At 47.7% G+C, this 72,089-nt stretch overlaps 1 protein-coding gene and 1 long non-coding RNA gene across 3 annotated transcripts; both read left to right on the top strand.

Annotated features, from left to right (window-relative positions):
- Positions 1-14,670: 14,670 nt before the first annotated feature.
- Positions 14,671-22,470, top strand: LOC142922433 (uncharacterized). Of its 2 annotated transcripts, XR_012940056.1 has the most exons (4): positions 14,671-14,864; positions 17,755-17,886; positions 18,217-18,409; positions 20,828-22,470. It is a non-coding gene; the product is annotated as an uncharacterized LOC142922433 (long non-coding RNA). The 2 variants fall into 2 exon arrangements; XR_012940055.1 differs by lacking the exon at positions 20,828-22,470 and having other exon boundaries at positions 14,672-14,864; positions 18,217-18,571.
- A 16,152-nt stretch (positions 22,471-38,622) lies between these two features.
- LOC142922432 (E3 ubiquitin-protein ligase CCNB1IP1-like) lies at positions 38,623-48,974 on the top strand. Its single transcript, XM_076063231.1, has 4 exons — positions 38,623-38,775; positions 44,280-44,640; positions 45,475-45,814; positions 46,389-48,974. The coding sequence occupies exons 2-4, from the start codon at positions 44,344-44,346 to the stop codon at positions 46,601-46,603; spliced, it is 852 nt and encodes a 283-aa protein (XP_075919346.1). The 5' UTR covers positions 38,623-38,775; positions 44,280-44,343; the 3' UTR covers positions 46,604-48,974.
- Positions 48,975-72,089: the final 23,115 nt, after the last annotated feature.

The following is a 72,089-nucleotide window of genomic DNA, read 5'->3' as shown; positions in this document are numbered from 1 at the left end:
CATAGACTACTCACACAGAGACCCATTGACTCGCATAGAGACCCATAGACTCACACAAAGACCCATAGACTATTCACACAGAGACCCATAGACTACTCACACAGAGATCCACAGACTCGCACAGAGAAAATTAGACTCACACAGAGACCCACTGACTCACACAGAGACCCATTGACTAACACAGATACCCATAGACTCACACAAAGACCCATAGACTAATGACACAAAGTCCCATAAACTCACACAGAGACCCATAGACTACTCACACAGAGACCCATAAACTCACACAGAGACCCATAGACTACTTACACAAAGACCCATAAACTCACACAGAGACCCATAGACTACTCACACAAAGACCCATAGACTACTCACACAGAGACCCACTGACTCACACAAAGACCCATAGACTACTCACACAAAGTCCCAAAAACTCACACAGAGACCCATAGACTACTCACACAGAGATCCACAGACTCACACAGAGACCCATAGACTCACCACACAGAGACCAATAGACTACTCACACAGAGACCCATAGACTACTCACACAGAGACTCATAGACTACTCACACAGAGACCCATAGACTACTCACACAGAGACCCATAGACTACTCACACAGAGACCCATAGACTCACCACACAGAGATCCATAGACTCACCACACAGAGAACCATAGACTCACCACATAGAGACCCATAGACTCACCACACAGAGACCCATAGACTCACCACGCAGAGACCCATAGACTACTCACACAGAGACCCACAGACTACTCACACAGAGACCCATAGACTCACCACACAGAGACCCATAGACTCACCACACAGAGACCCATAGACTACTCACACAGAGACCCACAGACTACTCACACAGAGACCCATAGACTCACCACACAGAGACCCATAGACTCGTCACACAGAGACCCATAGACTCACCACACAGAGACCCATAGACTCACCACACAGACACCCATAGACTCACCACACAGAGACCCATAGACTCACCACACAGAGACCCCTAGACTACTCACACAGACACCCATAGACTACTCACACAGAGACTCATAGACTACTCACACAGAGACCCATAGACTACTCACACAGAGACCCATAGACTCACCACACAGAGACCCATAGACTACTCACACAGAGACCCATAGACTCACCACACAGAGACCCATAGACTACTCACACAGAGACCCATAGACTACTCACACAGAGACCCATAGACTACTCACACAGAGACCCATAGACTACTCACACAGAGACCCATAGACTACGCACACAGAGACCCATAGACTCACCACACAGAGATCCACAGACTCACACAGAGACCCATAGACTACGCACACAGAGATCCACAGACTCACACAGAGACCCACTGACTCGCATAGAGACCCATTGACTCACACAGAGACCCATAGACTACTCACACAAAGATCCACAGACTCACACAGATAAAATTAGACTCACACAGATACCCGTAGACTCACACAAAGACCCATAGACTACTCACACCAAGTCCCATAAACTCACACAGAGACCCATAGACTACTCACACAGAGATCCAAAGACTCACACAGAGATTATTAGACTCACACAGAGAAAATTAGACTCACACAGAGAAAATTAGACTCACACAGAGACCCATTGACTCGCATAGAGACCCATAGACTCACACAAAGACCCATAGACTACTCACACAGAGACCCATAGACTACTCACACAGAGATCCACAGACTCGCACAGAGAAAATTAGACTCACACAGAGACCCACTGACTCACACAGAGACCCATTGACTAACACAGATACCCATAGACTCACACAAAGACCCATAGACTAATGACACAAAGTCCCATAAACTCACACAGAGACCCATAGACTACTCACACAGAGACCCATAAACTCACACAGAGACCCATAGACTACTCACACAAAGACCCATAAACTCACACAGAGACCCATAGACTACTCACACAAAGACCCATAGACTACTCACACAGAGACCCACTGACTCACACAAAGACCCATAGACTACTCACACAAAGTCCCAAAAACTCACACAGAGACCCATAGACTACTCACACAGAGACCCATAGACTCACCACACAGAGACCCATAGACTACTCACACAGAGACCCATAGACTCACCACACAGAGACCCATAGACTACTCACACAGAGACCCATAGACTACTCACACAGAGACCCATAGACTACTCACACAGAGACCCATAGACTACTCACACAGAGACCCATAGACTACGCACACAGAGACCCATAGACTCACCACACAGAGATCCACAGACTCACACAGAGACCCATAGACTACGCACACAGAGATCCACAGACTCACACAGAGACCCACTGACTCGCATAGAGACCCATTGACTCACACAGAGACCCATAGACTACTCACACAAAGATCCACAGACTCACACAGATAAAATTAGACTCACACAGATACCCGTAGACTCACACAAAGACCCATAGACTACTCACACCAAGTCCCATAAACTCACACAGAGACCCATAGACTACTCACACAGAGATCCAAAGACTCACACAGAGATTATTAGACTCACACAGAGAAAATTAGACTCACACAGAGAAAATTAGACTCACACAGAGACCCATTGACTCGCATAGAGACCCATAGACTCACACAAAGACCCATAGACTACTCACACAGAGACCCATAGACTACTCACACAGAGATCCACAGACTCGCACAGAGAAAATTAGACTCACACAGAGACCCACTGACTCACACAGAGACCCATTGACTAACACAGATACCCATAGACTCACACAAAGACCCATAGACTAATGACACAAAGTCCCATAAACTCACACAGAGACCCATAGACTACTCACACAGAGACCCATAAACTCACACAGAGACCCATAGACTACTCACACAAAGACCCATAAACTCACACAGAGACCCATAGACTACTCACACAAAGACCCATAGACTACTCACACAGAGACCCACTGACTCACACAAAGACCCATAGACTACTCACACAAAGTCCCAAAAACTCACACAGAGACCCATAGACTACTCACACAGAGATCCACAGACTCACACAGAGACCCATAGACTCACCACACAGAGACCAATAGACTACTCACACAGAGACCCATAGACTACTCACACAGAGACTCATAGACTACTCACACAGAGACCCATAGACTACTCACACAGAGACCCATAGACTACTCACACAGAGACCCATAGACTCACCACACAGAGATCCATAGACTCACCACACAGAGACCCATAGACTCACCACATAGAGACCCATAGACTCACCACACAGAGACCCATAGACTCACCACGCAGAGACCCATAGACTACTCACACAGAGACCCACAGACTACTCACACAGAGACCCATAGACTCACCACACAGAGACCCATAGACTCACCACACAGAGACCCATAGACTACTCACACAGAGACCCACAGACTACTCACACAGAGACCCATAGACTCACCACACAGAGACCCATAGACTCGTCACACAGAGACCCATAGACTCACCACACAGAGACCCATAGACTCACCACACAGACACCCATAGACTCACCACACAGAGACCCATAGACTCACCACACAGAGACCCCTAGACTACTCACACAGACACCCATAGACTACTCACACAGAGACTCATAGACTACTCACACAGAGACCCATAGACTACTCACACAGAGACCCATAGACTCACCACACAGAGACCCATAGACTACTCACACAGAGACCCATAGACTCACCACACAGAGACCCATAGACTACTCACACAGAGACCCATAGACTACTCACACAGAGACCCATAGACTCACCACACAGAGACCGATAGACTCACCACACAGAGACCCACAGACTACTCACACAGAGACCCATAGACTCATCACACAGAGACCCATAGACTCACCACACAGAGACCCATAGACTCATCACACAGAGACCCACAGACTACTCACACAGAGACCCACAGACTCATCACACAGAGACCCATAGACTCACCACACAGAGACCCATAGACTCACCACACAGAGACCCATAGACTCATCACACAGAGACCCATAGACTACTCACACAGAGACCCATAGACTCACCACACAGAGACCCATAGACTCACCACACAGAGATCCACAGACTCACACAGAGACTATTAGACTCACACAGAGACCCATAGACTCATCACACAGACACCCATAGACTACTCACACAGAGACCCATAGACTACTCACACAGATACCCATAGACTCACACAAAGACCCATAGACTACTCACACAAAGTCCCAAAAACTCACACAGAGACCCATAGACTACTCACACAGAGATCCACAGACTCACACAGAGACCCATAGACTACTCACACAGAGACCCAGACTCACACAGAGACCCATAGACTCACACAAAGACCCATAGACTACTCACACAAAGACCCATAAACTCACACAGAGACCCACTGACTCACACAGAGACCCACAGACTACTCACACAGAGAAAATTAGACTCACACAGAGACCCATAGACTACTCACACAGAGACCCACAGACTACTCACACAGAGACCCATAGACTACTCACACAGAGACCCATAGACTACTCACACAGAGACCCATAGACTACTCACACAGAGACCCATAGACTACACACAAAGACCCATAGACTACTCACACAAAGACCCATAAACTCACACAGAGACCCACTGACTCACACAGAGACCCACAGACTACTCACACAGAGAAAATTAGACTCACACAGAGACCCATAGACTACTCACACAGAGACCCACAGACTACTCACACAGAGACCCATAGACTACTCACACAGAGACCCATAGACTACTCACACAGAGACCCATAGACTACTCACACAGAGACCCATAGACTACGCACACAGAGACCCATAGACTCACCACACAGAGATCCACAGACTCACACAGAGACCCATAGACTACGCACACAGAGATCCACAGACTCACACAGAGACCCACTGACTCGCATAGAGACCCATTGACTCACACAGGGACCCATAGACTACTCACACAAAGATCCACAGACTCACACAGAGAAAATTAGACTCACACAGATACCCGTAGACTCACACAAAGACCCATAGACTACTCACACCAAGTCCCATAAACTCACACAGAGACCCATAGACTACTCACACAGAGATCCAAAGACTCACACAGAGATTATTAGACTCACACAGAGAAAATTAGACTCACACAGAGAAAATTAGACTCACACAGAGACCCATTGACTCGCATAGAGACCCATAGACTCACACAAAGACCCATAGACTATTCACACAGAGACCCATAGACTACTCACACAGAGATCCACAGACTCGCACTCACACAGAGACCCACTGACTCACACAGAGACCCATTGACTAACACAGATACCCATAGACTCACACAAAGACCCATAGACTAATGACACAAAGTCCCATAAACTCACACAGAGACCCATAGACTACTCACACAGAGACCCATAAACTCACACAGAGACCCATAGACTACTCACACAAAGACCCATAAACTCACACAGAGACCCATAGACTACTCACACAAAGACCCATAGACTACTCACACAGAGACCCACTGACTCACACAAAGACCCATAGACTACTCACACAAAGTCCCAAAAACTCACACAGAGACCCATAGACTACTCACACAGAGATCCACAGACTCACACAGAGACCCATAGACTCACCACACAGAGACCAATAGACTACTCACACAGAGACCCATAGACTACTCACACAGAGACTCATAGACTACTCACACAGAGACCCATAGACTACTCACACAGAGACCCATAGACTACTCACACAGAGACCCATAGACTCACCACACAGAGATCCATAGACTCACCACACAGAGACCCATAGACTCACCACATAGAGACCCATAGACTCACCACACAGAGACCCATAGACTCACCACGCAGAGACCCATAGACTACTCACACAGAGACCCACAGACTACTCACACAGAGACCCATAGACTCACCACACAGAGACCCATAGACTCACCACACAGAGACCCATAGACTACTCACACAGAGACCCACAGACTACTCACACAGAGACCCATAGACTCACCACACAGAGACCCATAGACTCGTCACACAGAGACCCATAGACTCACCACACAGAGACCCATAGACTCACCACACAGACACCCATAGACTCACCACACAGAGACCCATAGACTCACCACACAGAGACCCCTAGACTACTCACACAGACACCCATAGACTACTCACACAGAGACTCATAGACTACTCACACAGAGACCCATAGACTACTCACACAGAGACCCATAGACTCACCACACAGAGACCCATAGACTACTCACACAGAGACCCATAGACTCACCACACAGAGACCCATAGACTACTCACACAGAGACCCATAGACTACTCACACAGAGACCCATAGACTACTCACACAGAGACCCATAGACTACTCACACAGAGACCCATAGACTACGCACACAGAGACCCATAGACTCACCACACAGAGATCCACAGACTCACACAGAGACCCATAGACTACGCACACAGAGATCCACAGACTCACACAGAGACCCACTGACTCGCATAGAGACCCATTGACTCACACAGAGACCCATAGACTACTCACACAAAGATCCACAGACTCACACAGAGAAAATTAGACTCACACAGATACCCGTAGACTCACACAAAGACCCATAGACTACTCACACCAAGTCCCATAAACTCACACAGAGACCCATAGACTACTCACACAGAGATCCAAAGACTCACACAGAGATTATTAGACTCACACAGAGAAAATTAGACTCACACAGAGAAAATTAGACTCACACAGAGACCCATTGACTCGCATAGAGACCCATAGACTCACACAAAGACCCATAGACTACTCACACAGAGACCCATAGACTACTCACACAGAGATCCACAGACTCGCACAGAGAAAATTAGACTCACACAGAGACCCACTGACTCACACAGAGACCCATTGACTAACACAGATACCCATAGACTCACACAAAGACCCATAGACTAATGACACAAAGTCCCATAAACTCACACAGAGACCCATAGACTACTCACACAGAGACCCATAAACTCACACAGAGACCCATAGACTACTCACACAAAGACCCATAAACTCACACAGAGACCCATAGACTACTCACACAAAGACCCATAGACTACTCACACAGAGACCCACTGACTCACACAAAGACCCATAGACTACTCACACAAAGTCCCAAAAACTCACACAGAGACCCATAGACTACTCACACAGAGATCCACAGACTCACACAGAGACCCATAGACTCACCACACAGAGACCAATAGACTACTCACACAGAGACCCATAGACTACTCACACAGAGACTCATAGACTACTCACACAGAGACCCATAGACTACTCACACAGAGACCCATAGACTACTCACACAGAGACCCATAGACTCACCACACAGAGATCCATAGACTCACCACACAGAGACCCATAGACTCACCACATAGAGACCCATAGACTCACCACACAGAGACCCATAGACTCACCACGCAGAGACCCATAGACTACTCACACAGAGACCCACAGACTACTCACACAGAGACCCATAGACTCACCACACAGAGACCCATAGACTCACCACACAGAGACCCATAGACTACTCACACAGAGACCCACAGACTACTCACACAGAGACCCATAGACTCACCACACAGAGACCCATAGACTCGTCACACAGAGACCCATAGACTCACCACACAGAGACCCATAGACTCACCACACAGACACCCATAGACTCACCACACAGAGACCCATAGACTCACCACACAGAGACCCCTAGACTACTCACACAGACACCCATAGACTACTCACACAGAGACTCATAGACTACTCACACAGAGACCCATAGACTACTCACACAGAGACCCATAGACTCACCACACAGAGACCCATAGACTACTCACACAGAGACCCATAGACTCACCACACAGAGACCCATAGACTACTCACACAGAGACCCATAGACTACTCACACAGAGACCCATAGACTCACCACACAGAGACCCATAGACTCACCACACAGAGACCCACAGACTACTCACACAGAGACCCATAGACTCATCACACAGAGACCCATAGACTCACCACACAGAGACCCATAGACTCATCACACAGAGACCCACAGACTACTCACACAGAGACCCACAGACTCATCACACAGAGACCCATAGACTCACCACACAGAGACCCATAGACTCACCACACAGAGACCCATAGACTCATCACACAGAGACCCATAGACTACTCACACAGAGACCCATAGACTCACCACACAGAGACCCATAGACTCACCACACAGAGATCCACAGACTCACACAGAGACTATTAGACTCACACAGAGACCCATAGACTCATCACACAGACACCCATAGACTACTCACACAGAGACCCATAGACTACTCACACAGATACCCATAGACTCACACAAAGACCCATAGACTACTCACACAAAGTCCCAAAAACTCACACAGAGACCCATAGACTACTCACACAGAGATCCACAGACTCACACAGAGACCCATAGACTACTCACACAGAGACCCAGACTCACACAGAGACCCATAGACTCACACAAAGACCCATAGACTACTCACACAAAGACCCATAAACTCACACAGAGACCCACTGACTCACACAGAGACCCACAGACTACTCACACAGAGAAAATTAGACTCACACAGAGACCCATAGACTACTCACACAGAGACCCACAGACTACTCACACAGAGACCCATAGACTACTCACACAGAGACCCATAGACTACTCACACAGAGACCCATAGACTACTCACACAGAGACCCATAGACTACACACACAGAGACCCATAGACTCACCACACAGAGATCCACAGACTCACACAGAGACCCATAGACTATGCACACAGAGATCCACAGACTCACACAGAGACCCACTGACTCGCATAGAGACCCATTGACTCACACAGAGACCCATAGACTACTCACACAAAGATCCACAGACTCACACAGAGAAAATTAGACTCACACAGATACCCGTAGACTCACACAAAGACCCATAGACTACTCACACAAAGTCCCATAAACTCACACAGAGACCCATAGACTACTCACACAGAGATCCACAGACTCACACAGAGATTATTAGACTCACACAGAGAAAATTAGACTCACACAGAGAAAATTAGACTCACACAGAGACCCATTGACTCGCATAGAGACCCATAGACTCACACAAAGACCCATAGACTAATGACACAAAGTCCCATAAACTCACACAGAGACCCATAGACTACTCACACAGAGACCCATAAACTCACACAGAGACCCATAGACTACTCACACAAAGACCCATAAACTCACACAGAGACCCATAGACTACTCACACAAAGACCCATAGACTACTCACACAGAGACCCACTGACTCACACAAAGACCCATAGACTACTCACACAAAGTCCCAAAAACTCACACAGAGACCCATAGACTACTCACACAGAGATCCACAGACTCACACAGAGACCCATAGACTACTCACACAGAGACCCAGACTCACACAGAGACCCACAGACTCACACAGAGACCCACTGACTCACACAGAGACCCACTGACTCGCATAGAGACCCATAGACTCACACAAAGACCCATAGACTACTCACACAAAGACCCATAAACTCACACAGAGACCCACTGACTCACACAGAGACCCACAGACTACTCACACAGAGAAAATTAGACTCACACAGAGACCCATAGACTACTCACACAGAGACCCACAGACTACTCACACAGAGACCCATTGACTCACACAGAGACCCACAGACTACTCACACAGAGAAAATTAGACTCACACAGAGACCCATAGACTACTCACACAGAGACCCATTGACTCACACAAAGACCCATAGACTACTCACACAAAGACCCATAGACTACTCACACAAAGTCCCATAAACTCACACAGAGACCCATAGACTACTCACACAGAGACCCATAGACTACTCACACAGAGACCCATAGACTCACACAGAGACCCACAGACTCACATAGAGACCCAGTGACTCACACAGAGACCCGTAGAGTATCTTCTTTGGTTCTTTCGGTATTAAAGTCACCACCACCACGTAGAATGAGAATGATAAAATAATAAAATAAAACACAATAAAATTCTCACGACGTTTCGGCCACGACACAAGCGGCCTTCTTCAGGTGAAAGGAACAAACCTGTCGGGACGACAGAGCTTCAATTAATGACGGAGCTTCAATAATGAAGCCCTTAGCACAGACTGACGTTGTGACACGTGGTGCACGTGGTGTCTGTGTGTGTGTCTGTGTGTCTGTGTGTGTCTGTGTGTGTGTGTCTGTGTGTCTGTGTGTGTGTCTGTGTGTGTGTCTGTCTGTGTGTGTGTCTGTGTGTGTGTGTCTGTCTGTGTGTGTGTCTGTGTGTGTGTGTCTGTCTGTGTGTGTGTCTGTCTGTGTGTGTGTGTGTGTCTGTCTGTGTGTGTGTCTGTCTGTGTGTGTCTGTCTGTGTGTGTGTGTGTCTGTGTGTGTGTCTGTGTGTGTATGTGTGTGTGTCTGTGTGTGTGTGTCTGTGTGTGTGTGTGTCTGTGTGTGTGTCTGTCTGTGTGTGTGTCTGTGTCTGTGTGTGTGTCTGTGTGTGTGTGTCTGTGTGTGTATGTGTGTGTGTCTGTGTGTGTGTGTCTGTGTGTGTCTGTCTGTGTGTGTGTCTGTGTGTGTGTGTGTCTGTGTGTGTGTCTGTGTGTGTCTGTGTGTGTGTCTGTCTGTGTGTGTGTCTGTCTGTGTGTGTCTGTGTGTGTGTCTGTGTGTGTGTGTCTGTGTGTCTGTCTGTGTGTCTGTGTGTATGTGTCTGTCTGTGTGTCTGTGTCTGTGTGTCTGTCTGTGTGTCTGTGTGTATGTGTCTGTCTGTGTGTCTGTGTGTGTGTCTGTGTGTGTGTGTCTGTGTGTCTGTGTATGTGACTGTGTGTGTGTGACTGTGTGTGTACTGTGTGTGGGGAGCGATAGTGTAGCGGTTAGCGCTACGCTGCGCTATGAACCTGGCGACCCGGGTTCGATTCCCGCTCACGGCCAACACCAGTGACGATTATCTGAACCGGTCCCGGGCCTCCCCTAGGTCGACTCAGCCTCAAATGAGTACCTGGTGCGGTGTGTAAACATCGCGACTGGGGAGACAAAGGCGGTCGGGCGTGGTGCTGGCCACCCACCCCCTCGTGTACCGTTCCGGCCTTCATAGGTGCTCGCTAACAGCACTTGCCCCTACAGTCTGTTAAGGCTATATGGGGGATCTTTGTCTTTGTTTGTGTGTCTGTGTGTGTGTCTGTGTGTCTGTGTATGTGTGAAGAGCGGTGGGACAGCGGTCAGTGCGCGCGCGCAATTAATTAATTATTAATTATTGATCTATTCGGCGCGCCGTTGGCTTGTTGACACAAGGGCTTAGTAGGAGTTTTTAATTAACTCTGAGCAGCCGTCAGTCAAACCATTACGTCATCCGCGCGGTTAAAGCGCGAGTGGGGGGATGACGTCATTGACCCTCCCCCCCCCAAATGGCGGGTGGGGGGGAGGGCATCGGCCCCCACCTAATGGGGAGTGGCGAGTGGGGCATTAGCCCCCACTCACTCACCCATCCACTCACCCCCTCACTCACCCCCTCACCAACCCCCTCACTCACCCCTCACCAACCCCCCCACTCACTCACCCATCCACTCACTCACCCCCTCACTAAACCCCCTCACTCACCCACCCCCTCACTCACTCACCCCCTCACCAACCCCCTCACTCACTCACTCACCCCCTCACTCACTCACTCACCCCCTCACTCACCCCCTCACTCACCCCCTCACCAACCCCCTCACTCACCCCCTCACTAAACCCCTCACTCACCCACCCCCTCACTCACTCACCCCCTCACCCACCCCCTCACTCACCCCCTCACCAACCCCCTCACTCACTCACCCCTTCACCAACCCCCTCACACACCCCCTCACTCACCCCCTCACCAACCCCCTCACTCACCCCCTCACTCACCCCCTCACCAACCCCCTCACTCACTCACCCCCTCATCCCCTCACTCACCCCCTCACCAACCCCCTCACTCACTCACCCCCTCACCAACCCCCTCACTCACCTACCCCCTCACCCACTCACCCCCTCACTCATCCCCTCACCAACCCCCTCACTCACCCCCTCACTCACCCCCTCACCCACCCCCTCACTCACCCCCTCACCAACCCCCTCACTCACCCCCTCACTCACTCACCCCCTCACTCACTCACCCCTTCACCAACCCCCTCACCCCCTCACTCACCCCCTCACCAATCCCCTCACTCACTCACCCCCTCACCAACCCCCTTACTCACCCCCTCACTCACCCACCCCTCACTCACCCCCTCACTCACCCCCTCACCAATCCCCTCACTCACTCACCCCCTCACCAACCCCCTTACTCACCCCCTCACTCACCCACCCCTCACTCACCCCCTCACTCACCCCCTCACCAATCCCCTCACTCACTCACCCCCTCACCAACCCCCTTACTCACCCCCTCACTCACCCACCCCTCACTCACCCCCTCACTCACCCCCTCACCAATCCCCTCACTCACTCACCCCCTCACCAACCCCCTCACTCACCCCCTCACCAACCCCCTCAGTCACCCCCTCACTCACTCACCCATCCACTCACCCCCTCACTCACCCCCTCACCAACCCCCTCACTCACCCCTCACCAACCCCCCCACTCACTCACCCATCCACTCACTCACCCCCTCACTAAACCCCCTCACTCACCCACCCCCTCACTCACTCACCCCCTCACCAACCCCCTCACTCACTCACTCACCCCCTCACTCACCCCCTCACCAACCCCCTCACTCACCCCCTCACTCACTCACCCCCTCACTAAACCCCTCACTCACCCACCCCCTCACTCACTCACCCCCTCACCCACCCCCTCACTCACCCCCTCACCAACCCCCTCACTCACTCACCCCTTCACCAACTCCCTCACTCACCCCCTCACTCACCCCCTCACCAACCCCCTCACTCACCCCCTCACTCACCCCCTCACCAACCCCCTCACTCACTCACCCCCTCATCCCCTCACTCACCCCCTCACCAACCCCCTCACTCACTCACCCCCTCACCAACCCCCTCACTCACCTACCCCCTCACCTACTCACCCCCTCATTCATCCCCTCACCAACCCCCTCACTCACCCCCTCACTCACCCCCTCACCCACCCCCTCACTCACCCCCTCACCAACCCCCTCACTCACCCCCTCACTCACTCACCCCCTCACTCACCCCCTCACTCACTCACCCCTTCACCAACCCCCTCACCCCCTCACTCACCCCCTCACCAATCCCCTCACTCACTCACCCCCTCACCAACCGCCTTACTCACCCCCTCACTCACCCACCCCTCACTCACCCCCTCACTCACCCCCTCACCAATCCCCTCACTCACTCACCCCCTCACCAACCCCCTTACTCACCCCCTCACTCACCCCCTCACCAATCCCCTCACTCACTCACCCCCTCACCAACCCCCTTACTCACCCCCTCACTCACCCACCCCTCACTCACCCCCTCACTCACCCCCTCACCAATCCCCTCACTCACTCACCCCCTCACCAACCCCCTCACTCACCCCCTCACCAACCCCCTCAGTCACCCCCTCACTCACTCACCCCCTCACTCACCCCCTCACCAATCCCCTCACTCACTCACCCCCTCACCAACCCCCTCACCAACCCCCTCACTCACCCCCTCACCAACCCCCTCACTCACCCCCTCACCAACCCCCTCAGTCACCCCCTCACTCATCCCCTCACTCACCCCCTCACCAACCCCCTCACTCACCCCCTCACCAACCCCCTCACTCACCCCCTCACTCACCCCCTCACTCACCCCCTCACCCCCTCACTCACCCCCTCACCCCCCCACCCACCCACTCACCGTCGTGGTGTGTTTATACACTAAACAATGTCCTCGTGTGGAGTGAGTGCAGGAGGTCCGACGTTTCGTGCCGCTAACACGGACAGGCGACTGCGCGCGGCTGTGATCACGTGACGCATTCGCAGGGCGGAAGAGTCTTCCGGAAGATGTCCCGCGCCACGCGTGAGACGGCCGGAAGAGTCTTCCGGAAGATGTCGCGCGCCACGCTTGAGACGGCCGGAAGAGTCTTCCGGAAGATGTCCCGCGCCACTGCTTGAGACGGGCCGGAAGATTCTTCCGGAAGATGTCGCTCACCACGCGTGAGACGGCCGGAAGAGTCTTCCGGAAGATGTTCCGCGCCACGCTTGAGACGGCCGGCAGAGTCTTCCGGAAGATGTCCCGCGCCACGCTTGAGACTGGCCGGAAGAGTCTTCCGGAAGATGTCCCGCGCCACGCGTGAAACGGCCGGAAGAGTCTTCCGGAAGATGTCCCGCGCCACGCTTGAGACTGGCCGGAAGAGTCTTCCGGAAGATGTCCCGCGCCACGCTTGAGACTGGCCGGAAGAGTCTTCCGGAAGATGTCCCGCGCCACGCTTGAGACGGCCGGAAGAGTCTTCCGGAAGATGTCCCGCGCCATGCTTAAGACGGCCGGAAGAGTCTTCCGGAAGATGTCCCGCGAGTCTTGAAGGGCACGTGACACGTGAGACAATCAACCCGCTGGGAGGTGTAACAGCAACGATAACAACAACAGCAGAAACAACAACAGCAGCAGTAGAGGCGCCGTTCCACGTGTGCACACCCAAGGACAAAGACGCCTCGCTGGGGGTGAGTGTGGGGGCCGAGTGGGTCACCCACGTGGATAGAGCCTGGGGCGGGCCTAGAACTGGTCGGTGACTGTGTGTGTGGTGTGTGTGGTGTGATGTGTGTGGTGTGTGTGTGGTGTGTGTGTGGTGTGTGTGGTGTGTGTGTGGTGTGTGTGTGTGGTGTGTGTGACTGTGTGTGGTGTGTGTGTGGTGTGTGTGACTGTGTGTGGTGTGTGTGTGTGGTGTGTGTGTAGTGTGTGTGTGTGGTGTGTGTGTGGTGTGTGTGTGTGATGTGTCTGTGGTGTGTGTGTGATGTGTGTGTGGTGTGTGTGTGGTGTGTGTGTGACTGTGTGTGTGGTGTGTGTGTGTGTGGTCTGTGTGTGTGGTGTGTGTGTGTGTGGTCTGTGTGTGTGGTGTGTGTGTGGTGTGTGTGTGGTGTCTGTGAGTGTGTGGTGTCTGTGTGTGGTGTGTGTGTGGTGTGTGTGTGGTGTATGTGTGGGGTGTGTGTGTGACTGTGTGTGTGGTGTGTGTGACTGTGTGGTGTGTGTGTGGTGTCTGTGTGTGTGGTGTGTGTGTGATGTGACTGTGTGTGTGGTGTGTGTGTGGTGTGTGTGTGATGTGTGTGACTGTGTGTGGTGTGTGACTGTGTGTGGTGTGTGTGTGGTGTGTATGTGTGATGTGTCTGTGGTGTGTGTGTGATGTGTGTGACTGTGTGTGTGGTGTGTGACTGTGTGTGTGGTGTGTGTGATGTGTGACTGTGTATGTGGTGTGTAACTGTGTGTGATGTTTCTGTGGTGTGTGTGGTGTGTGTGGTGTGTGTGATGTGTCTGTGGTGTGTGTGACTGTGTGTGTGTGGTGTGTGACTGTGTGTGTGTGGTGTGTGACTGTGTGTGGTGTGTGTGTGGTGTGTGTCTGACTGTGTGTGGTGTGTGACTGTGTGTGATGTTTCTGTGGTGTGTGTGGTGTGTGTGGTGTGTGTGATGTGTCTGTGGTGTGTGTGACTGTGTGTGTGTGGTGTGTGACTGTGTGTGTGTGGTGTGTGACTGTGTGTGGTGTGTGTGTGGTGTGTGTCTGACTGTGTGTGGTGTGTGACTGTGTGTGGGTCTGCCCCGTGACCTCCTGCCAGCGGGCATTCGACACTTCACGTGGCCTCAGGGTGCACATAGCCTGGCACAAGCGTCGTGGTGACGTCACCGCCACTTAGTGGCGAATGGCGGTTGTTGTTGTTGTTGTGGTGTGTGACTGTGTGTGTGGTGTGTGTCTGCGTTTTATTGATGGTTTCGCTCGAATAGTTGGTCAACACAGCAGCTGATAATGCAAATGATAGTTATAATTCGCATTTAATAATCCGTGGCTTAGCTGATGTGAGTGGAGTTTGTGTGATCTCCCCCTGTTCTACAGATGAGTGAGTGGAGTTTGTGTGATTCTCCCCCTGTTCTACAGAGTGAGTGAGTGGAGTTTGTGTGATCTCCCCCTGTTATACAGAGTGGAGTTTGTGTGATCTCCCCCTGTTCTACAGAGTGAGTGGAGTTTGTGTGATCTCCCCCTGTTCTACAGAGTGAGTGAGTGGAGTTTGTGTGATCTCCCCCTGTTCTACAGAGTGAGTGGAGTTTGTGTGATCTCCCCCTGTTCTACAGAGTGAGTGAGTGGAGTTTGTGTGATCTCCCCCTGTTCTACAGATGAGTGAGTGGAGTTTGTATGATCTCCCCCTGTTCTATAGATGAGTGAATGGAGTTTGTATGATCTCCCCCTGTTCTACAGATGAGTGAGTGGAGTTTGTATGATCTCCCCCTGTTCTACAGATGAGTGAATGGAGTTTGTATGATCTCCCCCTGTTCTACAGATGAGTGAGTGGAGTTTGTGTGATCTACCCCTGTTCTACAGATGAGTGACTGGAGTTTGTGTGATCTCCCCCTGTTCTACAGAGTGAGTGAGTGGAGTTTGTGTGATCTCGCCCTGTTCTGCAGAGTGAGTGAGTGGAGTTTGTGTGATCTCCCCCTGTTCTACAGATGAGTGACTGGAGTTTGTGTGATCTCCCCCTGTTCTACAGATGAGTGAGTGGAGTTTGTGTGATCTCCCCCTGTTCTACAGATGAGTGAGTGGAGTTTGTGTGATCTCCCCCTGGTCTACAGATGAGTGAGTGGAGTTTGTGTGATCTCCCCCTGTTCTACAGATGAGTGAGTAGAGTTTGTGTGATCTCCCCCTGTTCTACAGAGTGAGTGAGTGGAGTTTGTGTGATCTCCCCCTGTTCTACAGAGTGAGTGGAGTTTGTGTGATCTCCCCCTGTTCTACAGATGAGTGAGTGGAGTTTGTGTGATCTCCCCCTGTTCTACAGATGAGTGAGTGGAGTTTGTGTGATCTCCCCCTGTTCTTCAGATGAGTGCGTGGAGTTTGTGTGATCTCCCCCTGTTCTACAGATGAGTGAGTGGAGTTTGTGTGATCTCCCCCTGTTCTGCAGATGAGTCACTGGAGTTTGTGTGATCTCCCCCTGTTCTACAGATGAGTGAGTGGAGATTGTGTGATCTCCCCCTGTTCTACAGATGAGTGGAGTTTGTGTGATCTCCCCCTGTCCTACAGATGAGTGAGTGGAGTTTGTGTGATCTCCCCCTATTCTACAGATGAGTGAGTGGAGTTTGTGTGATCTCCCCCTGTTCTACAGATGAGTGAGTGGAGTTTGTGTGATCTCCCCCTGTTCTACAGAGTGAGTGAATGGAGTTTGTATAATCTCCCCCTGTTCTACAGATTGAGTGAGTGGAGTTTGTATGATCTCACTCTGTTCTACAAAGTGAGTGAGTGAGTGGAGTTTGTGTGATCTCCCCCTGTCCTACAGATGAGTGAGTGGAGTTTGTGTGATCTCCCCCTGTTCTACAGATGAGTGAGTGGAGTTTGTGTGATCTCCCCCTGTTCTACAGATGAGTGAGTGGAGTTTGTGTGGACCATCTTCAGAGTCAGTGGAGGAGGCTCGTGAAGGACGCTGCTACTGGGCAGTTTGAGGCAGTCGCCCTCCTGCAACAACGGAGTGCAGAGGAGCGGCAGCAGGCTCAGTGAGTCGACCCGTGGCACCTGGGTCTGTCCCTTGACCTCCTGCCAGCACCAGGCGTTCGACACTTCACGTGACCTTCAAGTGCACTTATAGCCGTGACTTAGAGCTTTTGTGACTGCAGGAATTCATATTCTTTGGGTCTTACGGTAAGTCACTTATCTACGTGACTTTACCGAAAGATCCAAAGAATATGCACGTAGCCTGCCGCTTGTTGTTGTTGATGGTGCTGACGGAGGTGACGGTGTTGGAGGTGATGGCGTTGGTGACGCTGATGGCGTTGGTGACGGTGTTAGAGGTGATGCTGACGGCGGTGATGGTTGTGACGTTACAGGTTTGCTCCCCGCACGGCCACCGTCGCTCGGGAACGAGGAGAGCGACCGAAGAGCTCCGATGGAGCGGGAAGGGAGAGGAGAGCGAGGAGGGAAAAGAAGTCAGGGCAGAGAGGAGGAGCCTCAAATTACGGAAGAGCAAGAAGGGAGAGATGACGGACATCAAGACGCCCAGAGGGGAGAGCGTGCAGTGAGGTGGGCCGAGGGCAAGAGGGAGGAGCAGAGGCAGGACGCGGACAGGGCCAGGTGGGAGCGAGAGGGGGCCAGAAGGAAAGTCGCGGGAGGGGTGGGTGGAGAGAGACAGGTCGAAGGCAGAGCGAGAGACACAGAGAGGAGAGACAGAGAGAGGAGGGATAGAGAGGCGGGGGAGATGGGGGGGAGAGGCAGGGACGATGGGGGAGGGATGGGGCAAGGCCGGAGAGATCAGAGGGATATACACATAAAAATGCCATTGAGATTATAGATCGAGTCTTATCGGACTTGCCACGTGGGAGATGATGTGAGGGGTACGGAAGGAGGACAAATTTGTAAGGGGTAGATTCACAAAGAGACCCATAGATTAGCATCCTCATCTAGCCACTCACTTGTCCGCTCACCAACTCACCCGGCGACTCACCCACTGACTCATCCACCCATTCACTCATCCACCCACCCACTCACCCAACAACTTACCCACCCACCCACTCACCCAGACACTCAACCACCCATATATCATGTTGGGTATTTTATATCAAATGTTTATTGTTTTGGCCATTAAACGTCAGTGTCGTAGTGGTCGCCCAGCATGAGTTATAATCCTGGACAGCCGGCATCACAAACCCCTCCACCACCACCACCACCGATGTGTTCCTCGTGGAAACAAATCTGAAATTAATTTCGCATTCCTCAGGTCGTGCGAGATTAAATCAAACGGAAGGGCTTCACAGCCGAGGCAAGGTGAAAGGGGTTCACTGCCTCGCGACGCAGTATCGTCCGCTCGCTTTGCTCGTCAATACCGAAGAAACGACGCACGGCCGTGATCTTTTGGAAAGCGTCTGTGGTGTGATCGCAGTCAAAGCAGTCATAATGGGCAGTCGATCGTCAGGACGCACGTGTGGTGGTGGTGGGGTAAAGTGTGGGCACTCTCGCCTATTTCAACAAGCAGATGGATAGCTTGGAAGTGTAGGGCCCAGATGCCCCTCGAGAGGAGCTCACCGCAGCATCTTCTGTTGGAGGTCCGTCCCACCCGGGGGGCCGTGGCACAAGCGACACGTTGCAGAGCTGCGCCTTTGCCTTTGTCTCACGACGCGTTGCAGATGAGCTGTGGCAACTGCGGTGGCTGTCGCACTCAAATTTGAACCCCGTGGGGCCGGAGTTACATTCGTCAGCGCCCCTGTCGCCCCCTGGTGGACGAACCGCGCCTGGCTGCCGTCCGTCCCGAGTTTTGAGGATCTTTCTGAGAGTGTTTGGGTCATTTTTCCTGAATCGTGCGAAATCCGAGCAATTCCGAAATTCCATTCTCGCGCGCGACGGCACCAGCGATGTGCTCAGCAGCTAAATGCTGACGCTGAGGCTTGCTGGTCTTCGCGAGAGGGCTTCAGGAGAGAGGTGGTTTAGTTTTGATATTTCTCCTGCGTTGAAGGGGCGCAGACCACAGCGGTTTACTGTGTGGTCCGTAGTTTAGAGTGCATGGCCACAATAACAAATACACGTCTTCATTTGGTTCCCCATTGAGCTGTGCTTAGGCCGTCTGAGCATAAGTGACGTCTGTGGATGAAAATCGTTTGCTGCACTTGATGATGAACACAAACACTGTTGTGATTTAGATACAGGATAATTTTGAATTTCTCATCTAAACTGCTGCGCGAGGTTTGCGACGCTTTAGGTGCTAAGATAATTAAAACGTCGCCGTACCACCCCCAGACAGATGGGATGGTGGAGCGCCTGAATAGAACTCTGACCTCCATGCTCTGTCAGGCGATTGACGCGGCGCAAACGGACTGGGATTTGCATGTTCCGAGTGTACTAGCTGCATATAGGATGGCCCCTCATACTTCCACGGGATTTTCACCATTTTTTCTCATGTATGGGAGGCAGAATGTACCCCCTGTAGATGCCCAATTGGGTTTGCCACTGGCTAAGGGGAAATCCAAGTTGCCCAGAGCATGTGAAAATTACCCCGCAATGCATTTCCACGGCTCGGGAGGCGGCAAAATTTAACGCCGCCAAAGACGGGCGAAACAACGAACGTATTCTAGATTTGAAGCTTTCGTGACTGCAAGGATCCATACTCTTTGGTTCTATTCGGTAAAGTCACCACGCAGGTAAAAATACATGACTTTACCGAATAGAACCAAAGAGTAATGAACGTATTGCGGGGAAACGGGATCACGTGCTAGCATGGCCCATCGGTGACGGAGCATGGTTATGTTGCCTGCGGGTGCCGGTTGGTTACGTCCCCTAAGCTGCATCAGCCCCCCGGCAAGAGCCCGTGGAAGTGACCGAGGTTAAGCGGCCGCAGTTTGCGCGTTTCCGGCTGGGTCTTCGCCGTTGGTTCGTCCGTCCGTCTCGGCCGAAGCCGTTTGTCCTGCCACGGATTGCCTCTTCCCCCGTCTCCGAAAATTGGTCCGCCAGCGTCCAGTGCGTCCGGCGAGCCGGGGATGGCGTGTGCGTTCAGACGGCGTGCGTCGGAAGGATCGCGCCGTGCCGCCCGTCGCATCGAAGCCTCGCCGGGACCGAGGGAGGTGGCTGCTGCCGCCGAGCCTGCTGCACCCGTGCCTCCTGCTGCACCCGTGCCTCCTGCTGCACCCGTGCCTCCTGCGTTGCACCCCGTGTGTCTCCGGCCGTTCTCGTGGCACGCGCACCGCCCGAGCAGGGGCGGAAGACCCGTCCCCCGTCAACGGAACTCGGCGTCGCGAACTCGGTCCAAACGCTTGCGATTCTGTTGATTCCTGATTCTGGGTATTTGCTCGGGAATGGCGGAGAGGTTGTGGTTGTTGTTGTTGTTCAGTTCTGGCCGAGGTTAACTCGGTCCAAATGCTTGCGATTCCGTTGATTCCATATTCTGGGTATTGGTCGGGGAATGGCGGAGAGGTTGTGGTTGTTGTTGTTGTTGTTGTTCAGTTCTGGTCGAGGTTAACTCGGTCCAAATGCTTGCGATTCCGTTGATTCCATATTCTGGGTATTGGTCGGGAATGGCGGAGAGGTTGTGGTTGTTGTTCAGTTCTGTTCTGTTCGTTTTCCTAAGTCTTGTTCCCTTTCGTAAATGTTCCCTTCGCTCCTTGTTCCCTCGTCTTTAGGTGTTGTTCCTGCAGATTGTTCTGCCTTTTTAAGGAAAATAACTGGAGTCCTGCTTTTATAGATATTGTTGTTGTTATCCTGCACATGGGCGCACTTACCTGTTATTTGAGTATTAGCCAGGAAAATTTCGATTTAAACCTTTCGTGACTGTAAGGATTCATCTTCTTTGGTTCTTTCAGTAAAGTCACCGCGTAGAATGAGAATAAAATAATAAAATAAAATTCTCACGACGTTTCGGCCACAACGCAGGTGGCCTTCTTCAGAGCTTCATTATTGAAGCTCCGTCATTTATTGTAGCTCTGTCGTCCCGACAGGTTTGTTCCTTTCACCTGAAGGCCACTTGTGTCGTGGCCGAAACGTCGTGAGAATTTTATTGTTTTATTTTATTATTTTATTCTCATTCTACGTGGTGACTTTACCGAAAGAACCAAACAAGATTAGCCAGGAAGGCTACATGTTTTTTTTATTACGGGGGGGGGTGGGGGGGGGTGATGTAATGACATGATGACACCTGTTGGTTAGAAAACGGAAGCACGGGTACAGGCACCGCTAAAGCAACATCCAATCCGAAAGGGAGAGGTATCTAGGCCAAGGGTAAATGGGCGGGGCTCGCCGGGAACCCTCTGGAAGGTTCCGCGATAGGGCGTGGCCAGAGGCGGAGCCTAGCCGCACCTTGCGGCGACAGAAGCGGTGGGCGGAGGAGGACTCGGGGCTCGCGCGTGGAGCCTTGGGTCCCGGGCTGCGTCGCCGCTCGCCGTCGTCTCTCTCCGTCGTGCGGCCGCGCGCGGAAGATCTCCTGCGGGGGTTCCGTCGCCGCCCTTCCCGGCACGCCGCCGGCCAGCGGCGAAGCCGAGAGCGGACGGGTGGAACGGCGCCGCGTGACCGACCGTGCGTGTGGCCGGCGGAGACGCCGCGCTCAGAATGAGATGAGGTTGGCCCGCGCTGTGCCGCGTGTGAATAAAAGAAGCACCCCCTCATTGCGTACGTACGTTGAACTTCTTACGCGCCGTGCGTAGCCAACCGTGCTCATCGGAGGTGCTGGGGAAGGACGACAAACTGAACACACAAAGTCGTCAATCCTGATTTGAAGCTTTCGTGACTGCAGGGATCCACGCTCTTTGGTTCTTCCGGTAAAGTGACTGTGAAGACGGTCGCTTGTTGCTGCGATCGGAACGTCGTGATCTATTTTTTTGTTTTTTTTACCGAATGAACCAAAGGGTACGATAGGTAGTTCCGTAGTCAAATCTTCATTCAAAAGCGCATAGCTCCAGCGACTTAATGAATGTCAGAAGGAAGAGCGTTCCAGACGGCTGCTGGAGCGCATCTGAAAGCGCGCCACGCAGTGGCCGTCAAATCTTGACTTGGAAGTCAAGATTGACGGCCGCTCTTTGGGTCTTTCGGTAAAGTCATCACGTGGGTAGGTAGAAAATAAATTAAATCACGTGACGTTTCGTTAGCAACACGACAAGCGTCCATCATCAGGTGGGACAGCCACAGCAAGAGACAATTGCTGAAGTGGGCAAAAGGGTTGCCGTGATAAGAGGCTACGTAGGTAAGAGAGGGGGGAGAAGCCAGGGAGGAGAGATAGAGTGAGGGGGGAGGAGCTACTCAACTGACATCCCTACGAGAGAGAGAGGCTCTACCTTGGTAAACAACAACAACCACCAAAACGACCACCACCACTACAACGATGAGAATTTCTCACCTCGGATTTCAATGCAAGAGCGCAGGTGGCAGCAGGTAGTATGACGTAGTATGACGTCACTTCCCCCGGCTCTCCCACTGAATAAATTATGTTAATGAGGCCGGCCCATATGTGGAGGGATGGGGGCGTGGGCGCTGAACCCGTCGCAATAAACTCGCGACGGCTTTAACGAACACATGTTAATGAGCCACCAGTCACTGGGCGTAGCTTTGCCCAAATAAGGATTGCCACTGGAACGATATCGGCGGTGACCCAAGCGGAGGTGACGTCACGCTCAAGAGCGTGGTGGACGGGGAGGGTTGAATACCTTGGTGACATGACGTCTATTGTTTTTATATATCCTCGTGTTCAACAGATTTAATAGACTTTACTTCAAACACAAATTTGACACTGTCACACACTGCCATGAGTAAACAGGTGGTGGTGTGACCAGAACCATGCCTGGCCACCTTCATCTGCTCAGCATTAATTCTTCCTCACTCCACCAAGTAATGAATCGAGGATCAATCAACATAGCCGAGGCTATCCGTGTCTCTGTCTCTCTCTCCCCGTGGTGAAGGTGTTCCCCTCCACACATTCAGAGTCAACAGCGGCACGCGCTTAGCGTCTTTGACCGATAGATACATTGACACGCGTATTGTTGGTTCTTTCAGTAAAGTCACGTAGATAGAAAATAAAGATAACAGATTAAATTTAATAAATAAAGACCACTTGTGTTGCGATCGAAACGTCGTGGGTTTATTGCTTTATTTAAAAAAAATATTTTTCATTTATTTGTATTATTTTATTTTCTATCTACGTGACTTTACCGAATAAACCAGGAATATTAATTCCTGCAGTCACGAAAGTTTTAAGTCAAAACATTCACACACGTTGACAAAGCCTCACCTTGTGTTGTTGTGGGCAGGTCGCTTCTGATAACAAGAGCGGTATAGCAGCTCAAGCGGGCTTGGCCTGGTAACAAAAGAACGAAAATAAAAACTGCGTGAATATTTACAATAAAACAAAGTTACAAAGTGACGAGCCGGATGAAGACAAATTAAACTTAAGCGAGATAATTAAAGTAAATGCAATCAGGCGAGGGCAGGAGGCAAGGCCCCGCGTGGCTAGGCCCCGCGTTGTAAAGTTCCAACCTGGACATCGATTCCCATGCTCGCTGCTACTCAACTGACATCCCTACGAGAGAGAGAGGCTCTACCTTGGTAAACAACAACCACCACCACCATGAGAATTTCTCACCTCGGATTTCAGTGCAAGCGTGGATCGGCAGCCTCCTGTTACCTCGTGACGCCACGCGTGTAAGCAGGTAACATGATGTCACTTCCGGGGTAAGAGACACGCCCCTCCTGTAAAGAGCGGCTCTGTAACTGAATAAATTATGTTAATGTGAACTGGCCATATGTCGAGGGATGGGGCGTGGCTGCTGAACCCGACGGCTTCAACGGATACATTATGTTAATGAACCGCAGTCACTGGGCGTAGCTTTGCCCAAATAAGGATTGCCACTGGATTGATATCGGCAGTGACCCAAGCGGAGGTGACGTCACGCTCAAGAGCGCTGTGGACGGGGTTGGGGGAGCGTGAATACCTTGGTGACATGACGTCACTAGCGAGTTACACCTCCCGCTGGCACTTCATGCCGTTGAGGTCATGCTGAGTGGTGACGTCACAGAGCGGGGATGGAGTTTAAGTTGATTTAGATTCATTTTCCATTGCCCCCTCCCTTGGGTGCGTGAACTCAGCAACAACGTGGACATTGTTGTGTACACTGTGTGTGTGTACACACTGTGTATGTACGTACACTATATGTATACACAGTGTGTGTGTGTACACACTGTGTACACACACACACTGTACGTGTGTGTGTACACACTTTTTAACCGTGACACCACACTGTGTACACACGCACACACAGTGTGTGTACGTACATACACACACAGTGTGTGTACGTACATATACACACAGTGTGTGTATGTACGTACACACACTGTGTGTATACGTACACACACACAGTGTGTGTGTACGTGTACACACTGTGGTGTCACGGTTAAAATTGTGGTAATTCCAGACATTATCCAGAAACTCTACAACGGAAATGTTTGGCTACGAACGGTTTGAAAGAAGTGTTAGTCAAACAGAGTGTATTTGCGTGCGTGTGTTTAAACGTATCTTTGTACGAGCGGTAGGGCAGCGGTTAGCGCTACGCTGCGCTACGAACCCGGAGACCCGGGATCGTTTCCCGCTCATGGCCAACACCGCCAGTGACGATTATCTGAACCGGTCCTGGGCCTTCCCTAGGTCGACTCAGCCTAAAAATGAGTACCCAGTGTGATGTGAGCATCGCCACTCGGGATACAAAGGCGGCCGGGCGCGGTGCTGGCTACCCACCCCCCTCGTGTGCCGTGCCAGCCTTCATAGGTGCTCGCTAACAGCACTTGCCCCTAGAGTCGGTTAATGCTCTACCGGGGATCTTTGTTCTTGTCGTTGTGTATGAGTGGGGAGCGGTAATTTAGTGGCTATCGCACTGCACTCCGTAACCCGGTGACCCAACTTGGAATCCTGCTCATGACACACAACAGTGGCAGATATTTAACCAGTCCTGGGTTTTCCCTACACCGATGTAGTCTTAAATGACTTCCTAGTGTGGTAAATACCAGGGGAGACAAAGGCGGCCCGGTGCGGTGTTGGCCACTCTCCCCGAGTGCCGTGCGTGCCGGCGTTTATAGCTCACCAACAGCACTTGCCCCAGCAGTCTGTTGAAGGCTGTACGGGGGATCTTTGTGTGTGTGAGTGTGAGTACCTGGTACGGTGTGTAAACATTGCCACTAGGGAGACAAAGGCATTCGGGCGTGGTGCTGGCCACCCACCCCCTCGTGTACCGTTCCGGCCTTCATAGGTGCTCGCTAACAGCACTTGCCCCTACAGTCTGTTAAGGCTATATGGGGGATCTTTGTCTTTGTGTGAGTGCAATAAGATCAGGCAACATGACTGGCAGAGAAAATTGCTTGAGATTATTTTAAAAGCATGGGTTTAGAAAAGTGAACAAAGCATGTCTCTATTATGTGCATTACCACTGAAGGGTGCATTGGGTTCAAAGCCATCCGCATAGCCTCAAATCTGCATTAATGCCAATTTGTCTCCGTATCTGGTAAGATCATAGTATTACAGGAGGTCCTCTCACGCGCTAACCCAGACAGCTGTGAGTGCACGATCTCTGTATTCGTTTTTTAGTGTCCTTAACTCAGATCAAACAATATGCAGTTCAGGTCAAATAAGACATTCCTTTTTAACGCTTTCCAACCAAGGTTGAGATGTTAATGCATTAGCTCTGTTCGTTCATATCTGCCCATCTGTCTGTAGCATGGCATTTCGATAACCCTCTTAAAGATGTATGGACTGATGCTGCACAGAAGGATGTGGAGCTGAGTGGACTTGCCGATGACTGGTACCAGCGGTGTCAAGATTGGCCTCTGTGGAGGAGGCTCGTGAAGCACGCTGCTGGGCAATTGGAGGCAGTCGCCCTCCAGTAACAACGGAGGGCGGATGAGCGACGCTCACGACAACGAGCGGAGCGTCAGCCACACCAAGTTGGTGCAGTGGTGCCTCTGTCAGTCATCTTATTGAGCACATGGCAACTTGGGTCTGTCCTGTGAGCTGGCAGAGAGCCTTCGACACATCACGTGGCCTCAACACGTAAGACAAAACTATAATTCGTGTTGATGAGAATGTACCTCCTCCTATACGTGTAACTTTTAAGTGGTATGCCTTGTAACTGATGAATGATCTGAGTTGTGCCACCTATTTCAAAGACAATGAGTTGCTCCAGATGCTTCGTGGAACACAAAAACACCGTTTGACCTGTATCACAAGAACAACGGGTCTCACCTGAGTTCTCTGTACAGGTTACTTTCAAACAAACAAACACACACACACACTTTGTCCTAACATCACTTATTCAATGTTTGACCCTTACAGATCAAATGTTACAAGTATGCACAAAACCAGACAAGCATACATTCTAAATTGACAGGCATATTAACAAAATTGGATTACTGCAGTGAAATATACTGCATCACGTTACATCGTATTACCAAGAAGCTTTTAAAAAAAGTTGCACAGTCTGCTTCACAGTGAATGTAAAACATACTATTGTCATTCAAAACGAGTAGGCCATTGCATGCTGGCGTCTGAGTGAAAATGTAGCAAATTCTAAACATTACCTACAAACTACACAACTGAGATGACGCATCAATCATCGCCCCCTACGGACAGGCTCTTGTCCACATGCAGGCCGGTGCAGGGCCACCACCTTGTGCCACACAGGGGCAGCTGCTACTTGGGGATGCTCTTCGAGTGTGAGATGAGATACAAAACTCAGAGTTGCTGAGGCGATAAAGCAAGCACCATGTAAAAGCAATTATGATAATATAGTGAATGCTTGGGAGCTTATTGGCTCTTGCTCCTGACTAGAGATCTACCCAACCCACGGGCCCACAAAGACTGGCCGCCCTTACTCTGCAGGATGAACCTAAGAAATGAGTGTTCAACTTCACGTTCTAATCATTAAAGGCCTGTGACGAAGGTGCATCTATTGTAGCGACATCGTCTTAAGCTTACACATCTACCGGGTCTCCACTTGACTTTGTATTGTCTAGGAGCAAGTCCACCCACACCTCCACTTCCACAAACTGCTGGGAGTTGCCTCGCTCTGCCTCAGTCAGAATTCTCCTCCTGCTTCACGATGTGAAGGTCCCATTTTGGAGTTGAATCTTCATCTTCACATTTTACCTTCACTTCTTCGCTCATCACTTCTTCACATTTCACCTTCACCTCTTCATATTTCAGCTTCACCTCTTCATATTTCACCTTTATACCTTAAAAGTGTCTAAGCTGGGATTTTCGTCCAGTTCTTGTTTCATGAGGGATGGGCTCATTGCGGCACTTTGACTTTCACAAGCTGATTTCAGACTCCACTCCTTGTGGATCTTCTGATGCTTCTGTGTTCTCTGGTGTACTTGAAGATTTGATGAATGTGCAAATGCCTTCACGCACACACTGCACTTGAAGGGTTTCTCTCCCGTGTGTGTTCTCTGGTGTCTTTGAAGATGTGGTGACTGTGCAAACGCTTTCCCGCACAGAGTGCACTTGAAGGGTTTCTCTCCCGTGTGTGTTCTCTCGTGTACTTGAAGATTTGATGACTGTGCAAACATCATCCCGCACAAAAAGCACCTGAAGGGTTTCTCTCCTGTGTGTGTTCTCTGGTGTCTTTTAAGAACAGTTGACTGTGAAAATGCCTTCCCACACACACTGCACTTGAATAGTTTCTCTCCTGTGTGTGTTCTCTGGTGTCTTTTAAGAACAGTTGACTGTGAAAATGCCTTCCCACACACACTGCACTTGAAGGGTTTCTCTCCCGTGTGTGTACTCTGGTGTCTTTGCAGACTTGATGAATGTGCAAACGCCTTCCCACACACACTGCACCTGAAGGGTTTCACTCCCGTGTGTGTTCTCTGGTGGGTCTGAAAAACTGATAGCCATGCAAATGCCTTCCCACACACACTGCACTTGAAGGGTTTCTCTCCCGTGTGTGTTCTCTGGTGTAATACGAGATTATATGATTGTGTAAACGCCATCCCGCACATCGTGCACCTGAAGGGTTTCTCTCCAGTGTGTGTTCTCTGGTGTTTTACAAGAGCAGATGAATGTGCAAATGCCTTCACGCACACAGTGCACTTGAAGGGTTTCTCTGCCGTGTGTGTTCTCTGGTGTGTTACAAGATGACATGAATCTGAAAACGCCTTGCCGCACAAAGTACACTTTAAGGGTTTCTCTCCTATGTGTGTTTTCTGGTGTTTTTTAAGAGAAGATGAATGTGCAAATGCCTTCCCACACACACTGCACTTGAAGGGTTTCTCTCCCGTGTGTGTTCTCTGGTGTATTACAAGATTACATGACTGTGCAAACGCCATCCCGCACATCGTGCACCTGAAGGGTTTTTCTCCTGTGTGTGTTCTCTGGTGACGTGTCAAATATCCAGTCCGGTCCGTGCTGTATGCATGCTGGTCACATTGTTGACTTGTCGCACCGAGCTGCGCTGAGTGCGTTTGCTCCATCAGACCAATTCTGCAGAGGAAGCGTCAGCTGCAGACAGAAACAAAGAATATCCACACCATCTACACGTCAGGCACAGAGGAATGCACACGAGACTTACACGTCTATACTTATTATTATATTCATGATGTAATGAAAAGTTTCTCAAATTCATCAGATTTGATGAACGTGCAAACGCCTTCACGTACAGAGTGCACCTGAAGGGTTTCTCTCCACGGGCTGTTAGGGCACACAATGAGAGGGAAAATGTCATTAATATGCCTGGAAGCCTTCATATCTTCCAAGATGAATGTTAACCCAAAACTCTAAGCACACAAATTTGGCTGTCTGACTACAAAAGGAATATTTATGAAAGCTAAATTCAGCTGACATAGCAAAGGGTGTTGAAAACAATACTATTTGTTTAAGGCAGAAATGCATAAATTAATGTTCAATCGCAACTTAGAGGTGTGAATCCAGGCTCAGATGTCCTTGAATGCTGGGATGAACAGTTCCGAATTCAGCTGCATGTGTGTGCTGTGTTCACCTCCTGTTTCCATTCTTAGTAAGAGTTCCAGAGGAATACAAAAATAAACTATTGTTTTGATATAACCTCCGTGTTCAACAGAGTTAATAGACTTTACTGCAAACACAAACTTGACACTGTCACACACTGCCATGAGTAAACAGGTGGTGGTGTGACCAGAACCATGCCTGGCCACCTTCATCTGCTCAGCATTAATTCTTCCTCACTCCACCAAGTAATGAATCGAAGATCAATTAACATAGCCGAGGCTATCCGTGTCTCTGTCTCTCTCTCCCCGTGGTGAAGGTGTTCCCCTCCACACATTCAGAGTCAACAGCGGCACGCGCTTAGCGTCTTTGACCGATAGACATTGACGCACGTATTGTTGGTTCTTTCAGTAAAGTCACGTAGATAGAAAATAACGGATTAAATTCAATAGGATAAAGACCACTTGTGTTGCAATCGAAACCTCGTGGGTTTTTTTGCTTTATTTTCAATTTTTCATTTAATTTAATTTTTATTTTCTATCTACGTGACTTTACCGAAAGAACCAAGAATATTAATTCCTACAGTCACCAAAGTTTTAAGTCGAAACATTCACACACGTTGACAAAGCCTCACCTTGTGTTGTTGTGGGCAGGTCGCTTCTGATAACAAGAGCGGTATAGCAGCTCAAGCGGGCTTGGCCTGCTAACAAAAGAAAATAAAAACTGCGTGAATATTGACAATAAAACAAAGTGACAAAGTGGCGAGCCGGGTGAAGACAAATTAAACTTAAGCGAGATAATTAAAGTGAACGCAATCAGGCGAGGGCAGGAGGCAAGGCCCCGAGTGGCTAGGCCCCGCGTTGTAAAGTTCCAACCTGGACATCGCTTCCCATGCTCGCTGCTACTCAACTGACATCCCTGAGAGAGAGAGCGAGGCTCTACCTTGGTAAACAACAACAACCACCACCACCACAACGACCACCACCACGATGAGAATTTCTCACCTCGGATTTCAGTGCAAGCGCGCACACGGCAGCTTCCTGTTGCCTCGCGACAGCAGGAAGTAGTATGACGTCACTTCCCTCCCACGAACGACTCTCTAACTGAATAAATTATGTTAATGAGGCCGGCCCATATGTCGAGGGATGGGGGCGTGGTCGCTGAACCCGTCGCAATAAGCTCGCGACGGCTTTGACGGCTACATTATGTTAATGAGCCACCAGTCACTGGGCGTTGCTTTGCCCTAATAAGGATTGCCACTGGAACGATATCGGCAATGACACAAGCGGAGGTGACGTCACGCTCAAGAGCGCGGTGGACGAGGGAGGGGTGCATACTTTGGTGACATGACGTCACTAGCGAGGTACACCTCCCCCTGGCGTTTCACGCCGATGAGGTACTGCAGAGTGGTGACGTCACAGAGTTGAAGTCTAAGTTGATTTAGATTCATTTTCCATTGCTCCCGCCCTTGGGTGTGTGAGCTCAGCAATAACAACGTGGACATTATTGTGTATACACTGTGTGTGTCTACACTGTGTGTGTACACTGTGTGTATACACTGTGTGTATACACTGTGTGTGTACACTGTGTATGTACACTGTGTGTGTCACTGTGTGTGTGTGTCACTGTGCCTGGCACAAACGTCGTGGTGACGTCACCGCCACTTAGTGGCGAATGGCGTTTGCTGTTGTGTCACTGTGTGTGTGCGTACACTGTGTGTGTACACTGTGTGTGTCACTGCCACTGTGTGTACACTGTGTGTGTGTACACTGTGTACCCTGTGTGTACACTGTGTGTACACTGTATGTGTGTACAGTGTGTACACTGTGTGTACACTGTGTGTGTATACACTGTGTGTGTGCACTGTCTGTGTACAGTGTGTACATTGTGTGTACACTGTGTGTATAAACTGTGTGTGTACATTGTGTGTGTACACTGTGTGTGTACACTGTGTGTGTGTACACTGTGTGTGTGCACACTGTGTATACACTGTGTGTACACTGTGTGTGTACACTGTGTGTGTGTACACTGTGTACACTGTGTGTGTGTACACTGTGTATAAACTGTGTGTGTACACAGTGTGTGTATACACTGTGTATGTGTACACTGTGTGTGTACACTGGGTATGTGTGTACACTGTGTGTGTACACAGTGTGTGTCCGCATTGAACCGAACCCCGGGCAAGGCCATCTACTTAATGACGAGAGAAAATTCACACGAAATGTCCTTTTCAATGAAGTCTTCCAGATGTAAATTGATACAAGCTTTTAATGAAGAAATTAAATCATCTAATTCAAAACACAACACAATTAAAAGATGTTTCATTTTAAAACTTCAAAACGGAGCATGGGGTGCTTGCGTGAATGCGTCCTTCGTGTGCAAATGTTGTGACTTTCCTGGCCTGAAGGCCGTCAATGTGTTGGACCATTAAATGGTGCACAGCGTCTCAACAACAGCAGTGGGGTTTGCTTCAACAGATAGGTAACGAACATCCAGACGTCAATCAGCAAGGAGCATTTATAGTCTTAGACAAAATCTACGTCAACACGTAAGACAAAACTACAATTCGTGTTGTAGAGAATGTACCTCCTCCTATACGTGTAACTTTTAAGTGGTATGCCTTGTAACTGATGAATGATCCGAGCGTGCTCCCTATTTCAAAGACGATGAGTTGCTCCAGAGGCAGACACTTCGTGAAACACAAAGTACCCTTTGACCTGTATCACAAGAACAACGGGTCTCACCCGAGTTCTCTGTACAGTTTACTTCCAAAACACACACACACACTTTGTCCTAACATCACTTATTCAATGTTTGACCCTCAGACAAAATGTTACATGCACGCGCACAATCAGACAAGTATTCATTCTAAATCATTGACGGGCATATTAACAAAATTGAATTTCTGCAGCGAAATTGACTGCATCACGTTACATCGTATTAACAAGAAGTTATTTTACAAATACGCACCGTCTGCTTAACAGTGTATGTACAACGTACGATTGTTGCGTCATTCAAAACGAGTAGGCCGTTGCATGCTAGCATCTGGGTCAAAATGTAGCAAATTCAAAACATTACGCTACAAATAATAGATGAGGGCGCTTCGATGGCAACACAAGCAATCGGCATCAGGTGGGACAAGCACAGCAGCAATAAGAACAAACTGCAGGAGTAGGCGCCTACTACTTCAGCAGTTTCTCTTGCTGTGGTTGTCCCACCTGATGACGATTGTGCGTGTTGTGATCTAAACGCCGTGATCTGTTATGTTTCTACCCACGTGGTGACTTTACCGAAATAACTCAAGAGTGTGGATTCCTGCAGTCACAAAAGCTTCGAATCAAGATTGCCTACAAACTACACAACTGAGATTACGCATCAATCATCGCCCCCTACTGACAGGCTCTTGTCCACATGCAGGCCGGTGCAGGGCCACCACCTTGTGCCACACAGGGGCAGCTGCTACTTGGGGATGCTCTTCGAGTGTTTCAGACGAGATACAAAACTCCGAGTTGCTGAGGCGGTTAAGCAAGCACCATGTAAAAGCAATTATTATAACATAGTGAATGCTTGGGGGCTTATTGGCTCTTGCTCCTGGTTAGAGATCTCCCCAACCCACGGGCCCACAAAGTGTTCAACTTCACATTCTTGTCATTAAAGGCCTGTGACAAAGGTGCATCTATTGGAGCAACATCGTCTCTGGCTTACACATCTACCGGGTCTCCACTTGACTTTGTATTGTCTAGGACAGGGGTCGGGAACCTATGGCTCGCGAGCCAGATGTGGCTCTTTTGATGATTGCATATGGCTCGCAGATAAAACAAAATATTCTCACTTGTTTTAATCCATCCATCGATTTTTCACTGCGCATGTCCTGTTCAGGGCTGCAGGAGCAATTGTCCATTATTTTAATTGGATGATACTGGCCTACGTTTGCCGTTGCTGGGTAAAACAGGTAAACGCCCCCTTTTGAATCAGTCTGAGACTGCGTCTGCTCGGTCATTAGCTCAAAGCTAACCCTTCGACGAAGAAGATGGCGAAAAGAAAAAAAGACGACGAGTATCGTACATTTCAGGACGAATGGACCGAAGAATTCGCCTTTGTGGAGAGAGCGGGTTCTGCGGTGTGTCTAATTTGCAATGACAAAATTACATCGTTGAAACGGTCGAATGTAAAGCGGCACTTCGACACGCGCCACGCTACCTTTGCATCAAAATACCCTGCGGGAGACAGCAGAAAGAAAGCGTGCCAAGAGCTGAGCAGGGTGCAAGCTAGCCAGCAGCAACTCCGCGTATGGACCCGGCAAGGTGACTATAATTCGGCTAGCTTTGCTGGTTCTTTAGCAATAGTGAGGAACGGAAAACCATTCACAGATGGCGAGTATGCTAAAACGTTCATGCTGGATGTAGCCAATGAACTTTTTGATGATCTTCCGAACAAAGACAAGATAATCAAACGGATACAAGACATGCCTCTGTCGGCAAGAACTGTTCATGATCGTACCATCGTGATGGCAAACAAAGTGGAGGAAACGCAAGTGAAGGACATAAATGCAGCGCCGTTCTTTTCTCTGGCTTTGGATGAGTCAACAGACGTGAGCCATTTGTCGCAGTTCAGCGTGATTGCAAGATATGCTGTTGGTGACACACTGCGCGAAGAAAGTCTTGCTGTTCTGCCATTAAAAGGGTCCACAAGAGGTGAGGATTTATTCAAGTCTTTCATGGAGTTTGCTCAAGAAAAAAGTCTACCTATGGATAAACTTCTCTCAGTGTGTACTGATGGTGCTCCGTGTATGGTGGGGAAAAACAAAGCATTTGTGGCACTTCTCCGTGAACATGAAAATAGACCCATCCTAAGTTTCCATTGCATTATACACCAGGAGGCACTTTGTGCTCAGATGTGTGACAGGCAGTTTGGCGAAGTGATGTCGCTGGTCATTCGTGTGATCAACTTTATTGTTGCCCGAGCCTTAAATGATCGCCAGTTTAAAACACTGCTGGATGAAGTTGTAAATAACTATCCTGGTCTGCTTTTGCACAGCAATGTGCGTTGGTTGTCAAGAGGGAAGGTGCTTAGCCGTTTTGCGGCTTGCCTGAACGAAATCCGGACTTTCCTTGAAATGAAAGGCGTCGGGCATCCTGAGCTAGCCGACACCGAGTGGCTCCTCAAGTTTTACTATCTCGTAGATCTGACTGAACATCTGAACCAGCTCAACGTGAAAATGCAAGGCATTGGAAATACAGTGTTATCCCTTCAACAAGCTGTATTTGCTTTTGAAAACAAGCTGGAGCTTTTCATCACGGATCTTGAAACAGGTCGTTTACTACATTTTGAAAAACTGAGCCAATTTAAAGATGCATGCACAGCAAGTGAGCCCATTCAAAACCTTGATCTCCACCAGCTAGCTGGCTGCACATCCAGTCTCCTACAGTCCTTCAAAGCATGCTTTGGAGAATTTCGTGAGCACACTCGTCTTTTTAAGTTCATCACCCATCCAAACGAGTGTTCACTGAACACAGCCGACCTGAATTACATCCCTGGTGTCTCCGTCAGAGATTTTGAAGCAGAAGTGGCTGACCTGAAGGCCTCAGACATGTGGGTGAATAATTTCAAGTCACTGAATGAAGATTTGGAAAGAATCACACGACAGAAAGCGGAGTTGGCGAGCAAGCACATGTGGACAGAAATGAAAAAACTCCAACCCGAAGACCAGCTGATTCTCAAAACTTGGAACGCGCTTCCTGTCACATACCACACACTGCAGCGTGTGAGTATTGCTGTATTGACCATGTTTGGATCTACGTATGCATGTGAGCAGTCATTCTCACATCTTAAAAACATCAAGTCCAACCTACGATCACGTTTAACGGATGAAAGCCTCAACGCTTGCATGAAGCTTAACCTCACCAAGTACCAACCCGACTACAAAGACATCAGCAAATCCATGCAGCACCAGAAGTCGCATTAATGGTGAGTGTTATAACAACATTATTTAAAAGAATAAATTCAGAGGCTTATTATACTGACATTTAGTTGAATTCACTTTTAAAATATATTATATGGCTCTCACTGAAATAAATTTCCAAATGTTTTGCTTTCATGGCTCTCTTAGTCAAAAAGGTTCCCGACCCCTGGTCTAGGAGCAAGTCCACCCACACCTCCACTTCCACAAACTGCTCGGAGTTGCCTCACTCTGACTCACAGTCAGAATTCTTCTCCTGCTTCACGATGTGAAGGTCGCATTTTGGAGTTGAATCTTCATCTTCACATTTCACCATCACTTCTTCGCTCTTCACCATCACTTCTTCACTCTTCACCATCACTTCTTCACTCTTCACCATCACTTCTTCACATTTCACCATCACCTCTTCACATTTCACCTTTATACCTTTAAAAGTGTCCAAGCTGGTATTTTATTCTGGTTCTTGTTTCATGAGGGATGGGCTCATTGCGGCACTTTGACTTTCACAAGCTGATTTCAGACTCCGACTCCGCTCCTTGTGATGCTTTTGTGTTCTCTGGTGTACTTGAAGATTTGATGAATCTGCAAACGACTTCCCGCACAGAGTACACTTGAAGGGTTTCACTCCTGTGTGTGTTCTCTGGTGTTTTACAAGAGCAGATGAACGTGCAAATGCCTTCACGCACACACTGCACTTGAAGGGTTTCTCTCCCGTGTGTGTTCTCTGGTGGGTCTGAAGAACTGATGGCCATGCAAATGCCTTGTTACACACAGTACATTTGAAGGGTTTCTCTCCTGTGTGACTCCTCTGGTGCCGTGTCAGATTTCCAGTCCGGTCCGTGCTGTATGCACGCTGGTCGCATTGTTGACTTGTCGTACCGAGCTGCGCTGAGTGCCTTTGCTCCATCAGACCAATTCTGCAGAGGAAGCGTCAGCTGCAGACAGAAAAAAAGAATATCCACACCATCTACATGTCAGGCATAGAGGAATGCACACGAGACTTACACGTCTATACTTATTAATATATTCATGATGTAATGAAAAGTTTCTCAAATTCATCAGATTTGATGAACGTGCAAACGCCTTCACGCACAGAGTGCACCTGAAGGGTTTCTCTCCACGGGCTGTTATGGCACACAATGAGAGGGAAAATGTCATAAATATGCCTGAGAGCCTTCATATCATATTCTTAGTTTTTTCGGTAAAGTCACGTTGAAGAGAAACAACAAAATAATAAAATATATAAAAAACAATAAAAAATTTCTCACGACGTTTCGACCATAACTCAAACGGTCGTCTTCAGGTGTGTTGGTTCGCATACATTTATTTTTAAACGGGGCATTTATTTATTTATAAAAAACGTTAGCGCCACGCGCAGCGATTTGGCAGTTTGCCCAGGACTAGTCCATCTATATTCTGAAAAGAGGAGGGGGGAGACGAAATTTTGCAATCATTGAAGACTTGGTTCATCAAGGACTAAACACTGAGGTACCCCCCCTGGTGAGACACTGTTTAACCAATACATACTTCACTTGGAATGGAACTTTCTACAAACAAACTGAGGGCACCCCAATGGGCTCCCCCCTTTCTCCAGTTATAGCTAACATTTTCATGGAGAAATTTGAGACTGACGCCATCCAGACTGCCACTCTGCGCCCAACCTTATGGAAGAGGTACGTGGATGACACTTTTGTCATCTGGCCACATGGCCGGCCTGCTCTAGATCAATTCTTCGACCACATCAATTCCATACACCCAGCCATCAGATTTACCATGGAAGTCGAAATAGATGGCAAGATACCTTTTTTGGATGTCCTAATTAAAAAGAGACCTGATGGTTCAATGAGCCACTCTGTCTACAGGAAAGCTACCCATACAGATGCTTATCTGAAACCGGATTCCCACCACCATCCATCACAGAAGAATTCTCTCATCAAGACTCTGTATCATAGAGCCCAATGCATATCCGACCAGGAACACATAAGCAGTGAACTCAAGCACTTACACCAAGCTCTTAGGGCTAATGGTTACTCCGACTATACAATCCGCAAAGCTATCACTCAAACCATGAAGAAGAACCCTCTTGAGGAGCCTTTCAAAACCATCACTTTACCCTACATTGCTGGGATCACAAAAAAGATCTCCAAAATCTTGAATAAACACAAGATCCAGGTCCGTTTCAACACATTACATAAAATCCGTGATCTGGTTCCGTCTGTAAAAGATGTAATTCCGGACATACAATACCCTGGTGTCTACAAACTAAGTTGCCTCTGTGGTAGTAGTTACATTGGAGAAACCAAACGCCATGTCTCGGACCGCATTCGTGAACACAAAGCAGACCTTAAACACGGTAGGACCAACACCTCGGCCGTAGCAGATCATTGTTCTAATTCAGTAGGCTCACATGCCATTGACTTGTGACTGGTCACAGAAATGGCTATGTTAAAGTTAAAGCATACACATCCGCAGAGGCACCCCTTGACAAAGGAATTAGCATTGAATTTAGCTAATCACTCAGCTATTTCAATGCTAAATTCTATGCTAATTCCTTTGTCAAGGCGCTCTGTTTCTTCTCACACAGCTTAAAGGTCGCGGTCTGAGCTTGGCTGTGTTCGCTCCAGCGCTGTCCTCCAGACAGTCTTGTCCCTTCACCTGATGAAGGCCACTTGTGTTGTGGCCGAAACGTCGTGAGAATTTTATTTTGTTATTTTATCAATTTATTATTTTATTCTCATTCTACGTGGTGGTGACTTTACCGAAAGAACCAAAGAAGATCAATCCTTGCAGTCACGAAAGCTTTAAATCGAAACAACTGCCTTGTTCAGGTCACGAGCGCGAGGGGTGACGTCACGCGGAAGGGGAGGGGTGCGGGGGGGGGGGTCCGTGACGTCACACGGTCGCCCGCAACCACTCTCCCGCACCGTGACGTCACGCGTGCCTCAACCCCCCCCCACCGTGACGTCACGAGCGCAGCTGCAGGGTGACGTCACCGAGCGTGTGGATTGCTGTGAGGTAAAAACAACAAAAAACTATATATTTTTTTTTCTATATCTCACATTAAACACTTCGGGGTTCATATCAAGCAGAGGGCTGTTATTTTACGTTGCCGAGTAGTTTGATTATAAATACAATTTTACACGGCTTTTTTTTAGGACTTCGGAGTTGCTACGTCTGAGGGGGGTTTTTTGTTCTTAATTTTTTTTCTCACCCCTTGAAGGTCACGAAACAAGCGATAAAAAGTGCGGGAATCCGAGTGTTTATAAACTACAAAAACAATATTACACGCTGGGGGGGAGGGGTTAACAGGTCCCTGCAGGGTGGCCTGGTAGGAACATTGGAATTTTGTCAAGTCTCTGCGCTGTCTATTGCTGATTTTACACCCCAACAGCACGAGATTTCACTTCGTTAAAGTATTGAAAGGGGACGGACGGACGGACACATTAATCTATTGCAGGCTGGTACACTCAGTTTACAATCTTCGCTACTACCAGTATAAAGGATGTCAGCGACAAGAGAGTGACTCTCAATGACGTCACTCACGTGGTTAAACAAAGGATGACAGTGACAAGAGAGTGACTCTCAATGACGTCACTCACATGGTTAAATAAAGGATGACAGTCACACGAGATTTCACTTCGTTAGAGTATTGAAAGGGGACGGACGGACGGACACATTAATCTATTGCAGGCTGGTACACTCAGTTTACAATCTTCCTTCCTACCAGTAAAAGTCGCCTCATAGTAGTGATGAGACACCACGTCTGAGGGTTACCCTCAGACGTGGTGTCTCACTAAACACAAACAATAAAAAAAAGCGCGGGAAACCCTCAAAAAGTTGTGAGGCGATGGATTTAATTCATTTATTTTCTTTTTTATTTGGTATCGCCCTGTGAGCCACGACCCAGCGTCGCTTTCGTGAGGGCGAAACTTTCATCAGCCTCATGGGGTCCACAACATTTTACTTTGCTTGGAAATACGACGTTTTACACCCCCCCCTCCCATCCCCAGCGATTCGATTGCTGTGCAGTGTTTGGAATGTGCTAGGAGATGTTAACTACCTCGCCTGTTATCATCACGGTGACTAGGAGATGTTAACTACCTCTCCTGTTATCATCACGGTGACTAGGAGATGTTAACTACCTCACCTGTCATCATCACGGTGACTAGGAGATGTTAACTACCTCACCTGTCATAATCACGGTGACTAGGAGATGTTAACTACCTCGCCTGTTGTCATCACGGTGACTAGTAGATGTTAACTACCTCGCCTGTTATCATCACGGTGACTAGGAGATGTTAACTACCTTGCCTGTCATAATCACGGTGACTAAGAGATGTTAACTACCTTCCCTGTCATCATCACGGTGACTAGGAGATGTTAACTACCTCGCCTGTTATCATCACGGTAACTAGGAGATGTTAACTACCTCACCTGTTGTCATCAAGGTGACTAGGAGATGTTAACTACCTCGCCTGTCATCACGGTGACTAGGAGATGTTAACTACCTCGCCTGTTATCATCACAGTGACTAGGAGATGTTAGCTACCTCGCCTGTTGTCATCATGGTGACTAGGAGATGTTAACTACCTCGCCTGTCATCATCACGGTGACTAGGAGATGTTAACTACCTCGCCTGTTATCATCACGGTGACTAGGAGATGTTAACTACCTCGCCTGTCATCATCACGGTGACTAGGAGATGTTAACTACCTCACCTGTCATAATCACGGTGACTAGGAGATGTTAACTACCTCGCCTGTTGTCATCACGGTGACTAGGAGATGTTAACTACCTCTCCTGTTATCATCACGGTGACTAGGAGATGTTAACTACCTCGCCTGTCATCATCACGGTGACTAGGAGATGTTAACTACCTCACCTGTCATAATCACGGTGACTAGGAGATGTTAACTACCTCGCCTGTTGTCATCACGGTGACTAGTAGATGTTAACTACCTCGCCTGTTATCATCACGGTGACTAGGAGATGTTAACTACCTTGCCTGTCATAATCACGGTGACTAAGAGATGTTAACTACCTTCCCTGTCATCATCACGGTGACTAGGAGATGTTAACTACCTCGCCTGTTATCATCACGGTAACTAGGAGATGTTAACTACCTCACCTGTTGTCATCAAGGTGACTAGGAGATGTTAACTACCTCGCCTGTCATCACGGTGACTAGGAGATGTTAACTACCTCGCCTGTTATCATCACAGTGACTAGGAGATGTTAGCTACCTCGCCTGTTGTCATCATGGTGACTAGGAGATGTTAACTACCTCGCCTGTCATCATCACGGTGACTAGGAGATGTTAACTACCTCGCCTGTTATCATCACGGTGACTAGGAGATGTTAACTACCTCGCCTGTTATAATCACGGTGACTAGGAGATGTTAACTACCTCGCCTGTCATCATCACGGTGACTAGGAGATGTTAACTGCCTCGCCTGTTATCATCACAGTGACTAGGAGATGTTAACTACCTCGCCTGTTATCATCACGGTGACTAGGAGATGTTAACTACCTTGCCTGTCGTCATCACGGTGACTAGGAGATGTTAACTACCTCGCCTGTTATCATCACGGTGACTAGGAGATGTTAACTACCTCGCCTGTTATCATCACGGTGACTAGGAGATGTTAACTACCTCGCCTGTCATCATCACCGTGACTAGGAGATGTTAACTACCTCGCCTGTCAATCACGGTGACTAAGAGATGTTAACTACTTCGCCTGTTATCATCACGGTGACTAGGAGATGTTAGCTACCTCGCCTGTTATCATCACGGTGACTAGGAGATGTTAACTACCTCGCCTGTCATAATCACGGTGACTAGGAGATGTTAACTACCTCGCCTGTTATCATCACGGTGACTAGGAGATGTTAACTACCTCGCCTGTTATCATCATGGTGACTAGGAGATGTTAACTACCTCGCCTGTTATCATCATGGTGACTAGGAGATGTTAACTACCTCGCCTGTCATCATCACGGTGACTAGGAGATGTTAACTACCTCGCCTGTTGTCATCAAGGTGACTAGGAGATGTTAACTACCTCGCCTGTTGTCATCAAGGTGACTAGGAGATGTTAACTACCTCGCCTGTTGTCATCAAGGTGACTAGGAGATGTTAACTACCTCGCCTGTTGTCATCAAGGTGACTAGGAGATGTTAACTACCTCGCCTGTTGTCATCAAGGTGACTAGGAGATGTTAATTACCTCGCCTGTCATCATCACGGTGACTAGGAGATGTTAACTACCTCGCCTGTTGTCATCAAGGTGACTAGGAGATGTTAACTACCTCGCCTGTTGTCATCAAGGTGACTAGGAGATGTTAACTACCTCGCCTGTTGTCATCAAGGTGACTAGGAGATGTTAACTACCTCGCCTGTTGTCATCAAGGTGACTAGGAGATGTTAACTACCTCGCCTGTTGTCATCAAGGTGACTAGGAGATGTTAATTACCTCGCCTGGCTTACAGGAGATCGTCGGTTTGCGCCCAGGCCCTGAGCACGCTTGCTCCTGCTGCTGTATATTTGGAGTCTGCGTCTCTCTCCCCATGTTGATTGCGTGGATTTGTCTCAGGGTCCTCCGATTTTTCCCGATACGGGGCCATCCATTTAGTTCGTTGTCATGGAGGGGGTTACCTAAAATGCGTACGCTTGCGTATGGGGGGGTCTACTCACAATGTACGCATAGGAAACAGGGGGGGGGGGGGTTGAAGCCTCGATAATGCAGCCGGCGGTGGACTATCTGTTTGCTTAAACACGTTAATATTAATAATTGATCGTTTCTGCGTGGATTACATATCGGCCGTTCTACAGGATTCTAGGGGGTGGGGGGGTGATGCGTCAGGCGAACGTACGTAGGCAGGTGGGGGGGGGGGGGGTGTGTAAAAAGCCCGCGTGCGTACGGGGTCAGGTTTTGACGGATTTTTGCGTACGCACGAAAGGGATGGCCCCTACACATATAGATACTGTACAGCACTGTACACGGAGTGATCCCAGCTGTCCGGCAATGGTTTGTGTGATCACTCTCTGTACTACAGAGTGGCATGTGTGTGATCTCCATTGGTTTCCTCCGAGTTTCCCTCCCATAGCTAAACCCACAAACACAGTGGAACTGGTACTTGCCAGAACCACATCCCAAAGCTAACAGATTACCTGGAAATGGCTCAGTGGGGGGATCACAGCAACATCGCCCCCTCTTGTGCAAACTTGGCAGGACCCCTCCTGAAGAAGAGTTGAGACTCAGTGGTGCTTTCCTGAGCAACAGGCGTATTCATACATTAACAATACGGATGAATACAGACGGCACATTGAGTGTGGCATGCAGTCATTATCCTCTGCCATTGTCAATCGACTTCTGGAACGAAAGCCTCCCCAATTCGTCCCAATCTCAAGTGGTGAGGACTCAACACAGCCAGTCAGCCACTGACAAGCTCACTCACCCATTAACTCACTCACCCACCACACTGCAGGTCACAGCAGCACATTCGCGCAGCTAGTCAGCCACTGACAAGCTCCCTCACCCACTAACTCACTCATCCAACCACCCACTCATCACATTGAAGGTTACGACAGCACGCTAAGCCAGCCAGCCACTGACAGGCTCACTCACCCACTAATTCACTTGCACCCACTCACCAAACTGCAAGCACAACAAGACACTCACTGAGCCAACCAGCCACTGACTAGTTCACTCACCCACGAACGCATCCACCTACCCACTCACCACATTGCAGGTCACGACAGCACACTAAAGCCAGTCGGCCACTCACAGGCTCACTCACCCACTAACTCACCCACCCACTCACCAAACTGCAGGCACAACAAGACACTCACTGAACCAGTCAGCCACTGACAAGTTCACTCACCCAGAAACCCATCCACTCACCCCACCACCCTGCAGGTCACAACACACTCACCCTCGCAGAGGTTTTTGGGCCAGCGTTGCGCACGTTCAGATGCGCTTCTGCGTCCGTCTGGAACCATTTTCCTTCTGCTATTAGGAATCCACTGAAACTGTGCATTTTAAAATCATCTTGATTGAAAACTAATTTCTTTTGCACTGGTCTTTGTGTTTAGTTTCTTGTCCTCAACCCGTACCTCCGATTAGCACGGTTCGCTCTGTACGGTGTGAAATAAGTTCAACGTGCATACACCCAGCCCATCAGCCACTTACAAGTTCGCTCACTCACCCACAAACTCATCCACCCACTCACCAAACCGCAGGTCAGAACACTCCCCCTGCTCAGCAATTTATCCTCTAAAACCGTCGCTCTCCCAACTGAATTCTGTTTGCTTCGCCATCGTACTTTACCTCACTTGCTTCCGTCATTACGCTGACCAAGATCTCTCGCCGCCCTTAACGAACGAGACCGCACCCCGGTGCTCTCTCTGGAGCTCTCAGCCGGTCAATAAACGGCAGGAGCTCGCAAAAAAAAAACGCGAACGCATTTCGCGCACTCCATGCTAAACGTGTTTCACCCGCGATTCGTTTCCCTCAACCAGAACGGCGGCGACTGGAACAGAAGAACTGGCGGCCCCCCGGGGCCAGTGGTCAGGCGGGGAGGAAATGTCGGCGCACGAAGAAATTCTGGTGTGCAACTTGAGGAAGTGCCGGCGCATTGTTGGCGACTTCGCCTGGGTCACCTCCTGCTCGCACCTCTTTTGCGACGAGGACGGCGAACGCGAGTTCAAGATGGGGGCGGTCGCCTGCCCGGCGTGCGGCGCCTTGCCGCGCGGCAGCCTGGACGTGGTGCGGGTCTGCTTGAACCCCCCCGAGGAGCACAAGTCCATGGTGCTGGCGGGCCTAGGGCCGGACGTCATCCAGGAGATATGTTCGCGGGCGCTTTCATTCTGGATCTTTCAGGTATCGGCGACGGATCGGTGACTTTTTAAAAATAAAAATTATTTTTAAAAGTAACAAACTGAAATGTTTTATATTTTAGCGGATAAAGTCCCACTGAGCTACGTAACCTCTTTTTTTTGCAGAAGCGACCTGGCCATCACGAATGATAGCCCAACCCAAGCGGCTGTTATCATCACGTGGAAATTTACAGCAGTCAAATACTCTAAAACGCGTTAGATGTTGTTTCTAAACATTGGGAGGGAAAAACCAGAGGACCTGGAGAAAATCCACACAGCCACTGGGAGAACGTGCAAACTCCAAACATAAGTAGTGACTAACTCGGAGACAAAAAGACTTGGAGGCACTTCTTTATTTAGCGAGCACCATTGGAATGACGCAGTTAATATTTAGTCCGTCTATTATCGGTGGCACTACTTAGAACATGTACAGCGTTTAAGATGTCACTCTTGAATTAATTTGCGTGATTTATGAATATTTTTCTTCTGGGTTCTTTCAGCAAAGTCACGTAGAATGGAGATAAAATAATAAAAATAATAACAGAATTTATTCTGTTATTTTTTTTATTTTTTTATTATTACAGAATAAATTCTGTTATTATTTTATCTCCATTCTACATGACCTTACCGAAATAACCCAGAAGATGAATCCCTGCAGTCACGAAAGCTTTAAATCGAAAATTATGAATATTTGTTTTCATTCTTTCGATATTTTTTTGGAGCTTCGTCGTTCCCAGAGGCATGATTAACCGAGTTATTCTTCTACACGTAAGTCCCCTTGCGCGTACGGCTCTTTAACCGATTAAAAATACATTCCATCAAATTTTCCATCTCGCAGATGCACCAGGAGAGACTGTATCAGGAACACTTGGCCGCGAAATCAAAGAGGCTCAGGGTGCAGTCTGAGGACCGCTTCAAGCAGGAGATCCAGAACAAGGTCACGGAGGTCGCCACTCTGAAGCGGCAGTTCTCGCTTGCCAAGAGCGAGCTGGCCAAGTTCAAGAAGAGGTACAACGAGGCTGCCGAGAAACTGCTGGAGAGGGACCAGGAGCAGAAGAAACTGCAGGTCTCGTACGATCGCCTCCGCCTGCGATCCTACGCTATCGATGAGGGGAGACGCGCGGAGGAGGAGGAGGCTCCGAACGGCGCGGCGTCCTCGCCGTTCATAGTGAGATTCGGTAGGGCCGTTTGAACTTTAGTAATAGGTTTTTACCCTTTTAGCTGGCACAAAAACTGATACCTTTATTCAAGGCATCATGTTTGCAATAACCACAACACAAGCAGTCAAAATGCAAACAAAAAAGAGACAACTCTGATAATAATATTGGCAGTGTCCTTGAATTTGATTGGTCCACACCCGAGACGGCTTTTCTTAGAGCCTAGTCTCCACTGGTGTTGGACCAGAAGACGCCAAAAGGCGTACAACTCAAAAACAGCGCACCATCAGGGAGTATTGAGGGCTCGGGGTAAGCCTTTACATTATGAGACCTCCTCTGCCAGTAACAAGATATAGGAATAGGTTTTTACCCTTTTGGCTGGCACAACAAAAACTGACACCTTTATACAAGGGATCATGTTTGCAATAACCACAACACAAGCAGTCAAAAATGCAAACGAAAAGAAACAACTCTGATAATGATATGTTTGAACTTTGTTAGGAACCGACCAAGCAGGGAAAATGGGGATAGGTTCATACGGTGACGTTTTGTACGTAATGTCATTTTTTCCCCCACCCCCCCCCCCCCCTGGTAGCAGCGACGTCGACCCCGCGAACGTCGCAAGGCGCGGAGGGAAACGCGTGGAGCTGGATGATGACGACGCCTCCGCGCTGCCGCCCCGGGGAGACGGAGTTTGCGCCGAGGCCGTTGTTTTTCAACGGCAGCCCCCCGGGCAGGTCGCCGCAATCCGACGGCTTCCTTCGCTTCCCCTTCCCCGCCAAAGCCGCGGTGACCGGAGCCAGGAAGTGACCTCGCCCCGGTAACAACGCGAGAGTCCTTCCCTTCGCGCCCGCCTCCCCGCCCTCCAATGCGGTCGCAAGGGGTTCCCCAAAAAAAAAACTCGTGGGGAAAAAAAACAACGCAGAAAGGACCTCGCCCACTGGCCTCACCGCGCATCAGATTCCTGTGGTCTTAACGCTGCCCGCAGGTCATCTGCCTACTCCCTGCGGCGCTTGGCAGGAGCCTCTCGTCGTTACCGCCAGTCGATTGCCTCCTGAGTGCAAACGGAATTCGAATCGGAAATATTTATTTACGCTGGAGGTAGGAATCCGACAAGCTGTGAAGCTCTTTTCCCACAGACTTGTGGTCGGGGGCACCGGGGTAAAAACGTTACAGCGACAAACAAATACAAAAAACCCCACGTCGTGCACAAGCGTCACGGGGTCCACGTGTGCGAGCGCGTGGCTCGTCGCCCCCGTCAGTTGTGTTCGGAGAGCCGCTCGCTGGAGATTTTCACGCACGACGACGATAACGCCGCGTCATTGAGCTATCGTTTGTGATGGCCGGGTCGCTTATGAAAATAGCTGCGTAGGTCGGTGGGTCCTCGCCTGGTAAAATGAAAAAATTTTTGTTGAGTTTAGTTTCAATTCGTTACTACTTTAGCGCACACCAATTGTGTTCTGGGAGAGCAAACCCACAACGTTGACAGTGGAGTTTGACGTCCCGCTTGGTGATCACCACCAGCGGCAGTAACTAAACGACCGCACTCCGTTCAAGTGACAAACGTCTCCCATTGGCCGTGCCGGGTGGGGCTCACAGGGTTACGTCACTTTCACATCCATCAGAAACTTTTGTTTATACTGGAGGAATCCGTGCAGCCCTACAGGAGGTTGTAGGTGCGATCCCAATTCTGACAGCTGCTGCCGTATATTTGGAGCTTGCGTCTCTCTCACTCTCTCATCATCATCATCATCACCACAGTGGCTATGAGATGTTACCTCGCCCGGTCTACAGGAGGTCGTGGGTTCGATCCCGACTCTGACAGCTGCTGCTATAAACCGTGGCCGATGAGCGACCGCTTTCGATCCCGCCGCTTTGCGTGCTGGAGAGTAAACCCACGACATTTACCGCTTGAGCACCGTGAATTTTTTTCCGGCGGGTAGGTTGCCGGGTGTCGTCGTTGGCGTTCGGGGGATGGGGGACAGGCCGGTGGTGGCGGCGCTCATGACGGCACAGAGGGGTGGTGCCGTTTAGAATCTCGCTGCGGCCGACCCGGGAGTTACCGTGGTGCGCGTTGTTTCTCGATGCTGTGTTGGAGTAAGTGCTGTTCACAGGAGGGAACCTGTTCCATTTGACTTTGCGGCCGCCAACAACCCTTCCTTTACATTACACAGACCACCCATGCAGGTCGACACAACAACCGCCATTCGCCACTAAGTGGCGGTGACCTCACCACGTCGCTTGTGCCAGGCTATGTGCATGTTGAGGCCACGTGAAGTGTCGAAGGCCCGCTGGTAGGAGGTTATGGGGCAGACCCAGGTGCCAGGGGTCCACTGACTGAAATGAATGGCCGATGCACCACCTGTGCCCTGTACTGTGCCAATCTGCTGTGCTTCAGCCACCCGGCGCTCTGCACGTTGTTGCTGGAGGGCAGCTGCCTCCAACTGCCCATCAGCAGCATTCACGAGCCTCCTCCAATTAGGCCGATCTAGACACCACTGGTACCAGTCCACTCAGCTCCACATCCTCTTGTACCACATCACTCCATCTCTTCTCTAGCTCGTGCCGTGCTCGTTTAGCCCCCTCTATCTGGCCGAACAAAAGCTGTTTAGGCATGTGGGCTACATGACCCAACTAATGCAACCTTGCCTGCCAGAGGAGCTCACCGATGGGATTTTGTCCAGATCTTTCAAAGATCTGTGAGCTCCTCACACAATCCAGCCTGGTTAAACCTAGGATGGATCGTAGGCAGGCCAGCCTAAATGTTTCTAACCAGGGAAGATTTTCCTTTAGGGGGGTTTACATTTTGCAAGCGTAGAGAAGGGAGGGCATGACTGGCCGAGAAGATCGAAGCTTCATAGGGAGTGACAGACCAGGTAGCTTTACGCAACTGATGGAAAGTTAATACCGCTTGACTGACTCGGAATGAGACCTCTGTTGTCAAACCGGAGCTGGTCATGAGCACACTGCCCAGGTATGGAAAACTCTTCACTCTCTCCACAAATACAAAGATCCCCCATATAGCCTTAACAGGCCGGCATGGCACATGAAGGGGTGAGTGGCAAGCACAATGCCACGTCAGAATTGGGTATTACAGATAGGTAGCCTGCCGCCAACAAAAGAAAAGCTCCAGCAGAATTGCTTCATTATTTAGTTCTATCCATGGCTGGGTGAGCACGTCCCTACTTATAAAGCATTGTGCTCACCATTGTACCGAGTCACTTAAACGCAGGCGACCTGCTGCTTCTGTACTGCATGAAAGTGACGTGGCATGTTATCGTGAAACACCTCTATAGGCTTATCTTCCAAAGCCTCCAATTGGTGTGCAAGCTTTAACCCACATTACATCGCCAATACTGACTAAAATAGCGCCTTCATCTACTGGCAGAAATTTAGTAACACGCTTTTCAACATGATTACAAATCAGAACCTCTGAGTGCGTGTGATCCAGCCACCGTTTAACGCACTAAAACATCACCTATTGATAATACTCATGTTTAGTTTCATATCGCGTCATCATTCAATGCAAATTGCATCTCACCATCGCTGAGGAACCTCAGGCATACAGGCTGTGAGCCAACACCAACAATTAGCCAAGCTCTGCAGTCCTCTGCAAATTAAGTTAATGTGTTGATACCTCCAATTCGTACAATTGGCTCCGTACCGTGCAAAAGAAGTTCACCATACACGCATACAGAAGGGACCTACAATATTTAGTCTGCACTTTGCTGTACTGCCTTCTTCCGGCGTGCCGGGGAGTGGCACCTCCTCGACGTCCATGGGAAGGGATTTTCGCAAAACGTGTGCGGTCCAGCCACCCTCACTGCCTTTGCGGTGCTGGATTAGAGGCTACGTACAGCATAGCCATCACCACCAAGCTATCTGTGATCCCCGAGATGCCTTTGTCCGTCTCCAAATTACACGCACTTTGCCCGTCTTAATGCAATGGACGCCACAAATACGGACTTTGAAATATCGATCTCACGAATGAGAATGCTTACCTACCCTGCTTGGTAGGTTAGCACAGGGGTCCCCAACCCCCTGTTAGGAACCGGGCCGCACAGCAGCAGGAGGTGAGCGGTGAGTCCGCGTGTGGCCCGCCCCCATTATTTTATTTACCACTTCCGTCCGCGCCTCTTTCCCGCACTGCGCACTTGTCTCAGTCACAGTGTTGGTATAAAGCCCACAAGCTCTAACCCCTAGTAGCCACAATGAGTAAGCCCACAAGCTCTAACCCCTAGTAACCACAAGGAGTAAGCCCACAAGCTCTAACCCATCGTAGCCACAATGAGTAAGCCCACAAGCTCTAACCCCCTAGTAGCCACAAGGAGTAAGCCCACAAGCTCTAACCCCCTAGTAGTCACAATGAGTAAGCCCACAAGCTCTAACCCCTAGTAGTCACAATGAGTAAGCCCATAAGCTCTAACCCCTAGTAGCCACAATGAGTAAGCCCACAAGCTCTAACCCCCTAGTAGCCACAATGAATAAGCCCACAAGCTCTAACCCCTAGTAGCCACAAGGAGTAAGCCCACAAGCTCTAACCCCGAGTAGCCACAATGTGTAATAAACAAACGTCGCTGGAGAGCTTCTTTGAAAAGACCCAATGATGACCCCCCCCCTCCCCCGGTCCGTGAAAAAAATTGTCTTCCACGAAACCGGTCCCTGGTGCCAAAAAGGTTGGGGGCCGCTGGGTTAGCATATTCCAAATGTAGCGTAATAGCGCAGTCTGCTGACTGAAAGTGATAAATACAGTGTACGGCAGTACACACGTCAGCAGGCGACAGTACACATGGGGGGAAGACCACTAGGACAGAGTTCATGGAGGGGTCCATCTGGAAGCCCTGGGAACTGCTCTTAGCTTCCAGAAGGGGGGGCGTGGCCAGGACGGAGCCAGGCCACGGCGGGGGGATAAGAGGGAGCCCCGGGCGAGAGCTCGGGGCTGTCGCCGGAAGCGGCTTCCCTCGCCGTGCTGTCGTCTCGCCACCATCGTCGCAGCCGTCTTCGCCGTCGCCGGACGCCACTAGCTAAGACAGCCTGCCAACTGTTCTAGCTAGACAGTGGCGCTGACGATAGACGGTTCTGTTTGAGATATATACACAGTGTACACCCACGTAGGGTGCGTGTGGTCCCCATTGTGTGTGGAATAAAGGTGCCTCCAATTACTGCTGTCTCCGAACTGCGTCACTACACTTTTAAAATTGGGCTGAAGTGGTCGATAAAAAATCCTAAAGCAAACATTTGGTGATACTGCATTGGCAGTGGTGCACAATCACTTGTTGCTTGTGAATATTGCAAGCTGTGGTTAAAATGAACTAGCTTCACAAATAACTATTTACACACAGCAGCATTAGAAGTGTAATTTATTGCCATGCAGTTTTCACATTCTGGATATCATCTGCAAGTTGGCTTAATTGAGAAAAAAAATAAACCTCTCATAAAAATTGAGCGTTCAAATGAAAAAAATACCAACATTTCAAGAATAACAAGTCCAGCATACATCTTTAACTTTCAGATTAGAAGACAACTCCATCTCACCAGTGAAGATGCAACAACTTAAATTCCGTATACATGGGATCAAACAAATGTCCTTAATTTAACCATAACAGCCACGTGATGCAATGGGAACTAGGGACAACGCCAACTCTGTTTAAACAAGACAGTAGATTGTATGGTTGGGGCAATGTCACGGCTCAAATGTAAATAAACTTAACTGACAAACAGGACACTAGACTCGCGTATTATTATTATACTGTGCACGCAATCAACATAACACCGTACTCTTTGGTTATTTCGGTAAAGTCACGTAGGTATAAAATAAAATGACGGTCGCTTGTTGTGTTGCACCCGAAACGTCGTGATTTATTTTATTTTGTAACTACTACTTGATGACTTTACCAAAAGAACCAAAGAGTATGGATTCCTGCAGTCACGAAAGCTTCAAATCAAGAAGAATAACACTATTTATACATTTTGATTTAAAGCTTTCGTGAACGCAGGGATTCATATTCTTGGTTCTTCCGGTAAAGTCTCGCAGAAGGGAAACAAGAATATGAATCCCTGCAGTCACGACAGCTTTAAATCAAAACAACAATCTTATTTGTGAATGTTTCAGTTAATTTCCACACTCATTGTGTGGCATACTTTAGCTATTTGTCAGACACCTTTGCTTAAAATGTCACAGTCAAAAGTTTTAAAACCAAATAACTCTAAGCATTAAGGGGCTGCTTTGATCATCAAAAGAACACATCTTGTGTCACAGAATGCCATCATGTTTAACATTAACTGGCCAGGGGATAAGAGTGCTTGACTCCAAATACATAGTTGACCAAGTTCCACTTACTAGAAGCTCAATTGTGATGGTGCTATAGACAGGAATGGCCCCAACAATGGCATATGGAGTTTCCACAACTAGCTCGGAGGTGCTAACAGAGATAAGGACCACCAAACCCACATTTGAGCATTTGGTGACCCGTCAAATTTGGCTCAGAATACTCAATCAGCAAGATACAAAATGTAAAGAGAACACATCAGAAGTTGTGTAGCCAATAAGTCCTGTTTACCAAACCTACTTGGTTACAGAACTTAGGAATTATATTATTTAGATCCAGAGCAAGACCAAAATTAAGTTATAATGCAGGTGACCTTTTCAATAGCAAGGAAAGTGTAGCTCTCATTCAAAACGCGGGTGTGATGGAGACATGCAGATGGCAAGGCCTTGGGCAAAGGCACAAAAAAGCCAGACTCAGAGGAAACAGCCAAGGAACAGGGAAAGCTGATACGCTTAGACAATGCAAATTTTTTACGCAGAAATGGTTACAGTCAAACAAAGAGTGCAGTTGCTTAATCAATTTTCCAGTAGGAAACAGCCAGTTTCACCTTAGACTCCACCCTGATTAGCCAAATGTGTCTGAGCACATGTTTAATGTGCAGTTGTATTTTTTATTTTACTATTTTTCTGCATGCATAACTAATGCTCCGAATTGGAATATCGAAGCCAATACACAAGGCAGGGAAATTCCTACTGGCAGCAGATCGATGTCTTAATTAGGAAAGATGCCACGAGAAACACCACGAGAATATCTTCTGGCATCTCTTCAAGAGGTCACACTTAACCAGCACATTCCTGTGCTCCATTAGAGCAGTTCAATGCGTGTCAGTCATCTGACATGTGCTACTTATATTTCACTCTCAGAGTTGGTCGAATCCAAATTAAGTGAAACGAAAAATGCAAGGTGGCTCTCTGATATAGGTGTAACAATGATGTCACTAGTTACACCTCGTGATTAGATGAATTGCCGCAATTTAAAACAACAATTATAACATTGCAGTGAATGTTGCAGTGGTCTTGAGCCCATTTCATACACATTCAAATAAATATATTATTTCATATTAGATTCAATGAATGCTTAATTACATGAGAAATCGATACTGATAAGAACCCCCAACGAAAAAAAGTGTTAAATGCTCATGTAGTGTGTGCAGCTGAAAGGCTCAACCACACGTTGCGCTAAAACGCTTTACTTTTGAAAAACGTTGATCTCTATTTTTCTTTCTCTAGGATTAAGGGGGCCTGTCGTGGGCAAGTTTCTGATGCAGGTCTAGAGGCCCTGGTGGTGCTCACATCAATGGTGGACACACGATGCCCATGCTGGTGTCACTCAGGTGGAGGCATGAGGGTAAAGACAGGCTAAGCCGGTGAGAGATGAATCTTGGTTTGAAGGTGAGAGGGGCACGGATAACATTTAACGTTATCCTGGAACGTGGAGAGGCGGAGGGGTCCGGAGAGACATGGGTAGGTAGCAGCCTCGCCAGCTCAATCTTCCCACTCGTACTCATCAAAATCATCGTCATCATTGTCATCATCATCCTCGTCTGTTAGGACACAAGTTAACAGCAGTTGTAAGAGACAGCCTCATCATGTCAAGGGATGGCCCCAAAGATTACATTTAATTGTTCTCACTTTAGCAGTGCTAGATGGCTTCCATGTATGTGTAGAGGTGTTAACTACGCTCTGTTGCGTAACCTGCATTGCCACCAGGGCAGTGCAGCATTACCCCTGGGTACAACGGTTGGGGTCAGTCGAGGTGAAACGGATCGTGGCCAGGGTTTGGTACGAGCCAATCAGACGGTTCCACGTGTGAATGTATGATTGGTTCTACCTGGCCACGAAGGAGTATAAGACAGGTGACCCAACGGACCTCGGGGAGTTCTCTCCCTGCACGAAGATAGAAGACTGGGCTGAAGCCTAGCTAGGACCCTGGACCAGCCTTTCAGCCCTTCTAAGGGCTAAGGCTCGGCATACCCAGTGGTCAGGACCCACCGGGCCAGCGGTGGGTCAGATAGCCTCCCCTAGGTCCTAGCCGGAGGACTAGGATAGCGGTAGACGTGTGAGTCCCGCCAAGTCAGGAGGTTGTACCTCCTTAGGTATCAAGGAGGTTAGCGGTAGACGTGTGAGTCCCGCCAGGTCCGGAGGCTGTACCTCCCTAGGGTATCGGGTGAGGGGACCGAATATCCCTCTGTGTGTGTTAAGCGTTGTATAAGGAAATAATACAATAAACAGAGTGTGCCTCCTAAAGAAGTCTGCTCGTCCTTACAACACTACAACTGGTGTCAGAAGTGGGGTGTTCTGTCCCAAAAAGTTGATGGCATTGAAAGGGTTGTTGCCTATGGTAGCAGAGTCTTGTCTCTTGCTGAACAAAGATACTGTGTGACCAGACGTGAGCTGCTGGCCATTGTTTTTTTTATTCAGCAATACAGGCCGTACCTGTATGGTCAGCATTTTACCGTGCGATCTGATCATTCGGCTTTACAGTACGCTCTGCGGGTTGAACAACCGTCCGGGCAGCTTTCTCGGTGGCTCGAAGTCCTTCAGGACTACGATTTCAATATCACTTACCGTAGGGGTGCACAACACACGAATGCCGATGCGTTGTCTTGCCTCCCGCTGGCTCAAAAATGTGCGTGTTTTTTGGGCTCGGGCCGTTGTAAGCCGCCACTGCCTGCGCAGGTCGCGCCTCTCACAACGGTGTCAGCCGCACTTCCCGCCGCCTCAGCGCCGATGTTGGATCATGCAGATCCAATGGCCAGTGACGATTTGCTGGGGCTAACTTTGGCCGAATGGGGTCGGCACCAGAGTGAGGACATGTCGTTATTGAGGTTGCGTCGCCACGCGAATAATGCAACTCCAAGACAGGGCAAATTTAATTCATTCGTCATGAAGCACGGCTTGTTGATGCATTGGGATGCTGACTCGTGTCAACATAAAATCGTCGTGCCATCCACCTTGCGATGCAAGGCCATATGGGCGGCGCATGAGCGTTTATTGCACCTGGGTGTTCATAAGACCATTGGGTTGTTGCGGTTGCAATTTTTCTGGCCGGGCATTGTTGTATATATAGGTGTTATGAAAATTGATGAAAATAATGAAAATTAAATGAAATTTGAAATTTGCATAATTTATCCGAAATTATGTTAATTGGTGTAATTATGCGCATAAATTCTACTGATTCGAGAGATAATCGTATTAATTTATGCGAGTGGGCGTGGTTATGATAATGCAGGTCGTTATGGATTATAAGGTCGAGCCTCGGTGACAAGGATTGTGTTATGAATTGGAATAATGCAATTAATCGTATGCAGTGACGCAGACGTTGTGAGCGTGAATGAGAGAGAGTCGATTCGACTCTGCTCTTTAATTCCGTATTATCGATAAGGATACGATTACTCTCGATTGAACATTATGAATTATGTGTGTTATGGATTATGTGTGGTGATAGTGTGCTTATGATAGGTCCCCAGGATTCAGATCTCATACGCAGAACAATATTATGCAGGATTTCAGGAAGAATCACACACAAACCTTCTGCTTTAATCAATTTTATTTCTAGCTAACTTTAATTTTTGGATAATATGAAAACTCAATCTCGGCATTTGGAATTTCAACACAGCGTTAACATGATAACATCACGATTGCGTTGTTTCACCTCGATAGCGGCACCTGTGGTTAATTCCCGACGCGTAACGCAATGGATCGGTTGTTGAAAGAGAGATTAAAAACATGCGAACTATTCTATCAAACCTTAACTTTATAATATGCAAACTCGTATACTTGAATTGTTACACAACACGGCACTTGGTCTTTGATTCGTATCCAATCCTTAATACATTCTGATATGCGAAGTTATTATGCTTTAAATCGTCAGCACAGTACCACGTTGATGTTCGTTCATTGATTCATAACGATTATGAATTTAAAGCGTTCGACTGAAATACTTCTAATTACCTTATCAACACCACTCGATGGCCGCAATGCTCCGTTACTTGAATTGTCACACAACACAGCATTCGGTCATTGATCATGCGCGGCCCTTAATGCAATTATTGTCACGCTGTTAACAATAGGATGACTGATTATTATGCAACGCTACTCGTTGAAAGGGCACTCCAACCAGTATTATTCTTGGAGGCACAAATATGCTTTTGAATTCGTTATTTCATTCGTGGATACCAGCAAGATTATGTAGAAAGAAAAATATTAACGAACGACTCAAGTATTTCTAATCGACTTCTCAACGCGACTCAATGGGTGGCGATGTTTCCTTTTTAGATCCTTATCTCGGGCCAATCTTTTAATTAATTGTGGCCAGATCCCTGACAGGGAACCGGTTGAGCACGCTCTTCACCCCCGCGAGCGGCGCTCTGTGGTGAGGTGCCAAGAATTAATCCTTGTTAATGGGTCAGTTGGTAATTTATGCGGTTATAAGTACAGCCCCAGCACAATATTACAGAGGAAAATTATGAACACTCTTAAAAACGATGGATTATTCACTCGGTCGTTGCGATGTTTCCACAATCACGGATGGTTCAATGGCTTGAGGTTTTAGGCTTTGTTAATGACCTGTGTGTGTGTGTGTGTGTTGAATGGTATGAGTGGTGAAAGAGTAGGCCAATGTTCGGAATCGATTCTTTGCGTCAAGCAGACGTCTGGTTTGTCGTGTAGTGGGGGGCAGTGTATCATACGTATCAGTTGATTCTTCTTTCAGTAGTTGGTTCGGACTCGACGGACGTTGGTGAATGAGTAGATACGTTGTTGTAGCTGCGATGACCGTCTGGTAGACGGCGTTAGAAGCACGCCCGCAGCGGCGCGGTTGTACGCGGACGGTAGGTAATGCGCGCAGTGCGTCTGCGAGCAGCTGGCATGCTGGTGCTCCGTCGTCGGCGGTTGTAGATTGCAGGCTCACGATTCGCTCGTGGTGGCGCTGGCCGCTAACAGCGGCAGCGGGACGCCAATCGGCGACACTCGCCAATTCGGTGAGTTGTAGAGGCGTCTCCGGCGTCGGTGATGGCTGGTCTTCTGCTGAGATGAGTTGAGCGGGTCTTCTGCTGAGATGAGTTGAGATGAGTCTTCTTCTGTTGAGCTGAGTTGAGATGAGTCTTCTTCTGTTGAGCTGGCCCCGAGGGCTGATGAGCTGATTTCAATGCTGAAACGGCTCCTTTTTATGCCAAAAATCTCTCTCCTTCTCGGCTCCCCCTCACGAGGCGGAGCTATCTTTGATCTGATCGTATGTCGGTGGGGGAGTTCGTGTGTCGGTGGTGGGGGGGGGTTCGTGTGTCAGTGTGTATGTTTGTGTGTGTGTCATTTATGACACGGTTCTGTTCGGGTCTTTCCTCAAGCCATAAACATCAAGACAACAGACACTTCGATTCATCTTGAAGCCGTCTGGTTGTCTACTCCATCCACCCAGAGAGAGGGGCGGGTTCCCCCCCCTTTTCGTACACGTTTTCGACGCACAAAGAAATGGTTAAGATTTTTTTTTAAGTTTAACATTTCACATCACAGTTGGTATCTTATCATACACAGTTATGATCCTGCTTGTGATTCATAGTATTTGATTTATTTCCAAGTGAAGATGCTCTTCCGAGCGTATGCATTTTATCACGTGCTGCAGGGAAAGACAAAGGTGGCCGGGATCTTCCCATCTCTCTATACTTTGCAAATATCATTTCGACTCCACATTCTACCAGCCTAATCCACCCCGTTACCTTGGCTCTTACTTAGTTTATTAATTTTCGTCACTTTGTGTGTTTATAAATGTGTGACAGTTTAACTTAAAGCTCGCTCTCTCTTTTGCTGCCCGTGTGCAGGGTGGGGTGGGGGCCACTACTAAGTCCCGTGTGTGGCAGATGGTGCCCGCGATAACGATCTGTTTGCCCTGGCGTGAAATTCCTCTCTCGCGCTCTTCGGGAGAGACAAAGGTGGTCGGGAGCACCTCTTTATACTTTCGACTTATATTTCTCAAATACCATTTGGTCCCATGTTCGCCAAGACTCGTGTTTGTAACTACGTCCTCCCGACACCTCTCGGTTTTACCGAGGTTCGAATTGTTATGATGGAATTATTAAAAAGAAAAATAATTATCATCCTGAGTTTAAGAGGTCCGTTTCTTGATTGTTGGAATCCATATCCCTTGGTTCTGTAAGGTTCTATAATGGAATGTCGTGTAAGGTTAACACGTATTTATTATTAATATTATATTGCAATTTTCTTTAAAACTTTGTTTGCCTGGTTGCCGTGTGTGGGGTGGGGTGTGTCTCCTCATCAAACCCGGCTGGCTTTTCCAGATGGCGCATTGTGATAAGGTGTAATTCTTGCTTCTCCGCGCTTGGGATATTGTTTAAACTCTTTCGCAAGTTTGCCCGTTCGCCTCATTCCTTCTCAAAAACCTTTGATGTGACTCGGTATTCCTGCTCCAAGCTTTGTTTTAACAGTAAAAGTATTAAAGGTGAAAATCATTTGATAGCGAATTAATCATTAGATAATAATTCACTGATGTGTCTGGTGGCCTGTTGTTAACTGGAGTGAGCGTTAGGATCGCTAATTTTATCTTATTCTTGTTGTTGCCTTTTAATTTTTGTTGTTGTTTTACTGGCAAATAAGGAAAAGAATATGTATACGATTTACCCTGTTGGCGTCTCCGTGTCTGCTCTCTTGGTGTTCTGACCTCGGAGGGACCTTTCCTAAGGGGCCCATCAAACTCTTGTTCATCTGGGGATTTTCACCGATAGCTGTTACATCCTCGCCTTGAGAGTTTTATTATTTCTTTATATATATGGCCTGTTTATGACCGACATCTGGTTTTTCGTGTTTCTGGCTTACGGGTTTGATTCATTAAAAATATATATTATGAGACCTCCTTTGCCAGAAACAAGATATAAGAATAGGTTTTACCCTTTTAACTGGCACAAAAACTGACACCTTTATTCAAGGCATCATGTTTGCAATAACCACAACACAAGCAGTCAAAATGCAAACAAAAAAGACAACTCTGATAATAATATGCACTGTCCTTGAATTTGATTGGTCCACACCCGAGACAGCTTTTCTTAGAGCCTAGTCTCCATTGGTGTTGGACCAGAAGATGCCAAAAGGCGTACAACTCAAAAACAGCGCACTCTCAGAGCATTGAGGGCTCGGGGTGAGCATTAACATTATGAGACCTCCTTTGCCAGAAACAAGATATAAGAATAGGTTTTACCCTTTTAACTGGCACAAAAACTGACACCTTTATTCAAGGCATCATGTTTGCAATAACCACAACACAAGCAGTCAAAATGCAAACAAAAAAGACAACTCTGATAATAATATGCACTGTCCTTGAATTTGATTGGTCCACACCCGAGACAGCTTTTCTTAGAGCCTAGTCTCCATTGGTGTTGGACCAGAAGACGCCAAAAGGCGTACAACTCAAAAACAGCGCACTCTCAGAGCATTGAGGGCTCGGGGTGAGCATTAACATTATGAGACCTCCTTTGCCAGAAACAAGATATAAGAATAGGTTTTACCCTTTTAACTGGCACAAAAACTGACACCTTTATTCAAGGCATCATGTTTGCAATAACCACAACACAAGCAGTCAAAATGCAAACAAAAAAGACAACTCTGATAATAATATGCACTGTCCTTGAATTTGATTGGTCCACACCCGAGACAGCTTTTCTTAGAGCCTAGTCTCCATTGGTGTTGGACCAGAAGACGCCAAAAGGCGTACAACTCAAAAACAGCGCACTCTCAGAGCATTGAGGGCTCGGGGTGAGCATTAACATTATGAGACCTCCTTTGCCAGAAACAAGATATAAGAATAGGTTTTACCCTTTTAACTGGCACAAAAACTGACACCTTTATTCAAGGCATCATGTTTGCAATAACCACAACACAAGCAGTCAAAATGCAAACAAAAAAGACAACTCTGATAATAATATGCACTGTCCTTGAATTTGATTGGTCCACACCCGAGACAGCTTTTCTTAGAGCCTAGTCTCCATTGGTGTTGGACCAGAAGACGCCAAAAGGCGTACAACTCAAAAACAGCGCACTCTCAGAGCATTGAGGGCTCGGGGTGAACATTAACATTATGAGACCTCCTTTGCCAGAAACAAGATATAAGAATAGGTTTTACCCTTTTAACTGGCACAAAAACTGACACCTTTATTCAAGGCATCATGTTTGCAATAACCACAACACAAGCAGTCAAAATGCAAACAAAAAAGACAACTCTGATAATAATATGCACTGTCCTTGAATTTGATTGGTCCACACCCAAGACAGCTTTTCTTAGAGCCTAGTCTCCATTGGTGTTGGACCAGAAGACGCCAAAAGGCGTACAACTCAAAAACAGCGCACTCTCAGAGCATTGAGGGCTCGGGGTGAACATTAACATTATGAGACCTCCTTTGCCAGAAACAAGATATAAGAATAGGTTTTACCCTTTTAACTGGCACAAAAACTGACACCTTTATTCAAGGCATCATGTTTGCAATAACCACAACACAAGCAGTCAAAATGCAAACAAAAAAAGACAACTCTGATAATAATATGCACTGTCCTTGAATTTTATTGGTCCACACCCGAGACAGCTTTTCTTAGAGCCTAGTCTCCATTGGTGTTGGACCAGAAGACGCCAAAAGGCGTACAACTCAAAAACAGCGCACTCTCAGAGCATTGAGGGCTCGGGGTGAGCATTAACATTATGAGACCTCCTTTGCCAGAAACAAGATATAAGAATAGGTTTTACCCTTTTAACTGGCACAAAAACTGACACCTTTATTCAAGGTATCATGTTTGCAATAACCACAACACAAGCAGTCAAAATGCAAACAAAAAAAGACAACTCTGATAATAATATGCACTGTCCTTGAATTTGATTGGTCCACACCCGAGACAGCTTTTCTTAGAGCCTAGTCTCCATTGGTGTTGGACCAGAAGACGCCAAAAGGCGTACAACTCAAAAACAGCGCACTCTCAGAGCATTGAGGGCTCGGGGTGAGCATTAACATTATGAGACCTCCTTTGCCAGAAACAAGATATAAGAATAGGTTTTACCCTTTTAACTGGCACAAAAACTGACACCTTTATTCAAGGTATCATGTTTGCAATAACCACAACACAAGCAGTCAAAATGCAAACAAAAAAGACAACTCTGATAATAATATGCACTGTCCTTGAATTTGATTGGTCCACACCCGAGACAGCTTTTCTTAGAGCCTAGTCTCCATTGGTGTTGGACCAGAAGACGCCAAAAGGCGTACAACTCAAAAACAGCGCACTCTCAGAGCATTGAGGGCTCGGGGTGAGCATTAACATTATGAGACCTCCTTTGCCAGAAACAAGATATAAGAATAGGTTTTACCCTTTTAACTGGCACAAAAACTGACACCTTTATTCAAGGCATCATGTTTGCAATAACCACAACACAAGCAGTCAAAATGCAAACAAAAAAGAAAACTCTGATAATAATATGCACTGTCCTTGAATTTGATTGGTCCACACCCGAGACAGCTTTTCTTAGAGCCTAGTCTCCATTGGTGTTGGACCAGAAGACGCCAAAAGGCGTACAACTCAAAAACAGCGCACTCTCAGAGCATTGAGGGCTCGGGGTGAGCATTAACATTATGAGACCTCCTTTGCCAGAAACAAGATATAAGAATAGGTTTTACCCTTTTAACTGGCACAAAAACTGACACCTTTATTCAAGGCATCATGTTTGCAATAACCACAACACAAGCAGTCAAAATGCAAACAAAAAAGACAACTCTGATAATAATATGCACTGTCCTTGAATTTGATTGGTCCACACCCGAGACAGCTTTTCTTAGAGCCTAGTCTCCATTGGTGTTGGACCAGAAGACGCCAAAAGGCGTACAACTCAAAAACAGCGCACTCTCAGAGCATTGAGGGCTCCGGGTGAGCATTAACATTATGAGACCTCCTTTGCCAGAAACAAGATATAAGAATAGGTTTTACCCTTTTAACTGGCACAAAAACTGACACCTTTATTCAAGGCATCATGTTTGCAATAACCACAACACAAGCAGTCAAAATGCAAACAAAAAAGACAACTCTGATAATAATATGCACTGTCCTTGAATTTGATTGGTCCACACCCGAGACAGCTTTTCTTAGAGCCTAGTCTCCATTGGTGTTGGACCAGAAGACGCCAAAAGGTGTACAACTCAAAAACAGCGCACTCTCAGAGCATTGAGGGCTCGGGGTGAGCATTAACATTATGAGACCTCCTTTGCCAGAAACAAGATATAAGAATAGGTTTTACCCTTTTAACTGGCACAAAAACTGACACCTTTATTCAAGGCATCATGTTTGCAATAACCACAACACAAGCAGTCAAAATGCAAACAAAAAAGACAACTCTGATAATAATATGCACTGTCCTTGAATTTGATTGGTCCACACCCGAGACAGCTTTTCTTAGAGCCTAGTCTCCATTGGTGTTGGACCAGAAGACGCCAAAAGGCGTACAACTCAAAAACAGCGCACTCTCAGAGCATTAAGGGCTCGGGGTGAGCATTAACATTATGAGACCTCCTTTGGCAGAAACAAGATATAAGAATAGGTTTTACCCTTTTAACTGGCACAAAAACTGACACCTTTATTCAAGGCATCATGTTTGCAATAACCACAACACAAGCAGTCAAAATGCAAACAAAAAAGACAACTCTGATAATAATATGCACTGTCCTTGAATTTGATTGGTCCACACCCGAGACAGCTTTTCTTAGAGCCTAGTCTCCATTGGTGTTGGACCAGAAGACGCCAAAAGGCGTACAACTCAAAAACAGCGCACTCTCAGAGCATTGAGGGCTCGGGGTGAGCATTAACATTATGAGACCTCCTTTGCCAGAAACAAGATATAAGAATAGGTTTTACCCTTTTAACTGGCACAAAAACTGACACCTTTATTCAAGGCATCATGTTTGCAATAACCACAACACAAGCAGTCAAAATGCAAACAAAAAAGACAACTCTGATAATAATATGCACTGTCCTTGAATTTGATTGGTCCACACCCGAGACAGCTTTTCTTAGAGCCTAGTCTCCATTGGTGTTGGACCAGAAGACGCCAAAAGGCGTACAACTCAAAAACAGTGCACTCTCAGAGCCTTGAGGGCTCGGGGTGAGCATTAACATTATGAGACCTCCTTTGCCAGAAACAAGATATAAGAATAGGTTTTACCCTTTTAACTGGCACAAAAACTGACACCTTTATTCAAGGCATCATGTTTGCAATAACCACAACACAAGCAGTCAAAATGCAAACAAAAAAGACAACTCTGATAATAATATGCACTGTCCTTGAATTTGATTGGTCCACACCCGAGACAGCTTTTCTTAGAACCTAGTCTCCATTGGTGTTGGACCAGAAGACGCCAAAAGGCGTACAACTCAAAAACAGCGCACTCTCAGAGCATTGAGGGTTCGGGGTGAGCATTCACATTATGAGACCTCCTTTGCCAGAAACAAGATATAAGAATAGGTTTTACCTTTTCAACTGGCACAAAAACTGACACCTTTATTCAAGGCATCATGTTTGCAATAACCACAACACAAGCAGTCAAAATGCAAACAAAAAAGACAACTCTGATAATAATATGCACTGTCCTTGAATTTGATTGGTCCACACCCGAGACAGCTTTTCTTAGAGCCTAGTCTCCATTGGTGTTGGACCAGAAGACGCCAAAAGGCGTACAACTCAAAAACAGCGCACTCTCAGAGCATTGAGGGCTCGGGGTGAGCATTAACATTATGAGACCTCCTTTGCCAGAAACAAGATATAAGAATAGGTTTTACCCTTTTAACTGGCACAAAAACTGACACCTTTATTCAAGGCATCATGTTTGCAATAACCACAACACAAGCAGTCAAAATGCAAACAAAAAAGACAACTCTGATAATAATATGCACTGTCCTTGAATTTGATTGGTCCACACCCGAGACAGCTTTTCTTAGAGCCTAGTCTCCATTGGTGTTGGACCAGAAGACCCCAAAAGGCGTACAACTCAAAAACAGCGCACTCTCAGAGCATTGAGGGCTCCGGGTGAGCATTAACATTATGAGACCTCCTTTGCCAGAAACAAGATATAAGAATAGGTTTTACCCTTTTAACTGGCACAAAAACTGACACCTTTATTCAAGGCATCATGTTTGCAATAACCACAACACAAGCAGTCAAAATGCAAACAAAAAAAGACAACTCTGATAATAATATGCACTGTCCTTGAATTTGATTGGTCCACACCCGAGACAGCTTTTCTTAGAGCCTAGTCTCCATTGGTGTTGGACCAGAAGACGCCAAAAGGCGTACAACTCAAAAACAGCGCACTCTCAGAGCATTGAGGGCTCGGGGTGAGCATTAACATTATGAGACCTCCTTTGCCAGAAACAAGATATAAGAATAGGTTTTACCTTTTCAACTGGCACAAAAACTGACACCTTTATTCAAGGCATCATGTTTGCAATAACCACAACACAAGCAGTCAAAATGCAAACAAAAAAGACAACTCTGATAATAATATGCACTGTCCTTGAATTTGATTGGTCCACACCCGAGACAGCTTTTCTTAGAGCCTAGTCTCCATTGGTGTTGGACCAGAAGACGCCAAAAGGCGTACAACTCAAAAACAGCGCACTCTCAGAGCATTGAGGGCTCGGGGTGAGCATTAACATTATGAGACCTCCTTTGCCAAAAACAAGATATAAGAATAGGTTTTACCCTTTTAACTGGCACAAAAACCGACACCTTTATTCAAGGCATCATGTTTGCAATAACCACAACACAAGCAGTCAAAATGCAAACAAAAAAGACAACTCTGATAATAATATGCACTGTCCTTGAATTTGATTGGTCCACACCCGAGACAGCTTTTCTTAGAGCCTAGTCTCCATTGGTGTTGGACCAGAAGACGCCAAAAGGCGTACAACTCAAAAACAGCGCACTCTCAGAGCATTGAGGGCTCGGGGTGAGCATTAACATTATGAGACCTCCTTTGCCAGAAACAAGATATAAGAATAGGTTTCACCCTTTTAACTGGCACAAAACTGACACCTTTATTCAAGGCATCATGTTTGCAATAACCACAACACAAGCAGTCAAAATGCAAACAAAAAAGACAACTCTGATAATAATATGCACTGTCCTTGAATTTGATTGGTCCACACCCGAGACAGCTTTTCTTAGAGCCTAGTCTCCATTGGTGTTGGACCAGAAGACGCCAAAAGGCGTACAACTCAAAAACAGCGCACTCTCAGAGCATTGAGGGCTCGGGGTGAGCATTAACATTATGAGACCTCCTTTGCCAGAAACAAGATATAAGAATAGGTTTTACCATTTTAACTGGCACAATAACTGACACCTTTATTCAAGGCATCATGTTTGCAATAACCACAACACAAGCAGTCAAAATGCAAACAAAAAAGACAACTCTGATAATAATATGCACTGTCCTTGAATTTGATTGGTCCACACCCGAGACAGCTTTTCTTAGAGCCTAGTCTCCATTGGTGTTGGACCAGAAGACGCCAAAAGGCGTACAACTCAAAAACAGCGCACTCTCAGAGCATTGAGGGCTCGGGGTGAGCATTAACATTATGAGACCTCCTTTGCCAGAAACAAGATATAAGAATAGGTTTTACCCTTTTAACTGGCACAAAAACTGACACCTTTATTCAAGGCATCATGTTTGCAATAACCACAACACAAGCAGTCAAAATGCAAACAAAAAAGACAACTCTGATAATAATATGCACTGTCCTTGAATTTGATTGGTCCACACCCGAGACAGCTTTTCTTAGAGCCTAGTCTCCATTGGTGTTGGACCAGAAGACGCCAAAAGGCGTACAACTCAAAAACAGCGCACTCTCAGAGCATTGAGGGTTCGGGGTGAGCATTCACATTATGAGACCTCCTTTGCCAGAAACAAGATATAAGAATAGGTTTTACCCTTTTAACTGGCACAAAAACTGACACCTTTATTCAAGGCATCATGTTTGCAATAACCACAACACAAGCAGTCAAAATGCAAACAAAAAAGACAACTCTGATAATAATATGCACTGTCCTTGAATTTGATTGGTCCACACCCGAGACAGCTTTTCTTAGAGCCTAGTCTCCATTGGTGTTGGACCAGAAGACCCCAAAAGGCGTACAACTCAAAAACAGCGCACTCTCAGAGCATTGAGGGCTCCGGGTGAGCATTAACATTATGAGACCTCCTTTGCCAGAAACAAGATATAAGAATAGGTTTTACCCTTTTAACTGGCACAAAAACTGACACCTTTATTCAAGGCATCATGTTTGCAATAACCACAACACAAGCAGTCAAAATGCAAACAAAAAAAGACAACTCTGATAATAATATGCACTGTCCTTGAATTTGATTGGTCCACACCCGAGACAGCTTTTCTTAGAGCCTAGTCTCCATTGGTGTTGGACCAGAAGACGCCAAAAGGCGTACAACTCAAAAACAGCGCACTCTCAGAGCATTGAGGGCTCGGGGTGAGCATTCACATTATGAGACCTCCTTTGCCAGAAACAAGATATAAGAATAGGTTTTACCCTTTTAACTGGCATAAAAACCGACACCTTTATTCAAGGCATCATGTTTGCAATAACCACAACACAAGCAGTCAAAATGCAAACAAAAAAGACAACTCTGATAATAATATGCACTGTCCTTGAATTTGATTGGTCCACACCCGAGACAGCTTTTCTTAGAGCCTAGTCTCCATTGGTGTTGGACCAGAAGACGCCAAAAGGCGTACAACTCAAAAACAGCGCACTCTCAGAGCATTGAGGGCTCGGGGTGAGCATTAACATTATGAGACCTCCTTTGCCAGAAACAAGATATAAGAATAGGTTTTACCCTTTTAACTGGCACAAAAACTGACACCTTTATTCAAGGCATCATGTTTGCAATAACCACAACACAAGCAGTCAAAATGCAAACAAAAAAGACAACTCTGATAATAATATGCACTGTCCTTGAATTTGATTGGTCCACACCCGAGACAGCTTTTCTTAGAGCCTAGTCTCCATTGGTGTTGGACCAGAAGACGCCAAAAGGCGTACAACTCAAAAACAGCGCACTCTCAGAGCATTGAGGGCTCGGGGTGAGCATTCACATTATGAGACCTCCTTTGCCAGAAACAAGATATAAGAATAGGTTTTACCCTTTTAACTGGCACAAAAACTGACACCTTTATTCAAGGCATCATGTTTGCAATAACCACAACACAAGCAGTCAAAATGCAAACAAAAGAGACAACTCTGATAATAATATGCACTGTCCTTGAATTTGATTGGTCCACACCCGAGACAGCTTTTCTTAGAGCCTAGTCTCCATTGGTGTTGGACCAGAAGACGCCAAAAGGCGTACAACTCAAAAACAGCGCACTCTCAGAGCATTGAGGGCTCGGGGTGAGCATTCACATTATGAGACCTCCTTTGCCAGAAACAAGATATAAGAATAGGTTTTACCCTTTTAACTGGCACAAAAACTGACACCTTTATTCAAGGCATCATGTTTGCAATAACCACAACACAAGCAGTCAAAATGCAAACAAAAAAGACAACTCTGATAATAATATGCACTGTCCTTGAATTTGATTGGTCCACACCCGAGACAGCTTTTCTTAGAGCCTAGTCTCCATTGGTGTTGGACCAGAAGACGCCAAAAGGCGTACAACTCAAAAACAGCGCACTCTCAGAGCATTGAGGGCTCGGGGTGAGCATTAACATTATGAGACCTCCTTTGCCAGAAACAAGATATAAGAATAGGTTTTACCCTTTTAACTGGCACAAAAACTGACACCTTTATTCAAGGCATCATGTTTGCAATAACCACAACACAAGCAGTCAAAATGCAAACAAAAAAGACAACTCTGATAATAATATGCACTGTCCTTGAATTTGATTGGTCCACACCCGAGACAGCTTTTCTTAGAGCCTAGTCTCCATTGGTGTTGGACCAGAAGACGCCAAAAGGCGTACAACTCAAAAACAGCGCACTCTCAGAGCATTGAGGGCTCGGGGTGAGCATTAACATTATGAGACCTCCTTTGCCAGAAACAAGATATAAGAATAGGTTTTACCCTTTTAACTGGCACAAAAACTGACACCTTTATTCAAGGCATCATGTTTGCAATAACCACAACACAAGCAGTCAAAATGCAAACAAAAAAGACAACTCTGATAATAATATGCACTGTCCTTGAATTTGATTGGTCCACACCCGAGACAGCTTTTCTTAGAGCCTAGTCTCCATTGGTGTTGGACCAGAAGACGCCAAAAGGCGTACAACTCAAAAACAGCGCACTCTCAGAGCATTGAGGGCTCGGGGTGAGCATTAACATTATGAGACCTCCTTTGCCAGAAACAAGATATAAGAATAGGTTTTACCCTTTTAACTGGCACAAAACTGACACCTTTATTCAAGGCATCATGTTTGCAATAACCACAACACAAGCAGTCAAAATGCAAACAAAAAAGACAACTCTGATAATAATATGCACTGTCCTTGAATTTGATTGGTCCACACGCGAGACAGCTTTTCTTAGAGCCTAGTCTCCATTGATATTAAACCAGAAGACGCCAAAAGGCGTACAACTCAAAAACAGCGCACTCTCAGAGCATTGAGGGCTCGGGGTGAGCATTAACATTATGAGACCTCCTTTGCCAGAAACAAGATATAAGAATAGGTTTTACCCTTTTAACTGGCACAAAAACTGACACCTTTATTCAAGGCATCATGTTTGCAATAACCACAACACAAGCAGTCAAAATGCAAAAAAAAGGACAACTCTGATAATAATATGCACTGTCCTTCGAACCAAGTTTAGTTCTAAAGAAATACAATTTTAAATCCAGATGATTTAAAAGCGCATAGCTCCAGTGGCTTCCTAATATCGGAAGGAAGAGCGTTCCAGACGGCCGCGGCAGCGCATCTGAAAGTGTGCGATGCAGTGGCCGTCCTTGTTCGATGGCCAATCAAAATGTTGCGTTGCTACGTTTGATTTTATACATGGTAGGTTAAATTCGTGGCAATATCCTCAAATAACATTAACATGTGAAATGTTATAAATGTGTTGAACTATCAAACATATGCGCCGTTTCAATTGTTTACTGCTTGTGACATTTGAATCCACAATGATATAACGCACGCAGCTATTTTGCCAGTCTAATCGTGGGTCGGGTCGGGTGTGCGATTTATGTCTCTGGTCTGGCGGGCACAGACCACGTGCAGCGAAACGCCGTACACTCAGTGGTGACCACCTGGCTACCTACACTAGTCACGTGATAACTAGTGTAGCTAGCGTGGTGGTCACCACCTGGCTAGCTACACCAGTCACGTGATAACTAGTGTAGCTAGCCTGGTGGTCACCACCTGGCTAGATACACCAGTCACGTGGTAACTAGTGTAGCTAGCCTGGTGGTCACCACCTGGCTAGATACACCAGTCACATGATAACTAGTGTAGCTAGCCTTGTGGTCACCACCTGGCTAGCTACACCAGTCACGTGATAACTAGTGTAGCTAGCCTGGTGGTCACCACCTGGCTAGCTACACTAGTCACATGTCTCTGGTCTGGCGGGCACGGACCACGTGCAGTGAAACGCCGTACACTCAGTGTTGCTGTGCCTCATCAGTTAGAGTTTTTAATTTCCGCCAACAAACCGCGTCAAATATATCCTCAGCTATCAACAACAAATTAAATACGTCATTTTATATTTTCCTCTCTCTCTCTCGAAAAACGAACCGTATTCCAAATATGTGCACGCAATACACATTCGCGAAAATCAAACACGCATGAACAAATATGAAATATCGCAACAAATATCGTGACACACCGCGATGAATTGACCTGCAAGACTTGTGGGAGGGGGGGTGACCTCCCTTGCAGTTTGCAGCGGCACGGCTGAGACGCTTGACTGGGAGGTACTCACTTGATGACTCCCACTAGCAAAGAAACCTCGTGTGCAATGTCTCTGATGCATCGGGAATTAACGTAGCGTTAGCCCGGCCAACAAAAGACGCAGATCCCCCCCGTGGTAACCTTTAACAGACTGTTGGGGCAAGTGCCCGTTAGCGAGCACCTCGGAAGCAGAATGTTTATTTACACTGGAGAAATCCGATGAGCTATGAAGCTCTTTTTCACAGATGTCCAGTAGGCGCACGGGGTGAGAACGTTAAAACAACACAAAGTAGAACACGTGATGGTAGTGCAAAGTACACAAATGGTAAATAAATCGTCCAAACACACACACGCACGCAACTAAACCATCCCCATCCTACCAGGCAAAGCCCAGTGAGCTGCTATTAACTTATTTTTCAGAAGCGATTTGGCCTATGAGGGTCGACTGACTGAGATGACTGGCCAATGCACCGCCATTGCCCCCAACTACACACACACACTGTGTGTACATACACACACACACTGTACACACAATGATGTCTACGTTGTTGTTGCTGAGTTCACGCACCCAAGGGAGGGGGCAATGGAAAATGAATCTAAATCAACTTAAATTGCATCCCCGCTCTGTGACATCATCACTCAGCATGACCTCATCGGCATGAAGTGCCAGCAAGAGGTGTACCTCGCTAGTGACGTGATGTCACCAAGGTATTCACACTCCCCCAACCCCGTCCACAGCGCTCTTGAGCATGACTTCACCTCCGCTTGGGTCACTGCCGATATCAATCCAGTGGCAATCCTTATTTGGGCAAAGCTACGCCCAGTGACTTGCGGTTCATTAACATAATGTATCTGTTGAAGCTGTCGAGAGTTTATTGCGACGGGTTCAGCAGCCACGCCCCATCTGTCCACATTTGGCCCGGAATCATTAACATAATTTATTCAATTTTGATTTAAAGCTTTCGTGACTGCAGTAATTCATATTCTTAGTTTTTTCGGTAAAGTCACGTTGAAGAGAAACAACAAAATAACAAAATATATATAAAACAATAAAAAATTCTCACGACGTTTCGACCATAACTCAAACGGTCATCATCAGGTGTGTCGGTTTATGCAAACCGACCGTTTGAGTTATGGTCGAAACGTCGTGAGAATTTTTTATTGTTTTATATATATTTTGTTATTTTGTTGTTTCTCTTCAACGTGACTTTACCGAAAAAAACTAAGAATATAATTTATTCAGTTACAGAGCAGCTCATTGTGGGAGGGGCGCGTGTCTCTTACCCCGGAAGTGACGTCATGTTACCTGCTTACACGCGTTACGTCGCGAGGTAACAGGAGGCTGCCGATCCGCGCTTGCACTGAAATCCGAGGTGAGAAATTCTCATGGTGGTAGTGGTGGTGGTTGTTTACCAAGGTAGAGCCTCGCTCTCTCTCGTAGGGATGTCAGTTGAGTAGCAGCGAGCATGGAAATCGATGTCCAGGTTGGAACTTTACAACGCAGGGCCTAGCCACGCGGGGCCTTGCCTCCTGCCCTCGCCTGATTGCGTTCACTTTAATTATCTCGCTTAAGTTTAATTTGTCTTCACCCGGCTCGCCACTTTGTAACTTTGTTTTATTGTCAATATTCACGCAGTTTTTATTTTCTTTTGTTTTCACCAGGCCAAGCCCGCTTGAGCTGCTATACCGCTCTTGTTATCAGAAGCGACCTGCCCACAACAACACAAGGTGAGGCTTTGTCAACGTGTGTGAATGTTTTGACTTAAAACTTTGGTGACTGCAGGAATTAATATTCTTGGTTCTTTCGGTAAAGTCACGTAGATAGAAAATAAAATTAAAATAACAGATATATACTTTTTTACAATGAAGCAAAACACCCCACAACGTTTCTATGGCAACATTAATGTTGAAGATGCGAGGGCTTACAGGAATATTTATGACATTTGCCCGCTCATTGCGTGCCATGACAGTGCTGTTTGCACAGTCACACATAGTCACTGTAAGATGATTTTCTCGGTCGTGTTTTTGTATTTTT

Source organism: Petromyzon marinus, unplaced genomic scaffold, assembly GCF_048934315.1.
Source record: "Petromyzon marinus isolate PM22_M1 ecotype Great Lakes invasive population unplaced genomic scaffold, UKy_Petmar_22M1.pri1.0 PM_G_Scaffold_95, whole genome shotgun sequence".
Classification (NCBI taxonomy): Eukaryota; Metazoa; Chordata; class Hyperoartia; order Petromyzontiformes; family Petromyzontidae; genus Petromyzon; species Petromyzon marinus.
The sequence above is the reverse complement of the archived record's forward strand: the minus strand, read 5'-3'. Positions and strand labels throughout refer to the sequence as shown.

Excerpts from the sequence above, each read along its gene's own strand:
- LOC142922432 (XM_076063231.1), top strand. The coding sequence starts at position 44,344 with ATGTCGGCGCACGAAGAAATTCTGGTGTGCAACTTGAGGAAGTGCCGG. Across the intron at positions 44,641-45,474 it reads TTTCATTCTGGATCTTTCAG|ATGCACCAGGAGAGACTGTA; the intron begins GTATCGGCGACG and ends TCCATCTCGCAG. Across the intron at positions 45,815-46,388 it reads GCCGTTCATAGTGAGATTCG|CAGCGACGTCGACCCCGCGA; the intron begins GTAGGGCCGTTT and ends CCCCCCTGGTAG.